The sequence below is a fragment of the Giraffa tippelskirchi genome, chromosome X (assembly GCF_054371585.1).
Source record: "Giraffa tippelskirchi isolate mGirTip1 chromosome X, T2T-mGirTip1v1.2.pri, whole genome shotgun sequence".
In the NCBI taxonomy this organism is placed as follows: Eukaryota; Metazoa; Chordata; class Mammalia; order Artiodactyla; family Giraffidae; genus Giraffa; species Giraffa tippelskirchi.
Genome location: NC_137289.1, coordinates 36877816 through 36949904, shown reverse-complemented (window position 1 = coordinate 36949904; position 72089 = coordinate 36877816).

Genomic DNA, 72089 nt, shown 5'->3' with positions numbered 1-72089 from the left:
TTTCACTTAGCTTTAATATATGTTGGGTGGTAGCTATTTCAAATTACCAATTAAATAGATCTTTAGATGACAATTTAGTGTTGGCATTCTGTTGTGAAATTTGGCAGCCAAAAGGACATGTACCCAAGAAGAAGGTCATCATTAGGACCTGGCCTTAATTGTGTTTTTTCCCTTGGGTGGTGATGGATTTGCTCTGGGCCACCCACATTCAGATCCTGCTATGGCTAGTGATACATATTTGTAAGACAGCTCACCCTGGGCTATGCTTGGAGTCTGTGAATTAAAAACTAACCATACGTAATAGCTAAAATCATGGGCTTTGAAGTCAGACAAACCAGGGCTCAAATCCTGAGATCATTTCCTGCCTGCTGATTTTAGGCAAGTTATTTAACTTCTCTGATCCTTAGTTTCTTTATCTCTAAAATGCTAGTAGTACTAGCACCTATCCCATAGGCTGTTGTAAGGACCACATGGGGTAATGTACATCATTTACCTGTCATATAATATGTGCTCAATTAATAGCAGCAACTTAAGAACACCATTTATTGGCTAGGTAAAAGTCAAATCTTATGTTAACTCACTCTAACTAGTTGAGCTAACCACATGCCTAGGCGTGGCATTCTGGCCAAAGTCCTTCAATGATCTCAAGAGCATAAACTTCTCTGAAGGCATCTGTGCATGCATTCTAAGTAGCTCAGTTGTGTTCGACTCCTTGCAACCCTACAGACTGTACCCATCCAGACTGCTCTGTCCATGGGGGTTCTCCAGGCAAGAATACTGGAGTGGGGTGCCATGCCCTCCTCCAGGGGATCTTCCTGAACTAGGGATCAAATCCGCATCTCTTATGTCTCCTGCATTAGCAGGAAGGTTCTTTACCACTAGTACCACCTGAAGTACCATTTACCACAATGTTATATCATTAAGTCAACATATCTCATTAAGTATGGCATTTTGATAGGTTTTTTCCTTTTTTTTTTTTGACAATAATGGCCTTTTGGTTTTTTTTTTTCTCAATTCACTCATGACCCTCTCCTATTTTGTTCCATTCTTTTTCTGGCTACTGATCTGTGGCATTTTCCCAAGTTCTTAGTCCTTTGGACTCACCAGTCTTGCATGCTTCTGATTCAGTCTCAGAACTTTTAAAGAACTCTGGTTCATATTCACTTTCTGGTTGTTTCTACTCCTGAATATCTCAAGTAAGATACCCGCATCTGACTCCACCTTCTGTAACTTCAGACCTAGTGCCTTTCCTCTAAACAAACGCTCTAGTGGGCTCCTTTGCAGATGGTCCACACCATCTTCTTTGAAGGGAGGATTAAAACTGAAGTAAGGTGAGCAGCTGAAATATGTGCAAATATCAATCTTTAACATGTTACAAGATGGAACTTTGCCCCACCTCATTGTTTCACTGAGTATGTGTTCTAATTATGCATTGTATAGACAGTTCAGATGTTAATCTGTTTGGACTGAACTTCAAATAAATCAGTGCTTCTGAGTCATCTGCTGAACTAAAAATAAGTTTTTAAGACTCTTGAACTTGCCTAAGGAGTGAAATATACTTTTTTTTCCTGATTACCGAAAGAGATTGCATTTTAATATCCAGAGTAATCTCAGTAAGTCTGTTTAATTTGAACCTATGATAAAATATTTCATCAAATATAAAGGAGTAAGGTACAGCTGTATAATCATAAGGGATTTGATTTAGGTCATACCTGAATGGTCTAGTGGTTTTCCCTACTTTCTTCAATTTAAGTCTGAATTTGGCAATAAGGAGTTCATGATCTGAGCCACAGTCCACTCCCAGTCTTGTTTTTGCTGACTGTATAGAGCTTCTCCATCTTTGCCTGCAAAGAATATAATCAATCTGATTTCGGTGTTGACCATCTGGTGATGTCCATGTGTAGAGGCTTCTCTTGTGTTGTTGGAATAGGGTTTTTGCTATGACCAGTGCGTTCTCTTGGCTGAACTCTATTAGCTTTTGCCCTGCTTCATTCTGTACTCCAAGGCCAAACTTGCCTGTTACACCAGGTGTTTCCTGACTTCCTACTTTTGCATTCCAGTCCCCTATAATGAAAAGGACACCTTTTTTGGTGTTAGTTCTAAAAGGTCTTGTAGGTCTTCATAGAACCATTCAAGTTCAGCTTCTTCAGCGTTACTGGTCAGGACATAGACTTGGATTACCGTGATATTGAATGGTTTGCCTTGGAAACGAACAGAGATCATTCTATCGTTTTTGAGATTGCATCCAAGTACTGCATTTCGGACCCTCGTTAACCATGATAGCTACTCCATTTCTTCTAAGGGATTCCTGCCAACAGTAGTAGATATAATGGTCATCTGAGTTAAATTCACCCATTCCAGTCCATCTTCGTTCGCTGACTCCTAGAATGTTGATGTTCACTCTTGTCATCTCGTTTGACCACTTCCAATTTGTCTTGATTCATGGACCTAACATTCCAGGTTCCTATGCAATATTGCTCTTTACAATATTGGACTTTGCTTCTATCACCTGTCACATCCACAACTGGGTATTGTTTTTGCTTTGGCTCCATCCCATCATTCTTTCTGGAGCTATTTCTCCACTGATCTCCAGTAGCATATTGGGCACCTACCGACCTGGGGAGTTCATCTTTCAGTGTCCTATCTTTTTGCCTTTTCATACTGTTCATGGGGTTCTCAAGGCAAGAATACTGAAGTGGTTTGCCATTCCCTTCTCCAGTGGACCACATTCTGTTAGACCTCACCACCATGACCCGTCCGTCTTGGGTGGCCCCACACAGAATGGCTTAGTTTCAGACTTAAATTGAAGAAAGTAGGGAAAACCACTAGACCATTAAGGTATGACCTAAATCAAATCCTTTATGATTATACAGTGGAAGTGACAAATAGATTTAAGGGACTAGATCTGATAGAGTGCCTGATGAACTAGGGACAGAGGTTCATGACACTGTACAGGAGACAGGGATCAAGACCATCCCCATGGAAAAGAAATGCAAAAAAGCAAAATGGCTGTCTGGGGAGGCTTTACAAATAGCTGTGAAAAGAAGAGAAGCGAAAAGCAAAGGAGAAAAAGAAAGATATTCCCATCTGAATGCAGAGTTCCAAAGAATAGCAAGGAGAGATAAGAAAGCCTTCCTCAGCGATCAATGCAAAGAAAGAGAGGAAAACAACAGAATGGGAAACACTAGAGATCTCTTCAAGAAAATTAGAGATACCAAGGGAACATTTCATGCAAAGATAGGCTCGATAAAGGACAGAAATGATATGGACCTATCAGAAGCAGAAGATATTAAGAAGCGGTGGCAAGAATACACAGAAGAACTGTACAAAAAAGATCTTCACAACCCAGATAATCACGATAGTGTGATCACTCACCTAGAGCCAGATATCCTGGAATGTGAAGCCAAGTGGGCCTTAGAAAGCATCACTACGAACAAAGCTAGTGGAGGTGATGGAATTCCAGTTGAGCTATTTCAAATCCTGAAAGCTGATGCTGTGAAAGTGCTGCACTCAATATGCCAGCAAATTTGGAAAACTCAGCAGTGGCCACAGGACTGGAAAAGGTCAGTTTTATTCCAATCCCAAGGAAAGGCAATGCCAAGGAATGCTCAAACTACCGCACAATTGCATTCATCTCACACGCTAGTAAAGTAATGCTCAAAATTCTCCAAGCCAGGCTTCAGCAATACGTGAACAGTGAACTTCCAGATGTTCAAGCTGGTTTTAGAAAAGGCAGAGGAACCAGAGATCAAATTGCCAACATCCGCTGGATCATCGAAAAAGCAAGAGAGTTCCAGAGAAACATCTATTTCTGCTTTATTGACTATGCCAAAGCCTTTGACTGTGTGGATCACAATAAACTGTGGAAAATCCTGAAAGAGATGGGAATACCAGACCATCTGACCTGACTCTTGAGAAACCTGTATGCAGGTCAGGAAGCAACAGTTCGAACTGGTCATGGAACAACAGTCTGGTTCCAAATAGGAAAAGGAGTACATCAAGGCTGTATATTGTCACCCTGCTTATTTAACTTATATGCAGAGTACATCATGAGAAACGCTGGGCTGGAAGAAGCACAAGCTGGAATCAAGATTGCCGGGAGAAATATCAATAACCTCAGATATGCAGATGACACCACCCTTATGGCAGAAAGTGAAGAAGAACTAAAGAGCCCCTTGATGAAAGTGAAAGAGGAGAGTGAAAAAGTTGGCTTAAAGTTCAACATTCAGAAAACTAAGATCATCGTATCTGGTCCCATCACTTCATGGGAAATAGATGGGGAAACAGTGGAAACAGTGTCAGACTTTATTTTTTTGGGCTCCAAAATCACTGCTGATGGTGATTGCAGCCATGAAATTAAAAGACGCTTACTCCTTGGAAGGAAGGTTATGATCAACCTAGATAGCATATTTAAAAGCAGAGACATTACTTTGCCAACAAAGGTCCGTCTAGTCAGGGCTATGGTTTTTCCAGTGGCCATATATGGATGTGAGAGTTGGATGGTGAAGAAAGCTGAGCACCAAAGAATTGATGCTTTTGAACTGTGGTGTTGGAGAAGACTCTTGAGAGTCCCTTGGACTGCAAGGAGATCCAACCAGTCCATCCTAAAGGAGATCAGTCCAGGTTGTTCGTTGGAAGGAGTGATGTTGAAGCTGAAACTCCAATACTTTGGCCACCTCCTGCGAAGAGTTGACTCATTGGAAAAGACCCTAATGCTGGGAAGGATTGGGGGCAGGAGGAGAAGGGGACGACAGAGGATGAGATGGCTGGATGGCATCACTAACTCGATGGACATGGGTTTGGGTAGACTCCGTGAGTTGGTGATGGACAGGGAGGCCTGGAGTACTGCAGTTCATGGGGTCTCAAAGAGTCGGACACGACTGAGCGACTGAACTGAACTGAACCAAAGGTAGAGCTATTTCTTCTCACTTAAGTTTCTTTCCCAGTATGTTGGTCACACTGCCATTTCAAAATGGTTTAAGCTACCGTTTATTAAATTTCTCCCACATTTTAGCTACTGTTTGGGGCACTTTGCATATTTCATTTGACATCTCTACAACAGCTTTATCAGATAGATATTATTATTGCCTCCCATAGCTAATACAAAAGAAACAGTGTGTTTCATAGAGGTCATGCACATTTCCCAAGTTCACATATACAGGATGTGGCTCAAGTCTCCGTGAGTACACATCACTGTGTTCATAATGACTGCTCCACACTGCCTCTGAATGCTTATGGATCTCTCATACCAAGCCTTGTATGTACAAAGCAGTCCGTGCTTCTATCTCAAGTAAGCACACATGTATGTATTTCAGATTGTGATGAGTTTTTGACAAGATCCAATTCAAATAATGCTTTTGCCTCATTTTAGAGTTACCACTGCTGTGGAAATTAAAATAGGCTTTCTCAACACAAAGGGCCTGGCCTTAGATTTTCTATACTAATTCTCCAATTAGCTTCAGAGAGGCCAAATTGTAATACAGCAGGCAGGAATGAGTGGCCCTTTGAAACCTGCTTAGCAGATGTGAAAATGCCTAGCTACTGCCTGAATGTACCTTCATTTGTTTTCATCTGTGTTCAGATGCAGTCTTGGTTTAAGGGTCACTTTAGGCATATATCAAAACTATAACTCAGTCCATAAACCCTAGGATACAGCAAATCTCAATGATTGCTACATACATACAGTACTTCAACAGGGACAAGGGAGCTAGGAAAGTGTTAGGCTGGTGTGTCCTGAGTATAACACATCTCCAGAATTCTTGGTCAGTCTTGTGTGCATATTTTGCAGAAGCATATCTGCTATGAGCTATATTGCTTTGTATGCCAAATCAGATTGAGAAAATAGAGTTATTTGCTACCATTATACATTCAAAGTTTATTATAGAAAATTACTGGACAGAGAAAAGACAAGTTGTTATTTTTAATCTGTGAAAGTGAAAGAGATGTTTCTAAGTTTAATCCCTAAATTCAAGATATATCTTAAAAAAAAAAGATATATCTTAAACAGATTTTTCAAAATACATATAAAACTCAGTGTAACCATCCAGCTGACCCCCTTTACCTGTTTTGCCTTTCCACTTTGGTGGTGGCACACTGTAGTATATATATTGATAGAAGTTGAAATATAACACTGTAGTATACATGGAAAAAAAACCCAAATATTTGTGTATTTCCAATATGAGGGAATAAAAAAATGTGCTGCCTTTCTCCTCAGTTGTAAAAATAATTTTTTTTCCAATTTGAAAAAAAGAAAATCTCAATATAAAATGAGTCTTAAGAGGGCAAAAAAAGACATCTAATGTTCCTAGAAAAGACAGGTTTTATTACAATGTAAAAATTGAGTTTCACTAGGGATTTTATCTCTGGAAAGGAACTTGCAGACCAAATAAAATTAGGTAGTGCCAAATACTACCTATGATTCCAAACCAATATATACTGTAATAGGTTTAATTAAAAGAAAAAAAGACAAACATGTTCAGTGTCTTACTCTGAGGTAATTTTTTCTCTCTGTTTTCAGAAGTATTCTATATAACATTCATCTAGCCAAGTTGATTGGATATTTTAAATTGCAAGGTAGCATACTGGTACTGGAAACAATCGTGAGACTATGACTTACTCTAATCACTTATTACTGTGTGTGTGCGCACTAAGTCACTTCAGTAGCATTCAACTCTATGCCACCCCATGGACTATAGTCCACCAGGCTCCTCTGTCCTTGGGATTCTCCAGGCAAGAATACTGGAGTGGGTTGCCATGCCCTCCTTCAGGGTATCTTTCTGACTCAGGGATCAAACTGGCATCTCTTATGTCTCTTACGTCTCCTGTATTGGCAGGCAAGTTATTTACCATTCCTGCCACCTGGGAAACCAATCATTTATTACTAAATATAATTAAATCTCTGAAGTTTGGGAATAATTTTTCTTTTCTTTTTTTTTGGAGTTTATTTTCATCAAAGATCACTATTAATGGGTTAAAAAATTTACCTCCATTTCACAGAGTGCACATGGTACAGAAAATCCTGGATTATGGATTTCTATGGTTTGGGCTTGAGAACCCCGACTATTTTCATCTTCTATTGTTTCATCTTTTCTCTGCTTCTCAAAGAAAGAGTGGGCTTCAGACTGTCTCCCTGGAGCTCCCTGTAGATCTGGTTCCTGTTTCAACCGAGGTTTATGTTACTGTTTTGGGTAAGTTAGAGATTCTTGATCAAAAAGGAAAAAGGAGGCCAGAGGCTGTCAAGGTGTGGAGTGAGGTGTGGTTTGTTGACTTATTTATTTGTTGGTTTTTTTTTGAGGTATAATTGGCATATAACATTATATGAGTTTCAGGTGTGCGACATAATGTTTCATTGTTTGTATAAGTATTGTGAAATGATCACCACAGAAAGGCTAGTTAACATGGATGACAATACATAATTAAATTCTCCCCCCCCCTTTTTTTTCTTGTGTGAGCACTGTTAGTATCTTCTCTCTTACATGAGTTCTAAGTTGTTTCAGTTGTGTCTGACTCTCTGCAACCCTATGGAACATAACCCTCCTGGCTCCTCTGTCCAGGCAAGAATACTGGAGTGGGTTGCCATGCCCTCCTCCAAGGCATCTTCCTGACCCAGGGATCAAACCCACATTAGTTATGTCTCCTGTATTGGCAGGTAGGTTCTTTACCACTAACCCCACCTGGGAAGCCCATAAAGCCTATTTAAATATGCCAATTTTTATATATCTTTATCACAATTCCGTCAACTTTTATATCTTTAGTTTTCATTAGGATCTCATCAACAAGTTTTGGTCTTAGAAGAGGGGTTTTAAAAGGCTTTTTTTTTTTCTGCTTGTTCTCTATTTTACCTACTTTTTATAAAAAGTTCTGGGATCCCCAGAGTAGGGTTTAAGCCAAGGAGGTCAGGCCCTTTGGCCTAACTGTTCCAAATAATTGTTGTTCAGATATTTCAGTGTAAATTTTTCTAGCCCCTTAAGTATAAAACTGAGTTAAGTTCAGTCACTCAGTCGTGTCTGACTCTTTTCGACCCTATGGACTGCAGCATGCCAGGCCTCTCTTTCCATCACCAACTCCCCGAGTTTACTCAAACTCATGTCCATTGAGTCAGTGATGCCATCAAACCGTCTCATCCTCTGTCGTCCCCTTCTCTTCCTGCCCTCAATCTTTCCCAGCATCAGGGTCTTTTCCAATGAGTCAGTTCTTCCCATCAGGTGGCCAAAGTATTGGAGTTTCAGCTTCAGCATCAGTCCTTCCAATGAATATTCAGGACTGATTGGATCTCCTTGCAGTCCAAGGGACTCCCAAGAGTCTTCTCCAACACCACAGTTCAAAAGCATCAATTCTTTGGTGCTCAGCTTTCTTTATATTCCAAATCTCACATCCATACATGAATACTGGAAAAACCATAGCTTTGACTGGATGGACCTTTGTTGGCAAAGTAATGTCTCTGCTTTTTAATATGCTGTCTAGGTCGTTCATAGCTTTTCTTCCAAGGAGCAAGCGTCTTAATTTAATGGCTGCAGTCACCATCTGCAGTGATTTTGGAGCCCGAAAAAATAAAGTCTGTCACTGTTTCCACTGTTTGCCCATCTATTTCCCATGAAGTGATGGGACCAGATGCCATGATCTTAGTTTTCTGAATGTTGAGTTTTAAGCCACCTTTTTCACTCTCTTCTTTCACTTTCATCAAGAGGCTCTTTAGTTCTTCACTTTCTGCCATAAGGGTGGTGTCATCTGCATATCTGAGGTTATTAATATTTCTCCTGGCAATCTTGATTCCAGCTTGTGCTTCATCCACCCCACCGTTTCTCATGATGTATTCTGCATATAAGTTAAATAAGCAGGGTGACAATATACAGTCTTGACGTACTCCTTTCCCTATTTGAAACCAGTCTGTTGTTCCATTTCCAGTTCTAACTGTTGCTTCTTGACTTGCGTACAGATTTCTCAGGAGGTGGGTCAGGTGGTCTGGTATTCCCATATCGTGAAGAATTCTCCACAATTTGTTGTGATCCACACATTCAAAGGCTTTGGCATAGTCAATAAAGCAGAAATGGATGTTTTTCTGGAACTCTTGCTTTTTTGATGATCCAATGGATGTTGGCAACTTGATCTCTAGTTTGTCTGCTTTTTCTAAATCCAGCTTGAACATCTGGAAGTTCACAGTTCACGTACTGTTGAAGCCTGGCTTGGAGAATTTTGAGCATTACTTTGCTAGCGTGTAAGATGAGTACAACTGTGTGATAGTTTGAGCATTCTTTGGCATTGCTTTTCTTCGGGATGGGAATGAAAACTGGCCTTTTCCAGTCCTGTGGCCACTGCTGAGTTTTCCAAATTTGCTGGCATATTGAGTGCTGTACTCAATAAGTATATAACTGAAAGCTTAGGTAAATAGAACAAACTTGTTTGACTTTTAATGTTGGGGACCAGTAAGGGGTCCCATTTGCCCCATTAAATCTACTCTATAAGCCACTTTCAAACATGTAATACCGTATTACTAACTATAGTCACCATGCTGTACATTATATAGCCATGACGTTTATTTTATAACTGAAAAGTTTGTACCTTTTGACCCCCTTCACCCTTTTCACCCACCTCCTACACCCTCCCCTCTGGCAGTCACCAATCCGTTCTCTGTATCTATGAGCTTGGTTTTGTTTGTTTGTTTGGTTGATTTTTTGGAATTCACATGTATGTGAGACCATACAGGGAATGGTTTTCTTAGGAACTAATTTACGGCAGGTTCAACACTGGTGTTTTAATAATATCCCTTTCCTCACATATTTTGTTGTTGTTGTTTTGTGATTAAAAAACACAACAAAATTTACCATCTTGACCATTTTTAAGTGTACACTTGTGTTAACTATATGATTTGTTGGGCAACACATCCCTAGAACATTTTTTATTGTGCAAAACTGAAACTATATCTGTTAAATAGCAACTCCCCATTTCCTTCTTTCTTTACTCCCTGACAACCACCATTCTATTTTTTGTTTCTAAGAGATTGACTACTTTACATACCTTTTAACAGTGGAATCATGCAGTATTTGTCTTTTTGTGATGGGCTTGTTTCACTTAACATAATGTCCTCAAGCTTCATCTATACTGTGGCGTATGATAAGATTTCTTTCTTTTTTAAGGCTTAGTAATATTTCATAGTATATATAGATATACCACATTTTCTCTATCCATTCGTCAGTGGACATTTGGGTTGCTTCCACTTTTTGACTATTGTAGCTAATACTGCAATGAATGTGGGGGGTGCAAATATCTCTTCAAGATCTTATTTTCAATTCTTTTTGACTTATACCCAGAAATAAAATTACTGGATCATATGGTACTTCTATTTTTAATTTTTTGAGGGACTTCCATACTGTCGTATGGAAGGGAAGGGACTTCCCTTCCATAGCAGAATGATGCCACGAGATTTTGTGGGAAAATATGGTGGCTATCTGTCTCATGCTGTTAGGAAGGAAAACTTTCCTCTTCTTCCCTTCTAGGTACTATGGCTAGTCTAATAATTACATTGACATAAGACTGATTAACCGGCTTCCCTGGTGGCTCAGGCAGTAAAGGATCTGCCTGCAATGCAGGAGACCCGGGTTTGATCCCTGGGTTAGAAAGATCCACTGGAGAAGGAAATGGCAACCAACTCCAGTATTCTTGCCTGGAGAATCCCATGGACAGTGGAGCCTTGCAGCCTATAGAGTCAGACACAACTGAGCGACTAACACTTTCACTTTTCAAGACAGATTAACAAGAGAAAAACAAATTTAATTTAGTTTTATATGTATGGGATCCCCAAAGATATGAGGCTTAAAGAAAGTGACAAAAGCAGACAACTTTTATACCTTTTAGACAAAGAAAATAAATTTGTGAAGAATTGACAAGATGAAGTTTGGGATTGGAATAATAAATTAGTGAAGAAGTAACAAAATCTGTTTATAGAGCCTTCTCAGGCAGTTCCCTATCTCTGGCAATAAGGATACCTTCTACCTTCCTGTTATAGGGAAGGTACCTTCATATGCTTTCAAGGAGACCAAGGAGGATCAGAGTATCCTTCTTGTACTGCTGCCAAAGTGACATATTCTGTTCCCCTGCAATGCTACTTTCAGAATCCAGCTACCTGTTACAGATCTGTCACTCATGAGTCTCTGTTCATTTTCTGTTTCTTTGTATATCATCTTGCAATAAGAGGTCCCATATGCATACTTCCTGCTGTGTAACAATGTACTTTCTCCTATTGTCCACAAAACTGCCTTATATTATAAGAAGTACTCCCTAGATCTAGTGCTAATAGATGTCTAATGGCATCAGACTCAGAGTTTTCATCTGTTTACATTGACTTCACACTGCCACCACTCAAATCCATTTATGTTCCCATAGATACCACTGATGCCTTAGGTCACAAGAGATCATGAGGGGAAATTCTTTTCTGTGCCTCTAAATGATGCTACCCAATTTAGCCTCCAAATCTCCAGCCAAAATTTCAAAGTTGTCCACATTGGAACCTCCTCCTATTCTCTGAGCTCATTTTCTGTTACTCCCTTACCTGTGTACCTTTCTTTCCAGCCAAACAGGATTATTTGCTCTTCCTTAATCATGTCCTATTTATTTCTGAACTGCAAGCCTTTGTCATTGCCTCTCTTTGGAGCACCTACCATCTATTAAATTTGATTATTGCAAAACTACTAACCTTCAAAGCTTTGTTCAAAGCTCATGTAAGGATGCTGACCTGAATCTCTTGCAAACATCCCTCTTTTACTCCCTACCAGAAAGCCTCTGCTGCAGCCCAAATTGTCTATTCATCTTCCCACAGCCATCCAATGTATAAGTCTGCCACTGTGACTTTGTTCATGATGTTTTCTGTGTTGGAATCTTGTAGGGGAGCCAAAGAGAGTTTACCAAGTTATAAATCAAAGAAAAGAAAGGTATTTGGGTACTCAGAAGAAATTCATAGTTGGGAGCATTAGGAAAGCATTTCACATAACCTTGAACTATGGATAAAATTTTAATAGGCAGGTATTGGTAGATTCCTTTGTGAGAGGGGAACTACACTGAGCCTAGCACAGCGTCTTACATAGTAGGTACTTAATACATATTTTTGAATGGATGAATACAAAAAGAATGAATGGGTCAGTGTCTGCCTATTTATCTGTGTGGTTGAGTTAATCACATGGATTTTCTCTCTTTTAGGAGAGATTTGGAGCAACATAAGAGCACTAAATGCTTGAAGGGAAATGAGGCCCTAAAAGTAGAGCTATGTCAGTGGAAGACAAAAGCTATTCAAGCCTGAGTAAGCTTATAGCCTTTGACCTGCCCTTACCTTCTCAGGTAGGCCTCACTAAAGAGTACTCCACCTATTTGCTCTTAGCTCTGGGTATTTTCGACTTGCCCATTTTCGAACTGCTTCCCTCAGGCCTCATAAGAGAACTTTAAAGTTTTATTATGATGACTGTATCCAAGTTCTTGCAATAATTTCCTTTGCTCAAAACTTGGAGTTCCATTCTAGTGATAATATGAACTTGTATTTGATGTTTTCAAAGTGATTTCATATAAGTCATATCTAGTGTTACTTAGGAGAAGGCAATGGCACCCCACTCCAGTACTCTTGCCTGGAAAATCTCATGGACGGAGGAGCCTGGTAGGCTGCAGTCCATGGGGTCGCTAGGAGTCAGACACGACTGAGCAACTTAACTTTCACTTTTCACTTTCATGCCTTGGAGAAGGAAATGGCAACCCACTCCAGCGTTCTTGCCTGGAGGATCCCAGGGATGGGGGAGCCTGGTGGGCAGCCGTCTCTGGGGTCGCACAGAGTCGGACACGACTGAAGCGACTTAGCAGCAGCAGCAGCAGTGTTACTTATGTGCCTGCTTTATCATATAAATAATCAATGATCCAAAGTTGGTATGGAAGGTAAATGCTGCATGCTGGGGATGTCATGTACAACTTTATTAACAACAAATAAAGGGACTTCCCTGGTGGTCCAGTGGTTAAAGATTTTGCCTTCCAAGGCAGTGGGTGTGGGTTCAGTTCCTGGTCAGGGAGAGAAGATCCCACATGCCTCTCAGCCAAAAAACTGAAACATAAAACAGAATCAATGTTGTAACAAATTCAATAAGGACTTTGAACAACAGCAACAAATAGGCAAGAAATAATGCTATGGGGCAAGAAAAGAAGAATGAAATGTGGGTCTCCACTCCTTAGAATTTACTGATTCATTGTCATGAAAATGGAAAAGAAAATTCAATTGTCGAGTAACATCAGTATAGGAATTTCTAGGGCTAATTTCCCTTCAGCCCAGAAACATCCATTTGAACAGCTGTGAGCAAGACTATCTTCTCAAGAGTGAAGGATTCTGGGTGAGGGATTACCACCTCTGGGTAGTAATTTCTGAAGCACAGAAATAGGAAAAGATGCACTGAGGAAGGAAACATAGATTCTCACTACTCCTGTCTCTCCTGGCCCAATCCTGAGTGGCCCAGGGCAGAGAGAGGCACCATCCCCCTGGGAGAAGGAGAGTGAAATGAGTGCCTGACTTCACTGCAAGAGCTGACCGGCACCAGTACCAGGTTGTGCAGTGGTAAAGAATACACTTGCCAATGCAGGAGATGCAGGTTCAATCCCTGGGTCGGGAAGATCCCCGGGAGGAGGAAATGACAACTCACTCCAGTATTCCTGAGAATGCATTGGAGATTATAAAATAAAACTGTAGATCTAGTTATCTTACCTCAAAAATGTAGACCAGCATATTAGGCATCTTCTTGTCTCTGGACGTCTACAGGGGTTTCCCTGTTACAGCATGAGGTTGATTTGCTTCTGTTCTGTTCTGACCCATGTGACCAGCCAAGGTGATGAAAAACATCTTAATAAACTTGGCAAATCTTGTGTTGGTGACTGGGAGATAAGAAAGTCTTACTCCAAATATCCTATAAAACTACATTATAAAACTACAGATATCTTTTAAGCTGTAGCCTCTGACACCCACTGTGAGAAAGGAACAGTCTTATTTCTTAAAAGCCATCTTGACAGCACTGAAAAGCATTGCCACCATCACTTAAGGGCAGTCTGTGATCAGCTATATAAACCAAAAGTAATGGAAGAGTCCTTGCCCTCTCAAAACCAATAAACCAAATACAACACTGGCATAAATGGATATAGTAGCCATGTATATTTTAATATATAATAGAAAAATTAATATTTACCCACACTGAATAAACTTAGTACATAATATGAAAATAAAGCAGTTAAAATATTTTACTTTTTAAATTAATTTTTATTGGAGTATAATTGCTTGACAGTGCCATGCTAGCTCCCACTGCACAGCAAAGTGAACCAGCCACATGTATATACATCCATTTCTTTCCAGATTTCCCTCCCACCCAGGTCATTACAGAACACTGAGCAGACTTCCCTGTGCTATACAGCAGGATCTCATATTAGCCATCCACTTTATATATCGTAGTGTATATTTGTCAATGCCAATCCCCCAATTCACCCCACACCCCCGCCTTTGGTAGTCATAAATTTGTTCTCTACATCTGTGACTCTATGAAATATCTTACTTTTTCTATTACTACAGCAAAATCTCATGATAACCATGAATATAACTCAATTCGTGATTGGCTCCCATACTCCACTCTGGTCTCTTCTCAAGTAGGGGTGGGTTATCTTTCTGAGGTGGGCATAGGGGCACTGAGGGACAAATAAAGGTATTGAAATTGAATGGACGACCTCCATTAATAGATGTCAAGCTGCATCCAGGAGCCAGATGGATTTTATTAGTGCAACTGGACTTTTGAAAATGGATGCCAGCTAGCTCTTCCAGATCACCAAGTCACTACATCTAACTTTTTGATAATGCAACTTACAATTTACAAGATTGAATTTTGAACTCTACTTGGCAGTTTATGGCAGAGACTTTTACTATATACTATCATCACTGTCTCAATCTAACTACTACTACTGCTACTATTTACTTAGTGAGAGCTACCATATATTGAGTGCTTTCATGTGTTTTGCAATCTGTGCTTTAGATGAACATCTGAATCCTTATAACAGCCTTAACGAGATAGGTAATATTACCAGAATATTATAGGCACTTTTCCCATCTTACTGGTACAGTGGCTCTGAGAGGTTAGATAACTTTCCAGAGTCACTCAGCGATAGAGCTGGATTCAGGTCCAGAGTTTTTAATGTCAAAGCCCCACTGCTTAACAACTACTATACCACATGGTATACTTCCTTTTCTTATTGTGTATTAATACTTTCTTTGCTTACGGTCCATAAGAAATCTAATTAAAAACACAAATGTAGCCAGAATGGGCCCCCCTTCTTGACCTGTTTCTTCTCTTTCCTCTCTTAACTAAAGAGAGTTGAAATGCTAGCCAAGAAGACTGCATTGCTGGGGAGCTGGGGAAGGAAGAGGACTGTCTCCACTAAGGACCTGTTTACTTTTTTAATTAACAAAGTATGAGGAGAACTTTTCTGATGTGTTTCAGGACCCAGAATGGAAATTTATACCATTACATGCTTGTAATGGAAATGTGTTCTCTGTTTAACAACTTCAAAATGAAACATATTATTGATGCAATATGGACCAGCAGTGTGGCCAAACACTTAACTAGCAGAAAAAAAAAATGAAAACAATGACCCGAATGACCAAATTAGACTAAAGTTAGTTAAAGCAGAAATTGGCAAAACCAAAAAAAGCTTCTAACATTTCCCAATCAAATTAAATACACATATGTAGCTGGTTAAAGATTTAATTTTCTAAATTTTAACAAAAACATCATTGCCGTTTGTATATCGGTGAGAGACACTGGAGTTGTGCTTAAGTGGAATGTAACTTGCTCATATACAATCTAGGCAATAACTAGTTTCAGAATTATACAAATACACCTACCGTGTAAGTCATTTCAATTTTGTCTCTGAAACTTATCATCTGTTTTATACAGAAGGAACAATAGAATGTTCCTCACTGGTTCTCTTTCCCAGAGTGAGATTCAGAAAGGGGTTGTGTTGTTTTGTTTTGATTTGTTAGACTTCAAAGGCTGAGAGCTGACTTCATCCATGCCTCAGTTACAGAACACCATCCCCACTGGTCCCTGCAAGGCCCTGCTCTTTTTTGGTATCTATCAATCTGTCATCTGTCTATTCCATTCTTACCTCCATTCTCCACTTCTACTATCCTCCTCTTACCATTGGCAGTCATTCTAATGCATTTGACATGTATAGTTTTATTTATTTGTAAAATGTCTATTTTTATTTAATGCACATGTATTTTAAAATTTATATAAATGGCAGTGTTTTGTAGACTGCATTGTTTTCTTAATTCCTGCTCAACATACACAGAAATATATGTGTGTGTACATATATATGTACGTATATGCCACACATAAGTTATCCAAAGCATAAAATCACAAAATGAGATTTTTCTTCTGCATTACCTTTCTTAATAACTTTTGCCTAGTCTTTTGGGGAGTGGGAATGTCAACTGTGAATTGTGGAAAGTAAAGTATGGCCATTCCAAAACACTGATTTTATTTTGAAAAAAAATATGATATTACCTTTACTGGAGGTATATACTTCTTCTTGGAGCAGATCGTCTTTATTCTTTCCAAAATAGGATGTGTTGACCAACTGACATTCACATCTCAGGGTCTCCTTGCTAGTTCTCTAGTCTTAATAAACCTCAGGAACAAACTATAGGTTGCTTGTAATTATGGGTTTTGTGTTGTGATGACCATGTATGCACAGCTGTCTGATTGCTCAAACCTTTATCAGCCTGTCTGAATGAACAGCACTAAAATTATTGCTAAAAGGTAATGAAAATGTAGTATCATTTGTGAAAATGAAGTGGACAAAAATCAGTATATATTTTTGACATGTTCAGAAACTTAAATTCCAGTCCTAGATCAACTACAGATTCACTGTGTGACTCTCAACATGGCTTCTTTAAGTCTTCATTTAGAAAATGAGGTGGGTTGGACTAGATAAACTCTAAGGTCTTTTTACAGTGCTGTTACTCCAGGCTTCTATGATTTGCACTTGTGATTCCACGAATACTGTGTTTCTTCTCCTCCCTACCTATCACCCAATTAAACTGGGGAAAACTAGTAAAGACAGTAGATTAGGCTGCTGTTTATTTTTTTCCATGAGAGTTGGAAGATGAAAGGCCCCAAAGCAGGAACAGGTAACAATAGATACCTTTGAGAAGCCATGCCAGAAAGTTAGAGACAGCCATAGACAGAGGTAAGACTCGCTTTAGAGAAGCTATCGTGCCTTGCTCACAGAACTAAGAAACAGAAGTGTGTACTGTTCAACAGATAGTAAAAATAGTCCCTGGATCAGAAACTTGAATCTATTAGGCAGGACTAATGATTTTTCAAAATATTATCTTTGAACAGCCCTTTCTGTGCAAAAATCTTGAAAATATTCTCTCTGTGTCTCTGCTTAAGGCAAACATGTATTTAGTTGAATGAATATGCTGATGTCTGTTGTACACATATCCAGAAAAATACTCAAATGGCCCCAGTCTAATGTAGTGACATATTTCAAGACTGTTATTCAATGTGTAGCTGAATTTTCTCCAAGGATATTGCAACATCACCAGCCTAATTCCCAAAGGTCTGTTGGGACTGAAAGGGAGTTGGGAGATCATTGATCCACATCTGAGACTGGCTGGGAGTCAGGAAATGAACTTCAAATGCATCATCATCCCAGCTGCAGAAGGCCTGCTGCATGGCAGAATTTAGCATTGCCCCAGTAAAACCTGAGCAGGACACTTTCCAAGATCATAAACTTTGCCTTTTCCAGCTCCATCTCCAGACCCTTGCATCCCTCCAGTGCTTCACTAGCTCACACCCCATCTTCCGGTATTCCAGGTTCCTAAGAACCTCTTATGTTGTATAGTCAGTATAGTCTCCTGCATCGTCTTGTTGGTATCTGGTGCCAAGACCTGGGTTACAGGGAAGGCAGGTCTTAGACCAGGGTCAAATACTGGCTGTGGCAATAACTACACATATATTATTGGAAAGATATTTCCCAAGATCCTATGTTAATATTAAAATTTTATTTTATATTGAAGTATAGTCAATTAATATGGCTTCCCTGGTAGTTCAGCAGTAAAGAATCCGCCTGCACACTGTTTACAATAGCTAGGACATGGAAGCAACCTAGATGTCCATTGGCAGATGAATGGATAAAGAAGTTGTGGTACATGTGCACAATGGAATATTACTCAGCTATAAAAAAGAACACATTTGAATCAGTTCTTATGAGGTGGATGAAACTGGAGCCTATTATACAGAGTGAAGTAAGTCAGAAAGAGAAACACCAATATAGTATATTAACACATATATATGAAATTTAGAAAGACGATAATGATGATCCTATATGCAAGGCAGCAAAAGAGACATAGATGTAAAAAAAAAAAAAGAGAGAGAGACATAGATGTAAAGAACAGACTTTTGGACTATGCGGGAGAAGGGGAGGGTGGGATGATTTGAGAGAATAGCACTGAAACGTGTATATTATCATATAGATGACCAGTACAAGTTGGGTGCATGAAGCAGGGCACTCAAAGCCAGCAGTGCCCTGGGACAACCGAGAGGGATGGGATGGGGAGGGAGGTGGGAGTGGGGTTCAGGATGGGGGGACACACGTGCACCCATGGCTGATTCATGTCGATGTATTGCAAAAACCACCACAATATTGTAATTATCCTCCAATTAAAATAAATTAATTAAATAATAATAAAAAAGAATCCATCTGCAATGCAGTAGATGTGGGTTCAGTCCCTTGGTTGGGAAGATCCCCTGGAGAGGAAATGGCAATGGACTCCAGTATTCTTGCTGGGAAGTCCCATGGACAGAGGAACTTGGTGGGTTACAGTCCATGGAATTATACAAGAGTGGGACATGACTTAGTGACTAAACAATAACAAACAGCCATTAACAATGTTGTGATAGTTTCAGGTGGATAGCAAATGGATTCAGCCATGCATATACATATATCCATTCTCCAAACTCCCTTTCCATCCAGGCTGCCACAAAACATTGAGCAGAGTTATCTACAGTAAGTCCTTTTTGGTTATTCATTTTAAATATAGCAGTGTGTATGTGTTGATTCCTATCTCCCTAACTATCCCTTTCCCCCATTCTTCCCCCCTGGTAACCATAAGTTCATTCTCCAAGTCTGTGAGTCTGTTTCTGTTTTGTAAATAAGTTCATTTGTATCACTTCATTTCAGATTCTGCATCTAAGACCTAATTTGTTAGAAGCATCACTGTGGCCTAGAGTGGATCAGTAATGCACTCATGTTTTTATGCGTAAACATAAGCAGAGTCAAGGTTAGAGAGAAAATCTCTATTACCCCTAACTTGTTATTCTTTGGACTCTTGTGTGTATGTGTGTGTGTATATATATGTATGAGGGGGAAGTGTGCATGTGTGTGTATGTGAGTGTGATTTTCTTCCTGACAGTGTTCAACTACAGATCTCTGACAAAACAGTTAACAAAAGGTACCCTAGTATAATGTAATACTAAGAGCAGAGTCTCTGAAATAAGATCTGGGCTTGGATGCTGGATAGAATACTGTAAGGTATGTGACCTTGAACAAATAGATGAAGCTCTCAGAGTGCCTGAAGAACTATGGACGGAGGTTCATAACATTGAATAGGAGGCAGTGTTCAAAACCATCCCCAAGAAAAAGAAATGCAAAAAGACAAAATGGTTGTTGGAGGAGGACTTACAAACATCTGAGGAAAGAAGAGAAGTGAAAGGCAAAGGAGAAAAGGAAAGATACATCCATCTGAATGCAAAGTTCCAGAGAATAGCAAGGAAAGATAAGAAAGCCTTCTTAGTGAACAATGCAAAAAAAATAGAGGAAAACAATAGAATGGGAAAGACTAGAGATCTCTTTAAGAAAATTAGAGCTTCTGAACAACAGAGAATGTATCTACGTAACTTTTTGAACATTCCAAATTCAATTATACACATGTTTCAGTGTCCTTCTCTGCTAATTCTAACATATGTGTCATTTCTGAGTCAGTTTCAGTTGCCTCTTCTCCTCATTATGGATCGTGTTTCCTGCCTCTTGACATGGCTATTAATCTTTGATTTGATGCCAGACATTGTGATTTCACCTTGATGACTGCTGGATATTTTTGTATCTCTAAAAATATTCCTGAGCCTTTTCCTATGATGCAGTTAATTTACCTGGAAATATTTTTATCCATTTGGGTCTTACTTTGATGATTTGTTAGGTAGATCTGGAGCAGTGTTCAGTCTAGGGCTACTAATTTCCCACTAGTGAGGAATGACCCTTCTATATACTCTGCCCAGTGCTCGTGAATTATGAGTTTTTCCAGTCTGGATGGTAGAGATAGGGATTATTTCCAGCCCTGTGTAAACACAAAACAGTTTCTTCTAGTTTTTTTCAGATGGCTCTTTTTCAGACTTGGTTAGTTTCCTCATACACGTACTAGTAATTACTGTGCTGAATACTTAACAGTGGCCCTCTGCAGATCTTCAGTGCTTTCTTTCCAGCTCTCTCCTCCCTAGTGGTCTATCCTATGAACTCTAGGGCTGTATTACTGTCATAAGACTTACAGCTATACATGTTTAACCAAAGAAGTCCACTGCCTTTGCCTCAATTCCCATTCTCTATGCCATATCTCAGAAAATATCTGAAGATAGTAAGTTGGGGGCACTTATAAGGCTCAGTTTATACGTTTCCCATCCTAGTTATCACTGCCCTTCACTGATTGATAACCAGTGTTTCAAAAACTGTTTCATGTATTTTGTCTGGTTTTGTTTTTGTGATTGTTTTAAGTGAGAAGTTAAATCCCATCCTTATTGTTCTATCTTGGCTGAAAAGTCCCAAATGAACTTTCTCATCTGGAAAACATAAATAATAGAGGTACCTATGGCATTGAGTATTTGTAGAGATTAAATGAGATAATACACATGAGACTTTCTCATAGTACCTGCTCAATAAATATGTATTCTTTCCTTCTCCTTCCTCATATGCTAACATACTTCTCCACACCATTACCACAGGGGACTGCTCCTTTTAATGACCCTCAAGGATGACAGGAGCTGTTTGATCCATGTTTGTAGCCAGTAAACTTTGGAGACAGGAAAAAAAAGAATCACACTTGAGCTATCTTAAGAAAACAGGTTGAAGTAAATAGGTTCATATTTCCTCCAGTGCTAAGAGTAAGTAAAAACAAGCTAACTCTATCACCACTTCCAAGGGATAGTCATTTTTTTTTTAGATACTTCTCTTCCAGAGCTTCAGAATTGAGAGAGATGGAAAGGGAGAGTGAAAGAGAAAGAGAGAGAATATTCATCATTATAACACAGATAGACCTTTAAAGGGCTATGTGTTATTTTAAATTTGATATTCACTGTGCTTTGGGACAATTAATATTTATTTTCATAGCTTAGTTAAGTCTATGGATCACTTATAGATAGTCCTCTATGCCCTCTCCAGGAAACAACATACTTTAAAGTGAGGAAGTGCCACACCCTCTTAGAAAGCCAGAGAGAAAGACTGAAGAAGGTTCAGATGAAAAAGGAGGGCAGACATCCAAGGATGATGCAGGCCAAGAAGTGAGTCACAGCTAGTATACAGTATTCAAATATAATACAGAGTATAATTTAATCTTTGAAGAAGGAAAAATCTTTCCGAAGATTGAGTCAACTTATACTCTGCATCTTTCCCATGCACATTTTAGAATGTTGCCATGGCTGGCCCTGCTGAACATTCATTTGTTTGAACAATCCATTCATTCAATTTTTTATTCAATTAGCAACTATCTATTCAACATCTACTATGTGCATAGTATGTGAATAAAATATGGTATCTCTCCTCCAGGGACTTTTATAGTAAAACTGCTACCAAAGGTAAAAAGTGACCCTAACTGGTGCCCTTAACTTTAATAGAATCTCACATTGCCAATCTCACAACATGGAAGTTGGGGAGGGGGCGGGAATGAATCTTCTAAAATCATGGTTCATTTTAGCCCTGACCCTGTAGCTTTAATTCAGTCCTACACACTCACACATCACATGCCCCTAAACCAATAAATTTAAGTCTTATTTTTCAACATTCACATAGGAACTAACATGCATGTCTCTGACTTGCCTGCCATTCCATTCCTGTGCCACTATTACTGATTCTTGACTTTGTTTCACATTTTTTGATGCTGTTCCTGCCCTTTGGACTTGTCAACCTCAACTGATCATTACATATAAAGCTTGAGTCTCTAAGGACTTTAGCTTAGCTTACTTACCTCTCTTAATCTTTTTTATTCCTGGAGACCTCAGGTAGGGCAACTTGGTCTAGCTCTCCTGTTCATGACTCCCATTCTGTCTAAGCTTTTCCTGGTTCCTGGGAAATCAAAATAGAGCATTTAAGAATTTAGACATCAAGCAATAGGGAGTCTACTCAGGAAGTACTTCAGAGATTTATTTCTTCCTTTGACATATATATATATTAAGCAGCTACTGTATGCCAGGAACTCTGCTCTGATAAAGCTACAGTCTAGTGGCGGAAGATCTGTATTATTTTTTAAAAAAAGCACAAACAAATGTAACATGACGAGGACCAGAAGAACTAGTAATGGAACTAGGCCAGTGCTATGATGGAGGAAGACAGGCTAGTGACTACTGGAAATAGGGTATTAAGGAAAGTCCTCTCTAAAGAATTGTCACTTAAACAGAGCTGTGGGATAGATACCAGCCAGTCATACAAAGATGCATTTGGGGGAAGAGCTTTCTAGGCAGAAGGAACAGCAAGTGGAAAAAAAAAAGTCCTATAGTGTGTGAGAGGAGCAGAACGGTGGTCATAGGGTTGGAGAATGGTGTGCAAGAGAAGAATGACACGAGATATGTTTGGAGATGTGGGCAGGGACCAGATCTTTGGTTCGATTTCATGACCATCGCATGCTGGAAGCTTCCCTTTGTGGCTGGGATCCAACTCCCTAGTGGGAACCTCAGACTGGAAGTAAGGAAGCCTGTGTTTTACTATTATTCTATCAGGAATTTATGTGTCTATTTTAATGAGTAGCTACTCTTTTTTATAATTTTATTTATTTATTGGCTGTGCTGGGTCTTCTTTGCTGTGCGAGCTTTTCTCTAGTTGGGGCAAGTGGGGGCTACACTCTATTTGTGGTGTGCTTCTGTTGTTGTGGAGCAGGGGCTCTAGGGCACACAGGCTTTAGTAACTGTGGCACATAGGCTCAGTAGTTGCAGTTCCTGGGCTCTGGAGCACAGGCTCAATAATTGCAGTGCATGGACTTAATTGCCCTGCTGCATGTGGTATCTTCCTGGACCAGGGATCGAACCTGTGTCCCTACACTGGCAGGCAGATTCTTTACACTGAGCTACCAGGGAAGCCCATCGCTACTTTTGTCTCCTTTATGTTTTTTTCATTGGAAAATGAGAGGATTGGATTGGACTTTCTTTAAGGTCCCTTCAAGCTCCAATATTCTATGATCTATAAAAATAACTTTCAAAAGTCTGACAGAAAGCTCTGATCTGTGGGTTAGTTTCAGCTGAGCTGTGTCAAACCTTGTCACTTATTTCTGGGAATGTAAATCTTAAAGGGTCTTCTATAGATTTTACATTTTAATGAGTTTTCTCAAAGTTAATTTAACATATTTTAATAATCTCTGAAATAAGGGATAAGACATAATATTTTTATCCTCAATGGCCCTCAAAATGTGGCTTAAAAAAGACTTCTTTATGAATTTTGAAATTGTGGCAGTTTGTATATAGATGAATTATTGAAGATGTTTGAATAACAATTTTAAAAATAAATAACAGCTTTATTGAGACATAATTCACATATTTAAAGTATACCATTCAATGGATTTTAGTATATTCAACAGTCGTGCAACCGGCACCACAAAAATTTTTACAACATTCCTCTAATGTAGCTGTGGTATATAAGTTTAGGATATGACCACAATAGAATCACAATAAAGAATGAACTTAATCTTGGAGATAGTAAAACCTATAACTATCTGCATATACTGGCTACTTAGATATATATTTGTGTTGCTCTGATGGATGGTAAAAAATCTGACTATCACATGAATTGATGTCATTTGCTGAAGGCTGTTTAGTTTGTATGGAGACATTTAGGGAAATTCACAGCCTTTCGTTTTCTAACCTCAATACCTGAACCAAATAATTAGGCTTCTCTTGCTGCCTACTGGGCTTGTTTTGCTACTGACTTCTGATCTACCCAGTGTGACACTGCGGCTAGCTGGGTGAGGAGAACATTTAATTCTAAATTTTGAATGGTTAAGTCTCAAATTGCTCCTGCTGTCAGCACTTTATCCATATAGCATATTATATGTTTTTCCTTGCTATCCAGTGTTCTCAAATATTTTTGGAACTCTTTCAAGCATTTCTATGATAAAGGAAATGAAAAGAGCAGTTAGAATATAGTAAAAATCATGACGATGTTAAGGGTTTGAGCTCCAGCCAGTGGTCCATCAGCTAATTACACTTGAGCTCCTGTTGGTAAAACTATGAATAAACTTAATGGACACAGAATTGTATACTACTTGGGGTATTTTAGAGATGCTCAAAATTACACCTATATGTGGACTAGGTGTAAAAGAAAGCTGCCTGCCATATCAGCAAACAAAGGATGTTGCAGTCATCAAGCCATCTACAGCCACTATAGCTGCCTGCCACGGTGAGCCTTGAGGGAACTCAGGGTGGAAACAAACAGGCCACCTGCTACCTAGCCATCAGCCACTGCAACCACCCCCAACTGTCACCCTGAGGGGTTCATGACTAAGAAAAGCTGGATACAGGCTCCAGATAGCTAAGGAGCATATCAAAGAAATGATTTCAGTAAGCCCAGACTTTTGCATCTTCCCATTCATAGAAAAGTGCTAAATACATAAACCTGAAATGTCTGGTTTTTTTTGAATTAACAGTAATCTTTGGAAGTTCCAACCACCAGGTTTTTCTATATATCTTGGCTCCTCCGTTACTTCTTCCGAACAGTTCCTCAGATAGCTCTGAGCCCCTAGATAGCTCTGAGGAATTGCTTGAAAGAGATACGGGAGGAGTCAGGATATATAGAAAAACCAGGTGGTTGGAACTTCCAAAGATTACTGTTAATTCAAGAAAACCAGACATTTCAAGTTCATGTATTTAGCACTTTTCTATGAATGGGAAGATGCAAGAGTCTGACCTTACTGAAATCATTCCTTTGATATGCACCTTAGCTATCTGGGGCCAGTATCCAGCTTTTCACAGTCCTGAATTTATATGCAGAGTACATCATGTGAAATGCTGGGCTGGATGAAGCATAAGCTGGAATCAAGGTTACCAGGAGAAATATCAATAACCTCAGATATGCAGATGACACCACCCTTATGGCAGAAAGTGAAGAGGAACTAAAGAGCCTCTTGATGAAGGTGAAAGAGGAGAGTGAAAAAACTGGCTTAAAACTCAGCATTCAGAAAACGAAGATCATGGCATCCGGTCTCTTCACTTCATGGCAAATAGATGGGGAAACAATGGAAACAGTGACAGACTTTTATTTTCTTGGGCTCCAAAATCACTGCAGATGTTGACTGCAGCCATGAAATTAAAAGGTGCTTGCTCCTTGGAATAAAAGCTATCACAAACCTACACAGCGTATTAAAAAGTAGAGACATTACTTTGCCAACAAAGGTCTGTATAGTCAAAGCTGTGATTTTTTCCAGTAGTCATGAATGGATGTGAGAGTTGGGCTATAAGGAAAGCTGAGCACCAAAGAATTGATGCTTTTGAACTGTGGTGTTGGAGAAGACTCGTGAGAGTTCCTTGGACTGCAAGGAGATCAAACCAGTCCATCCTAAAGGGAATCAGTCCTGAATATTCATTGGAAGGAATGAATGAATGCTGATGCTGAAGCTGAAGCTCCAATACTTTGGCCACCTGATATAAAGAGCCAGTTCATTAGAAAAGACCCTGATGCTGGGAAAGAGTGAAGACAGGAGGAGAAGGAGATGACAAAGGACAAGATGGTTGGATGGTATTACCGACTCAATGGACATGAGTTTGAGCAAGCTCCAGGAGATAGTGAAGGACAAGGAAGCCTGGTGTGCTGCAGTCCATGGGGTCGCAAAGAGTCAGACATGACTAAGCAACTGAAAAACAACATCTTCCAGGCTTAAGTCCTCAGTTTTGTCCACTAAATAAAAAATATTTCTCAACTTTTTGGTCATGCATTTGTTTTTTCAGTATTCTGCCCTGGAGAATTTCATGGACTGTATAGTCCATGGGGTCACAGAGTTGAACACAACTGAGTGACTTTCACTGGTTTTTTTTTGTTTTTTTTTTAGTCAATATATCTGTCTACATGTCAGTCCAAATTCGCTCATCAAGAATGGTCACAGGGAAGTTTCTTGGGTGTTTCTCTCAAGCACATCCCAACAGGGAAGCCCCCAAAGTGAAAGTGTTAGTTGCTCAGGCATGTCCTCTGTCCTTGGAATTCTCAAGGCAAGAAAAATAGAGTGGGTTGCCATTCCATTCTCCAGGGGATCTTCCTGACCCAGGGATTGAACCCGGGTCTCCTACATTGCAGGCAGATTCTTTACCATCTGAGCCATCAGGGAAGTCCAACAGCAAGCTTACTCCAGGGCTAAAGAAAAGGTACTTCTCTGAGAGGTATCAACATGAAGGTCCTTTTATTCTATAGTGTTAGCTAACATAAAAGACATTCTTGAATATGTAATAATGGCTCCTACAGGAGCTGCCAGTTTCTATGCCAGTCCTATGGAAGAATCAGTAATTGAATTTTTACAAATTCTCATGTAGTTCATATCCATTACAGTTTGAGAAGAACTAGATGTTTCTAAAGATGGTCTCTATATCCACTAGGTTAGGCAGGACACATGGAACTTTTATGTAGTAGGTGTGGAGTGGGATCTGTAATTCTGCGTTTAAAACAAGATACAGGGTGGTGCCAATGCTGCTGGTCTACAGACCACCTTTGTGAAGTAATGAGCTGGTCTTTGACTTTCTGTGATTCTGTAACTGGAATAGAACACAAAACCCAAGTACACGTATTTTACCTAAATTCTTTCCTGGTTTGACTTATAATATATCTAATACTAATACCTGCCAGCCTATCTTGAGTATTACCTAGAAGAATCTATGTGCACATTACAAAAGCAAATTATTTTGTTATTACTTTATACTTTTTGAAACAAATTTCAATGTTATCTCAATTTGATTCCAGGATGCCTGCCTTTTCTGGGCCCCTGAGGATGTGCAATGGAGGGCTGCTTTATTTGATCTTAGATCCAAACTCAAAACACTAAGGCTGGATTGTTGAGCTGGTGAACAATAGATTGACTCTTTGTCCCTGGCAATAGGAATTTCCAAGGGTACTCTAGGAGGAAAGAATGTTCAAAATGATGAGTGGTCTCTTAAGAAGTAAATGGGGCTATCAGGAAAATCATGTGTTGTGGGATTCAGTGTTATGCTAGCAGGGTTTCACGTTTCTGTCCTTCTGCTCTATTTCAGTGGAGAAAGAGGAACTACTGAAGCCTGAAACACACTAGAGGAGCTTTCCTAGTTGCTTTGGGATGATGTGACCAGTTATTATTTACAACTCCTCTCTGCTTTTTAACTTCTTAACTATAGTTCCTTAATCAAAATGCAAATAGTAATTAAGTTGAAAACCTCGTCGGAGGTGTTTTGTTGATGATTAAGTCTTAGAAGCCAGATGGCAAAGTTGCAGAGTAGGCTGTGCAGAGAGAAAACATGAGCTTATTGAATTATTGACTTTGAATGCCTCTGAAATGTATTTATTTTGTTACTTAGCTATGTGCTGGACCTATGGAGAGTTTAGAATATAAACTCTCTATGTCTTTATATTCTATATATTCTTTAATATTCCCAGTTGGTAATGGTAGTCAAAGCACTTTTGGATACCATTGGCTCAGAACAAGCACTGATATATGTCAAATAGCTCAAACAAAGGTTTATCTCATAAGAATTCAGAAGACTATAGGACTGTGAATTTAGTAGACACTTTGAAGAGCAAGACTGATAATGCAAAAACCCCACAGATCTCATCATGATTAGAAGCAAACATTTAACACCTTCTTGACTGAGCCATTGTTAAGAAGCTAGTCAAAGGAAGGACTGGTGGTGGCTCCCATTAAGTTGCAAAGGTTAATCAGAAAACCTAAATATTGACTCAGTCATTTAACAAGTATTTATTGAACACTAAAGGCAATGCAGATAAAACAAAAAACAAGGTTGGCATGATTTTTTTGCCTTTAGGAAGCTGGTGTTTTGATGGGGGAGAGAAACAAAAAGGACAAGAAAAAATAGGAATAGGCTAATTTCAGAAGGTGATTGCTGCTAAAAAGTATACTGTAAAAGGGTGTTTTGATAGAAAGTGATTAGGGGTACCTGGTTTAGAGTTATATGAGATGAGGCCTCTGTTCAGGCTGTGACTCCTAATCTGAGACCTGAAAAATGAGAATGTGAGACAGACAAAGAGCTTACAGAAAAGCTTTTTAGTTAGAGTGATAAGTTGAAATGGCTTTAAGTGGTGAGGAACTTGGAAGGTTCTAGGAATGGACAAAATGTCAGTGTGACACCACATTGCTCAGCATCACTTCATACTTTATTAGGCAGTGAATTGCATGGGATTGGGGGAGGAGGTCAGTGGCAGCTGTAATTTCAATGACTTTCATAAATGTGTGTTGAATTTTGTCAAAAGCTTTTTCTGCATCTATTGAGATGACCATATGATTTTTATTCAATTTGTTAATATGGTGTTTCACTTCAGTGGCTTTCTAGTGTTGATATTCTCTTAGGGATCATGAGGACATGATTGTTATAGGCCCCCTCCCCGCCCCCTCCCCTAATAGTATCCACAGCTCCTCAAGGGGATGCCTTTACACCTAATGTGGGGCACACCTTTTTCAGTGTGCCCTAAGAGATGTCATGCCTCAGTGTCTGGAGAGTTTCTGCATCTTTACATGTTTTAGCAAAGCAATATGAGCACTGTTGGGGTTGATCCTGATGTTGGCTATACACACTCCAGGACCCTGCATTGAAACAGGAACTAAGGAGACTAAAGGATGTGAGTCAGGGGGTTGAGAAAAGCCACTATCACCAAGGCTCAAAGAAGATGACATCTATGGAGGGCACATCTTTGCCCCGAACTTATCCCTCCTCTCCATTACTACCACTGTCCTGGCCACCAGCTCCTCATTATATTTTACCTGGATTATTGTATAATAGCATTCCTTGAGGTGATCTCCCTTCCTTGAGTCTCTCCTTCCTCTGATCTGGTACATTTTCCATATTAGCGGCTTTTTTTTCTGATGATTTGTGTATAGTTCTTGTTTTCAAGAATTGATGCTTTTGAACTGTGGTGTTGGAGAAGACTCTTGAGAGTCCCTTGGACTGCAAGGAGATCCAATCAATCCATCCTAAAGGAGATCAGTCCTGGGTGTTCATTGGAGGGACTGATGTTGAAGCTGAAACTCCAATACTTTGGCTACCTCATGCGAAGAGTTGACTCACTGGAAAAGACCCTAATGCTGGGAAGGATTGGGGGAAGGAGGAGAAGGGGACGACAGAGTATGAGATGGTTGGATGGCATCACTAACTCGATGGACATCAGTTCAGTTCAGTCGCTCAGTCATGTCCGACTCTCTGCGACCCCATGAATTGCAGCACGCCAGGCCTCTCTGTCCATCACCAACTCCCGGAGTCCACCCAAACCCATGTTCATCGAGTCGGTGATGCCATCCAACCATCTCATCCTCTGTCGTCCCCTTCTCCTCCCGCCCCCAATCCTACCCAGCATTAGGGTCTTTTCCAATGAGTCAACCCTTCGCATGAGGTGGCCAAAGTATTGGAGCTTCAGCTTCAACATCAAACCTTCCAATGAACACCCAGGATTGATCTCTTTTAGGATGGATTGATTGGATATCCTTGCAGTCCAAGGGACTCTCAAGAGTCTTCTCCAACACCACAGTTCAAAAGCATCAATTCTGCGGCGCTCAGCTTTCTTCACCGTCCAACTCTCACATCCATACATGACCACTGGAAAAACCATAGCCTTGACTAGACGGACTTTTGTTGGCAAAGTAATGTCTCTGCTTTTAAACATGCTATCTAGGTTGGCCATAACCTTCCTTCCAAGGAGTAAGCATCTTTTAATTTCATGGCTGCAGTCACCATCAGCAGTGATTCTGGAGCCCAAAAAAGTAAAGTCTGACACTGTTTCCACTGTTTCCCCATCTATTTCCCATGGAGTGATGGGACCAGATGCCATGGTCTTAGTTTTCTGAATGTTGAGCTTTAAGCCAACTTTTTCACTCTCCTCCTTCACCTTCATCAAGAGGCTCTTTAGTTCTTCTTCACTTTCTGCCATAAGGGTGGTGTCATCCGCATATCTGAGGTTATTGATGTTTCTCCCGGCAATCTTGATTCCAGCTTGTGGTTCCTCCAGCCCAGCGTTTCTCATGATGTACTCTGTGTATAAGTTAAATAAGCAGGGTGACAATATACAGCCTTGACGTACTCCTTTTCCTATTTGGAACCAGTCTGTTGTTCCATGTCCAGTTCTAACTGTTGCTTCCTGACCTGCATACAGGTTTCTCAAGAGACAGGTCAGATGGTTTGGTATTCCCATCTCTTTCAGGATTTTCCACAGTTTATTGTGATCCACACAGTCAAAGGCTTTGGCATAGTCAATAAAGCAGAAATAGATGTTTTTCTGGAACTCTCTTGCTTTTTCGATGATCCAGCGGATATTGGCAATTTGATCTCTGGTTCCTCTGCCTTTTCTAAAACCAGCTTGAACATCTGGAAGTTCACGGTTCACGTATTGCTGAAGCCTGGCTTGGAGAATTTTGAGCATTACTTTGCTAGCATGTGAGATGAGTGCAATTGTGCGGTAGTTTGAGCATTCTTTGGCATTGCCTTTCTTTGGGATTGGAATGAAAACTGACCTTTTCCAGTCCTTTGGCCACTGCTGAGTTTTCCAAATTTGCTGGCATATCGAGTGCAGCACTTTTACAGCATCACCTTTGAGGATTTGAAATAGCTCAACTGGAATTCCATCACCTCCACTAGCTTTGTTCATAGTGATACTTTCTAAGGCCCACTTGACTTCACATTCCAGGATGTCTGGCTCTAGGTGAGTGATCACACCATCGTGATTATCTGGGTCGTGAAGATCTTTTTCGTACAGTTCTTCTGTGTATTCTTGCCACCTCTTCTTAATATCTTCTGCTTCTGTTAGGTCCATACCATTTCTGTCCTTTATCGAGCCTATCTTTGCATGAAATGTTCCTTTGGTATCTCTAATTTTCTTGAAGAGGTCTCTAGTCTTTCCCAATCTGTTGTTTTCCTCTATTTGTTTGCACTGATCGCTGAGGAAGGCTTTCTTATCTCTCCTTGCTATTCTTTGGAACTCTGCATTCAGATGGGAATATGTTTCCTTTTCTCCTTTGCTTTTCACTTCTCTTCTCTTCCCAGCTATCTGTAAGGCCTCCTCAGACAGCCATTTTGCTTTTTTGCATTTCTTTTCCATGGGGATTTTCTTGATCCCTGTCTCTTGTACAATGTCATGAACCTCTGTCCACAGTTCATCAGGCACTCTGTCTATCAGGTCTAGCCCCTTAAATCTATTTGTCACTTCCACTGTATACTCATAAGGGATTTGATCTAGGTCATACCTGAATGGTCTAGTGGTTTTCCCTACTTTATTCAATTTAAGTCTGAATTTGGCAATAAGCAGTTCATGATCTGAGCCACAATCTGCTCCTGGTCTTGTTTTTGCTGACTGTATAGAGCTTCTCCATCTTTGGCTGCAAAGAATATAATCAATCTGATTTCGGTGTTGACCATCTGGTGATGTCCACATGTAGAGTCTTCTCTTGTGTTGTTGGAATAGGGTGTTTGCTATGACCAGTGCGTTCTCGTGGCAAAACTCTATTAGCCTTTGCCCTGCTTCATTCTGTACTCCAAGGCCAAACTTGCCTGTTACGCCAGGTGTTTCTTGACTTTCTACTTTTGCATTCCAGTCCCCTATAATGAAAAGGACATCTTTTTTGGGTGTTAGTTCTAGAAGGTCTTGTAGGTCTTCATAGGACCGTTCAACTTCAGCTTCTTTGGCGTTACTGGTCGGGGCATAGACTTGGATTACCGTGATATTGAATGGTTTGCCTTGGAAACAAACAGAGATCATTCTGTCGTTTTTGAGACTGCATCCAAGTGCTGCATTTTGGACTCTTTTGTTGACCATGATGGCTACTCCATTTCTTCTAAGGGATTCTTGCCCACAGTAGTAGATATAATGGTCATCTGAGTTAAATTCACCCATTCCAGTCCATCTTAGTTCGCTGATTCCTAGAATGTCAACGTTCACTCTTGCCATCTCCTGTTTGACCACTTCCAGTTTGCCTTGATTCACGGACCTAACATTCCAGGTTCCTATGCACTATTGCTCTTTACAGCATCGGACTTTGCGTCTATCACCAGTCACATCCACAGTTGGGTATCGTTTTTGCTTTGGCTCCATCCCATCATTCTTTCTGGAGTTATTTCTCCACTGATCTCCATTAGCATATTGGGCACCTACTGACCTGGGGAGTTCATCTTTCAGTGTCCTATCCTTTTGCCTTTTCATACTGTTCATGGGGTTCTCAATGCAAGAATACTGAAGTGGTTTGCCATGCCCTTCTCCAGTGGACCACAATCTGTCAGACCTCTCCACCATGACCCATCCGTCTTGGGTGGCCCCACACTGCATGGCTTAGTTTCATTGAGATAGACAAGGCTGTGGTCCGTGTGATCAGATTAGCTAGTTTTCTGTAGTTTTAGTTTTAGTGTGTCTGCCCTCTGATGCCCTCTCGCAACACTTACCGTCTTACTTGGGTTTCTCTTACCTTGGGCTTTGGGTAATTCCTCTTGCCGCCGCCACCACCGCCGCCGGCCCCAGCCCCCGGCCTGGCCTAGCCCCTCTTGCCTGCCGCCCCCGGCCCCCCGCCCCCGGCCCGGCCTAGCCCCTGTCGGCCGCCGCCCGCGGCCCCCAGCCCCCGGCCCAGCCTAGGCCCTGTCGGCCGCCGCCCCCGACCCCCGGCCCCCGGCCCGGCCTAGGCCCTGTCGGCCGCCGCCCCCGGCCCCCGGCCCGGCCTAGGCCCTGTCGGCCGCCGCCCCCGGCCCCCGGCCCCCAGCCCCCGGCCCGGCCTAGCCCCTCTCGGTTGCCGCTCCCGGCTCCCGGCCCCTGGCCCCCGGCCCCCGGCCCGGCCTAGCCCCTCTCGGTTGCCGCCCCCGGCTCCTGGCCCCCGGACCCCGGCCCGGCCTAGCCCCTCTCGGTTGCCGCCCCCGGCTCCTGGCCCCCGGCCCCCGGCCCGGCCTAGCTCCTCTCGGCCACGCTTCTGCGCCGAGCCGTCGCAGCCGCCTCGCTTCTGCGCCGAGCCGTCAATGATGTGTAAGACACCTCTGTGACAGGAGCGGGGTCCGGAGAGCACTAAGGTGGGACACACGGCCGCCTCAGGCGTGACAAAAGGCTGGTCGCCGGGCCTCAAGAGGACGCAATTCTCTCAGAGCGCCTTCTCTGCTTGGAGTTGGAATTTGTTTTGGTGTGTGGGGGGGACATCAGCCTTGACATGTGACTCAAACATTGGACGGTTCCATCTTGATTTTGGAAGTTGACCATGATACGAACATTATCCTTCTGGGACTTATAATGAACTGGGAGACATGCCACCTGCACGGTCAGTCTTAGGTAAAGCAACCTCCCTGAAGAGTAGAATTTCCTTCCCTTCAAACCCGAGGCCTTGCTCCCTTGAATGTGGGTGCGTGCAACAGCGCTTGCGAAGCTAAGAGGTTTATCGTGAATCTTCTGTCTGAAGAGGACAAAGCGGTGTGTAGAGAGGACGCGCAGGCAGGTCCCAGGACACTGAGCACACGGACACAGTGACTGGACTCTCAGCCCTGCTCGATGGACATAGGTTTGGGTAAACTCCGAGAGTTGGTGATGGACAGGGAGGCCTGGCGTGCTGCGATTCATGGAGTCACACACAAAGAGTCGGACACTACTGAGCAACTGAACTTGTTTTCATTACTATAGTATAAGCTGCCAGAGGAGTTAGGATAATGTCTTAATTATCATTCTCCCACAATGAGAACTGACTCTTCATTGATTCCATAAATGTATATCAGTAGAAATCCCTATCTAAATATTTTGTCCACCTGCTACTAAAGAACTACACAACTCACTAAAATAATTTACACCAATACTTGCAAGATCAAAACCTCTCTGCTAAAGACCAGAGACTTGAGATGAGTTGGGATGAAATTCTGAATCTGTTACTGAACTCAGGTTTTGCCTGCTCACCACTTGAAAGACAAGTGTTGGATGGAAGAAGAAAGGTTGCTTTATTCAGGAGGCTGACAACCTCAGGAGAAGGCAGACTTGTATTCCAGAACCAACTCCAAAGATTCTGCTCAACCAAGAAAGTTTTTAAAGGGAAAAGGGGGAAGCTAGTCTCAGTTAATCATTTGGGGAGGAGGTCAGAGTCTTTGTCATATTTCACTGTGTGCAGGCTTGCTGACCCCTTGTGATCTCTCTTTAGATGCTATCTTGTTCATGGAGTTTGCTTGTGGGGCTACTGAAGGGGAATCTAAGAAAAGAATCAATGCTAGGCAAGGCATTGTGTGATGAAAAGATTTAAGAGGTATGCTTGGGTTGGAGGTTAGTGCAGCATGGGGGCACCAGGTGTAAAGGTTGAGTTAAAATATGTCTTAGTGAAGTTGGACTATCTGTTAGCTTTCAGGGGCTGCTTACAAATTCATTGACAAGTTCTTGGGCCTGCAGAGCAAAAAATAACCCACTAGCACTTGAAGTCTATTGGCTTCAATCTAGATGGAAGAAAAGTGTCCAAAAGGCATTAAAAGTCTATAATAACACAAATAACCAAATGTATTAGTGAAGAGATAGGTTCTCTATCAAATTTTCTTTAGATATTGTTGTTTTAAAAACTTTGTAATGGATGATATCAAACACATACAAAAGCAGAGATAATAGTATTAAGATCTCCCAGGTACCCATTACTCAGCTTCAGCAATGATCAATTCATGGCTAATCTTGTATCATGGCTAATATTGGGTATTAATGCCTACCCACTGGCTCACTCCCCTATTATTTTGAATCAAAACTCAGACATCATGTCATTTCCTCTGCAAATATTTCAGTATGATTTTCTAAAATGTAGGAATTTTTAAAATAAATAGAACCGTCAGTACACCTGAGAAATTAACAGTATTTCCTTAATGTCATGAAATATTCAATAAGCATTCAGATGTCAAAATTGTATAATGATTTGTTTCTTTGAATTCTGACACTAAGATCTATATATGATTATTTGTATCTTTTCTAAGTCTAACCTGTCAGTTCTTCTTCCAATTCTTTTTTTGTTCTTGAAACTTATCTGTTGAAGGAGCTGATTAGCTTATTCTTTGGAGTTTCCCATATTCTCTGTTTTACTGATTTCATCCTCATGTCCCTCAGCTATCTGTGTTTTTTGTAAGTTGATATGTGTAGCTAGAATCTTAATCAGATTCAAGTGGTGGTGGGTTTTTTTATTTTTGATCTAGAATGCTTCATAACTTTTTTAAAAAATTAATTTATTTTTTAATTGGAGGATTATTACTTTACAATATTGTGGTGGTGTTTAGGAAGGGAAAATGGCGTTGCATTTTTTGAGAGGTGGTGTTTCAGTTCAACTAAGGAAAAATTTGAAGGGTATAGAAGAGAAAAGAAGAAAGAAGAGTGAATTGGGGAAACATATCATAGTTCACTACCACTAAAGGGCAAGGTTCCTATGAGAAAGTGACTTGAGAGTTCTGGGATTGGCAGGAGGGATCAGGAAGAGTCAAGCAAGGTGAGGCTGGAAAGTTAGGCTGGGGACAGGTTGTACTTTTCAGCAATGGTATGGTGTTTTATCATTGTGCTGAAAGCAATGGAGAGTTGTTGAAGGATTTTAGGTAAGAAAATAGCATGATCAAATTTGTGTCCTAGAAATGTCACTTGTGCTAAAAGCAAAGAGTGAGTTAGTAAGACCACATGCTTGGAGGCCCAGAGATCACTTTAGGAGGCTTTTGAAAGTCTAAATGAGAAATGCTGAGAATTGGGAATGGAAAAGAGGAGTGGACTTTAGATAGATTCAGGAGGTAAGATGTGAGAAGTATTTGTTGAGAAATTGAGTGACACAGCCTAGGGTGTTATGAGAGAGGAGAGTTAGCTGATTCCCATGTTTCTGTCTTAGGTAAATAGGCTGGTAGGGATGCCATTCATTTGGGTTAGCAATATCCTAGGAGGGATAGATTTGAAAGAAAGAAGGGAAAATGAGAGGTACAGGTATTTTTAAAAATTATTTATTTTTGGCTGTGCTGGGTCTTCGTTGCTGTGTGGGCTTTCTGTAGTTGCAGTGCATGAGCTTCTCATTGTAGTGGCTTCTTTTGTTGCGGAGCACGAACTCTAGGGAGTGCAGGCTTCAGTAGTTGTGGCACCTGAGCTCATTAGTTGCGGTTCCCAGGCTCCAGAGCACAGGCTGAATAGTTGTGGCACATGAGCCCAGTTGCTCTGCGGCATGTGGGATCTTCCTGGATCAGGGATCAAACCCATGTCTCCTGCATGGGCAGGCAGACTCCCCACTGCTGAGCCACCAGGGAACCTCCTGGATACAGGTTTGAATATGTTAAGAATCACCCAAGAAACATCCTAGTGGAGATGTCTAGAGCTGAGGAAAGCAGTCTGGGATGGAGATAAAGGGCTTTTTTTTTTCTTTTTCTTAAACTTTTGTATCAAAGTATAACAAACATACAAAAGAGTACACAGATTATATGTGTACAGCTTGATGAGCTTTCACTGTAAACACACCTAGGTAATCATCACCAAATTTAAGACATAAAACATTACCAGAGCACCAGAGCCTCCCTCATACCCTCTTCCAGTTATTATCCACCTCCAAATTTAAGCATTATTTGCACTTCCATGATTTTAGATTACATTTGCAAGCTTTTGAACTTCATATAAACAGAACCATGGAATATGTTTTTGTGTGTGTGTCCATCTCCTTTAATACAACATAATGTTTGTGAGATTCATACACATTATTTTGTGTAATAGGAGTTTATGACTTTTCATTGCTGAATAATTTTCCATTGTATGAATACACCACACATTTATCCATTCTATTGTTGCTAGATATTTGGGCTGTTTCTGACTGTGGACTATTTAAATGAGCAATTATAAATATATTTCTATTATGAAAAAATATATGTTTGATTGCACATATATATGCATTTCTGTTGGGTAAATACCAGAGAGTGAAACTGATGGATCATAAGACGTACGTTATCCTCAAGTTTAGTAAATATTGCCAATCAGTTTTCCAAGAGTTCTCCCAACTTATACTCATTGCTTCAGAATATATAGAACAAAAACCTGGAGGAACTAAAAAAATTACAGATATTTACTTTCATAATAGGAGATAACTTACTCAATAAACAATAAAACAAGTAGACAAAAAGTGCAAGAATATAGAAGACCAGGACATCACTTTTAATTTTTAATATGGTAAGTGTCAACAAATATAACTCATAAAACAAAAGCTCACTGGGATTTTTAATAGATTTTGGGAGTGTAAAGGAACCCTGAGACCAAAAATTTGAGAACCACTACCTTAGACATTGGGCTTCCCAGGTAGTTCAGTGGTAAAGAACCCACCTGCCAATGCAGGAGATTTGGGTTCAATTCCTGGGTTGGGAAGATCCCCTGGAGGAGGAAATGGCAACCCACTCCAGTATTCTTGCCTGGGAAATCCCATGGACAGAGAAGCCTGGCAGGGGTCACAAAACTGTTGGAGATGACTTGGCAACTAAACAACGCAACAACAGCCTCTCCACATGAATTGTTGACTTCATACAGTTTAATATAAATTAGTACTTTTACCCCTTCCTTGATAATGTCATGCCCTGATAGTAATTTAAGCTCATCCACTTTCAGTCTTTCATATTGTTGTGATGCTTCTTTTATTTTTTATTTTTTTAAATAAATTTATTTATTTTAGTTGGGGGCCAATCGCTTTACAATATTGTAGTGATTTTTGCCATACATTGACATGAATCAGCCATGGGTTTACATGTGTTCCCCATCCTGAACCCCCCTCCCACCTCCCTCCCAACCCCATCCCTCTGGGCCATCCCACTGCCCCAGCCCCGAGCATCTGTCCCATGCATCGAATCTGGAATGGTGCTCTGCTTCACGTATGATAATATACATGTTTCAATGCTATTCTCCCAGAACGTCCCACCCTCACCTTCTCCCTCAGAGTCCATAAGACTCTTCTATGCATCTGTGTCTCTTATTCTGTCTCGCATATAGGGTTATCGTTGCCATCTTTAAAATTCCATATATATGCATTAGTATACCGTATTGGGGAGAAGGCAATGGCACCCCACTCCAGTACTCTTGCCTGGAAAATCCCATGGATGGAGGAGCCTGGTAGGCTACGGTCCATGGGGTCGCTAAGAGTCGGACACGACTGAGCGACTTTACTTTCACTTTTCCCTTTCATGCACTGGAGAAGGAAATGGCAACCCACTCCAGTATTCTTGCCTGGAGAATCCTAGGGATGGCAGAGCCTGGTGGGCTGCCGTCTATGGGGTCGCACAGAGTCGGACACGACTGAAGCGACTTAGCAGCAGCAGCAGCATACTGTATTGGTGTTTTTCTTTCTGGCTTACTTCACTCTGTATAATGGGCTCCAGTTTCATCCATCTCAATAGAACTGATTCAAATGTATTCTTTTTAATGGCTGAGTAATATTCCATTGTGTATATGTACCACAGCTTCCTTATCCATTCGTCTGCTGGTGGATATCTAGGTTGCTTCCATGTCCTGGCTATTGTAAACAGTGCTGCGATGAACATTGGGGTACATGTGTCTCTTTCAATTCTGGTTTCCTCGGTGTGTATGCCCAGCAGTGGGATTGCTGGGTCATATGGCAGTTCTATTCCCAGTTTTTTAAGGAATCTCCACACTGTTCTCCATAGTGGCTGTCCTAGTTTGCATTCCCACCAACAGTGTAAGAGGGTTCCCTTTACTCCACACCCTCTCCAGCATTTATTGCTTGTAGACTTTTGGATAGCAGCCATTCTGACTGGTGTGAAATGGTACCTCATTGTGGTTTTGATTTGCATTTCTCTAATAATGAGTGATGTTGAGCATCTTTTCATGTGTTTGTTAGCCATCTGTATGTCTTCTTTGGAGAAATGTCTGTTTAGTTCTTTGGCCCATTTTTTGATTGGGTCGTTTATTTTTCTGGAATTTAGCTGCAGGAGTTGCTTGTATATTTTTGAGATTAATTGTTTGTCTGTTGCTTCGTTTGCTATTATTTTCTCCCATTCTGAAGGCTGTCTTTTCACCTTGCTTATAGTTTCCTTTGTTGTGCAAAAGCTTTTAATTTTAATTAGGTCCCATTTGTTTATTTTTGCTTTTATTTCCAATATTCTGGGATGTGGGTCATGGAGGATCCTGCTGTGATTTATGTCGGAGAGTGTTTTGCCTATGTTTTCCTCTAGGAGTTTGATAGTTTCTGGTCTTACGTTTAGATCTTTAATCCATTTTGAGTTTATTTTTGTGTATGGTGTTAGAAAGTGTTCTAGTTTCATTCTTTTACAAGTGGTTGACCAGTTTTCCCAGCACCACTTGTTAAAGAGATTGTCTTTTCTCCACTGTATATTCTTGCCTCCTTTGTCGAAGATAAGGTGTCCATAGGTGCATGGGTTTATCTCTGGGCTTTCTGTTTTGTTCCATTGATCTATATTTCTATCTTTGTGCCAGTACCATACTGTCTTGATGACTGTGGCTTTGTAGTAGAGCCTGAAGTCAGGCAGGTTGATTCCTCCAGTTCCATTCTTCTTTCTCAAGATTGCTTTGGCTATTCGAGGTTTCTTATATTTCCATCCAAATTGTGAAATGATTTGTTCTAGTTCTGTGAAAAATACCGTTGGTAGCTTGATAGGGATTGCATTGAATCTATAAATTGCTTGTGATGCTTCTTAACTGTACACATATTTTGACCACACAAAACTTTATTATTAACTTTTTATATAGTCAATATTAACTTATGTTTAAGAAATGACGTGAATCTTCCCATTCATTCCAAGATATGAATCTTTCCATTGTTCTTCATCCTTTCCTGAATTTATGTCTTTTGATAAGAGATGATTTCTCTGCTACCAGATTGAATGTTAGTCTTTATGCTTGAGAAATTGCTGAACATTATGAATGAAAAATAGCTTGGATATTGTATGTGAGAAATTGTAGAGATTCTGGATGACATCTTCCTCTAGAGCAGGTTTACCCTAATCTCTAGTGCTCAGACTATTTCAAGGCAGATCACTTTCATCCAGTCAGGGACTGAGCTTTGTTGCAGGGTAATTTTTTTTTTTTTTTTTTTGAGTCTCAGTCTATCTCTATTTCAACCCTAGAGGCCGGGTGTGCAGCTCCCTATGGGTCTCAACCAAGAGCAGCTCTGATTACTAAGGCCTCTTCTCCTTTGTGGGAATGCAAAACTAAGAAATTACTTGGAAACTTGGCTCCACTTTTCAGTAGCTTTCTACTTCTTACCTAGCTTGTTATCCTGCACAGGTGATGAATTCAGCAAATTCTCAAGATGGAAAAGAACAGAATGTCAGGCTCACTTTTCTTTGTTTCTCTTTTATCTGGAATGTTGATCTTTAAAGTCCTGGTTCTCTTGACAGCCCCAAATCCATTTTTCTTCTTCTAGTTTTGTAAGTTTGCCAAAAGATCTGTTGACTTCTCTGACTCTTAATCATAGCCCTCTGCCCTGTCAGTCTCTCGCCTACACCCCGAATCAGCAAATATCCTGAAGGGAAAAGCTGCTTGTTGTTTCACCTCTCTGTGCTTCTGTTTTCTGAGGTCTTGCTCCCTCAAGTTCCAGTTGTCTTTGGCACCCCTCAAATGCCCCCAAGAAATGGTCTTTTCTAGTTGACTTCAGTGGGAGCATAAATCTGTAACAGGATAATCCGCCATAACAGGCCAGTGGAAGTCCAGAAATCATCTATTCTAGTCCATCAGGGTAAGAGCTCATCACCTTTTGCTCTTGTACCTCAGATGTCAGCATTAACCATAAGCTTTAAGAGGAAGCTGTTACAAACATAGACTTTGTGGTCTGACTGTCTGGGTTTGATTCCTGGTTTCTTTGTTCACCAGCTTTGTGTCCTTGTGAAGCTTGCTTGCTTGTTCTATGCCTTAGTTTCTTCATATGTAACGTGGGAGTGATCATAGAAGCTGTCTCAAAGGTTTATGAGAATGGAGCAAAATAATCTATACATAAAGCTTAAAAAGTTGTATGTGTTGGCTAGGTAAATATTAGCTATTATTATTAGTATTAGTATATGTAGATTTTATGTAAGCACAGCCATAACAAGCGTTATTCAATATAACACATTAAATGTACATTACTTAATTCTTTATAATAAATAAGTATTATTAAATAGATAAAAGCTGAGAAGGAGTAAAGGAGAGTTTTAGTGGATTTATATAAATGCACTTTTATTTGTTTTGTTGCCTTGATTTTATCACCTGTACATGATCTACCAATTATTCCCTTGGCCCCAGAGCTTAATAGAATTTAGGTATGCTGTATATCCTTATCCTCAAACTGAAGTTTTATGTTGAAAGGATATATAGCTCATAAAATTTCACTAATCAGATGCTTTCCCTTCTCCTGTCATGTATTTGAAATAATATTTTGATGCCCCTATGTGATTATAGATATGTATTAATAGCAGAAACATTTTTTTCCCTGAGAATTCATGTATAATACATCTGAGCAGATCATCAGATAAAATGTGCCCACCCCGCTATGGAGAACAGTGTGGAGATTCCTTAAAAAACTGGAAATAGAACTGCCATACAACCCAGCAATCCCACTGCTGAGCATACACATGGAGGAAACCAGAATTGAAAGAGACATGTGTACCCCAATGTTCATCGCAGTGCTGTTTACAATAGCCAGGACATGGAAGCAACATAGATGTCCGTCGGCAGACAAATGGATAAGAAAGCTATGGTACATATACTCAATGGAATATTACTTAGCTATTAAAAAGAATGCATTTGAATCAGTTCTAATGAGGTGGATGAAACTGGAGCCTATTTACAGAGTGAAGTAAGTCAGAAAGAAAAACACCAATACAGTACATTAACACATATATATGGAATTTAGAAAGATGATAACGATGACCCTATATGTGAGACAGCAAAAGAGACACAGATGTAAAGAACAGACTTTTGGACTCTGTGGGAGAAGGCGAGGGTGGGGTGACTAGAGAGAATAGCATTGAAGCATGTATATTATCATATGAGAAACAGATCGCCAGTCCAGGTTCAGTGCATGAGACAGGGTGCTCAGGGCTGGGGCACTGGGATGACCCTGAGGGATGGGATGGGGAGGGAGGTGGGAATGGGGTTCAGGATGGGGAACACATGTACACCCATGGCTGATTCATGTCAACGTATGGCAAAAACCACTACAATATTGTAAAGTAATTAGCCTCCAATTAAAATAAATAAATTAATTTTAAAAATGTCCCTACCAGGGGGCTTATTTGAAAGGAACTCTGAGATAGAATGGATATTATACATTTTAATTTATTTTATTTTTTAAACCACTTTATTGATATATGATTGATATACAAAAAACTGTACATATGTAATGTATGCAACTTGATGAGTTTGGAGATAAGTATATACTGATGAAACTGTCGCCACAATCTCTCCTGTAAACATACCCATCATCTCCAAAAGTTGGAATTTGCTTTAACTGAAAAGAAGTGAGATACACACTTGCTTGGTTAAAAGCACAGTGGGCTGTGGTTTGAGAAGAGATGGTTTTCTGAACTTAGCCCATGCATTGTTTTCTGAACTCAGTCCATGCATGGTTGTCCTCTGGCCCAGCCATTTGGACTTCTGCCTGAGACTTAGTCTGAAAGGCTGAAATGACATTGAATAAAAGCTAAAAGGGCTGTTTTCATTCTGATCTCTTAGATAGATGAGAATGCTCTGTGTCAGCAGTCGTGGTGCCAGAAGCTCCTATGGAGACAGAGGACCAAGCAAGTGATTTCAGCAGCAGCAGGAGCCAGTGCCCCTGTTGTAGATGTGAGCACTATCCAAAGTGGACAGTGGCAGACTTGATGTAGATGTGGATAGACACCAGAACAGAAAGCAGTGTCCCTATAAAGCATCAGAACCAGTGGTCCCTTTGTTGAACATCAGCAGCATAGCTGTGACTTTTTGGCATTAGTGGCAACAGGTCAAGAAGAGTTAGAGCAGACAAGGAGGATAAGGGGAAAGGACATCGTGAATGCCATAGGGTAGCTATAGGTACATAGGAAATACTCCCTATACATTTCCAGAGATATTTGAAAGATGTCTTAATGGGGTAGGGGGTTGTCACTTCTACCAGAATAAGCCAAGGCAGAGCCATGCTTTGTCACTATTATTGTGATTCTATCATTATTCCTAGGCTAGAATAGTTCAAAGTATACAGGGTCAGGAACAAGGGTAATTGATGATGGTAATATAGGAGAAACTATAGTTTTCCAAATACAGCAACAAAATAAAGAGATCTGCCATACATTCTAATGTTCACCATTCATTTAACTCCCTCCAGGCTCATAAGAATCCCAGATCCCAAATGAAGCAGATAAGTGTATTATAAGTAACATTAAAGAAATACAACTTTTAAAAGACGGTGCACTAGGAACTTGGACAGCCTCATGAGATTGTTTAATCATGTGTATAACTCCTTTGCTAATTGTCTTCAGAAGTGCCTTATAAGTTACACAGGAATGTCAGTCTCATGTTAAGACCATGACTTAGTTTGGGACCCAAATGCTTCTTTAGCCACATTTCTAATACTCTGGGGTTCTATAAGGCACAATAGGTAACCGATAACTTTCACCATTGCCCAAATTCAATTCTACCCTCAAAGAATAAACAAATTAAAAAAGACTTACATCATAAGCTTTGAAGACATTTCTCAAAAAGGAGTTCTAGGTAGATAATTTAAACAGTATAATTCTCTATTGTATAAGAAAGTCTCTTTTATTTATTGCTGAGAACAATTCAGTGAAATGGGTTTGTTTTAGCTCATATTGTTTTCAAAGATCACATTAATTTGTTTACTCACTAAATGTTTACTGAATGTTTAGTTTGTGCCAGATAGTAATCAAATAATCAGACAAATAGATTTAAGACTGCAAGTATAATGAATCTTGGAAAAAAATCATACATATCACTATGAAAACAGATCCTTGCTTGAGAGGTCAAGGAGGCCTTCCTTGGAGAAGTCATATTAAACCAAGAATTGAAAGACAAATATGAGTTAATAACTAAGTGAGGGAAGGTGGCGCTGACTGAGGGGTTAGCATGTGCAAAGGTCCTGTGGTGAGAAGGAGTATAGCATATTGAGAACCTGAAAGAAATTTAATGTGATACAAATGAACTTATTTACAAAATAGAAACAGACTCACAGACTTAGAGAAGGAACCTATGGTTACCAAGGGGGAAAGGTGGAAGGAAGGGATAGTTAGGGGATCTGGGGTTGACATTTTCACACTGCTATATTTAAACTGGATCACCAATAAGGACCTACTGTATAGTACAGGAAACTCTTCTCAATATTATATAACTACCTAAATGGGAAAAGAATTTGAAAAAGAATAGATACATGTATATGTACAACTGAATCACTGCTGTACACCTGAAACTATCAAAACATTGCTAATCAGCTATACTCCAATATAAAAAAACTTAAAAACAACAATAAAAAAAGAAAGTTAATATGGCTGGATTCCAGAAAAACATCTCTTTCTGCTTTATTGACTACGCCAAAGTCTTTGACTGTGTGGATCACAATAAACTGTGGAAAATTCTGAAAGAGATGGGAATACCAGACCATCTAATCTGTCTCTTGAGAAACCTGTGTGCAGGTCAGTAAGCAACAGTTAGAACTGGACATGGAACAACAGACTGGTTCCAAATAGGAAAAAGAGTACGTCAAGGCTGTATATTGTCACCCTGCTTATTTAACTTATATGCAGAGTACATCATGAGAAACGCTGGGCTGGAAGAAACACAAGCTGGAATCAAGATTGCTGGGAGAAATATCAATAACCTCAGATATGCAGATGACACCACCCTTATGGCAGAAAGTGATGAAGAACTAAAGAGCCTCTTGATGAAAGTGAGAGAGGAGAGTGAAAAAGTTGGCTTAAAGCTCAACATTCAGAAAACTAAGATCATGGCATCTGGTCCCATCACTTCATGGGAAATAGACGGGGAAACAGTGGAAACAGTGTCAGACTTTATTTTTTTGGGCTCCAAAATCACTGCTGATGGTGATTGCAGCCATGAAATTAAAAGACGCTTACTCCTTGAAAGGAAGGTTATGACCAACCTAGATAGCTTATTTAAAAGCAGAGACATTACTTTGCCAACAAAAGTCCGTCTAGTCAAGGCTATGGTTTTTCCAGTGGTCATGTATGGATGTGAAAGTTGGACTGTGAAGAAAGCTGAGTGCCGAAGAATTGATGCTTTTGAACTGTGGTGTTGGAGAAGACTCTTGAGAGTCCCTTGGACTGCAAGGAGATCCAACCAATCCATCCTAAAGGAGATCAGTCCTGAGTGTTCTTTGGAAGGACTGATGTTGAAGCTGAAACTCCAATACTTTGGCCACCTCATGCGAAGTGTTGACTCATTGGAAAAGACCCTAATGCTGGGAAGGATTGGGGGCAGGAGCAGAAGGGGATGACCGAGGATGATATGGTTGGATGGCATCACTAACTCGATGGACATGGGTTTGGGTAAACTCTGAGAGTTGGTGATGGACAGGGAGGCCTGGTGTGCTGTGATTCATGGGGTTGCAAAGAGTCGGACACGACTGAGTGACTGAACTGAACTGAACTGAAAGTCATTCTTTCTCATAAAGTACGATAGGGTATTGGGAAATGTTAGAATTCATATTCCATAGAAAACACAGGAAGAAAAATTTTCTATTTAGGAACCATAACTCACTATGACCTTTCCTCCATACCCCCTCTTTCCCATCTACTGAATTCATTCAATATGCTTATTTTCTCTTGTCCTTATCATGGTCTACAGTCACTTTAACCTGTTTATCCAGTCCTTCATCCTGATTGAGTTTATTTTACCACTCTCCTCAGTTGGACCCCATGTGCTATGCTGTACTGTGCTTAGTCGCTCAGTCATGTCCAAGTCTTTGCAACCTCATGGACTGTAGCCCACCAGGCTTCTCCATCAATGGGGATTCTCCATGCAAAAATATTGGAGTGGGTTGCCATGCCCTCCTCCAGGGGATCTTCCTAACCCAGGGATGGAACCCAGGTCTCCTGAATTGCAGGCAGATTCTTTACCATCTGAGCCACCAGGGAAGCCCAAGAATACTGGAGTGGGTAGCCTATCCCTTCTCCAGGGGAATTTCCTGACCCAGGAATCGAACCGGGGTTTCCTGCATTGCAGGCAGATTCTTTACCAGCTGAGCTACCTGGGAAGCCTGTTCGACCGCATGGGGAGCCATTTCAACAGTGCTTTACTTAATCCCTATAATTTTTGACCCTCTTGAGTTTATCCCATACTTCTTTGCTGACCTCCAAGCCTGGGCAGCCGCCATTTGCTCTAGCCTCAATCAAGAATCCCACGATTGTTGAAGTAAAAGCCATACGAACATGGCTTAATGAAAATATATGATGCCCTCAACTGGGTCCTTAATACCACTTGGCTGTTCTTTAATATTTTATTGGCACCAGGGTGAGATAGGGATCTGTGTTTCCAGGAGCTGGAGGGAGGCCTACTGGGTAAGCTGCCTGGAACCATGGGAGCTGCCTGGGGCTGGTGGAGAAGGTAGGTGCTGGGTTGAGCCAGGGGCCTGGATTCCTATGAGCCTGGAGGGAGCTTTCTGTGGAAGCTTCCTGGGGCCATGGGGCCTCTGGAGTAGGCAGTTAACAGGGTGAGCCTGCCAGGGGCTTGCTGTCACAGGAGCTGTCTGTGGCCACTGGAACAAATAATTACAGGGGTAAGATGGGGGTCTGAATTCCCGGGAGCCTACAGGGAGCCCTGCTGTGGAAGTCACCTGGGGCCATTGGAGTAGGTAGGTACCAGAGTGAACCAGGGTCTGGATTCACAGAAGCCCACCAGAAACCTGTGCCAAGGACATTGTTTGTGGTTGCTGGGGCCATTGGAGCCTGTAAGTGTCAGGGCCAGGAGGAGCTTAGGTTAGCAGGAGCCCACAGGGAGCTGCTGAGGCTGGGGGAATTGATCTGGTGCTGAGGTGGTCTGTTCTGGGGTCTGCAGTGAAACTGAGCACTCACTCTCCTGCTCTGATGGGAAAGGTGTCTCTCTCTACACTTAGCTATCTCGGCTTGAGGGAGGGGTAATGGGGGCCTGTGTTCCCACAGGGAGCTCCCCTGTCGAAGGTGAACAGAGCCACTTGAGGTGCTTGGGGCTGCAGGAGTAGGTAGATGCCAGAGTGAGCAGATTTCTTGATTCATGTGAGACTGCTTGAGGTCTGGTGTCAGGGAGTTGTCTGGGGTCTCCGACCTGGCCAGTGCCTGGGTGAAATTAACTGAGCAGGAATCTGTGGGGCCTTGAGTGGGAGCAGGCCCTTCCCCCATGTCCTCTGTTTTTGCCCCTCTCTGAAGTACCTAAATAATAGTGAGTGAGTGAAAGTCATTCAGTTGTGTCCAACTCTTTGCGACCACATGGACTATACAGTCCATGGAATTCTCCAGGCCAGAATACTGGAGTGGGTACCTTCTCCAGGGGATCTTCCCAATCCAGGGATCAAACCCAAGTCTCCTGCATTGCAGGCGGATTCTTTACCAGCTGAGCCACAAGGGAAGCCCAAGAATACTGGAATGGGTAGCCTATCCCTTCTCCAGTGGATCTTCCCAACCCAGGAATTGAACCGGGGTCTCCTGCATTTCAGGTGGATTCTTTACCAACTGAGCTCTCAGGGAAGCCCAAATAATAGCATCTGATGCATATTTCCTGAGTTGTTTTACAGATGCTAAATAAAACCTGCACCAAATAGAAGTTGACTACTTGATGACCATGACCACATAGCACCCAGACCTATTGGAACCTTAATATTAATCATGTTAACCCCTATGATACTGCCCTGTACCTCACCATCAATCAACCAGAGAATTGTGCACAAGCTAATCTCTTGCCATGTTACCCCCTTCCCTCACCTGGTCTTTAAAAACTGCTTTACTAAAACCCATTGGAGAGTTTGAACTCTTCCAGTACTAGCTGTCCTCAACTCTTTGTTTGCATACGTGTATGCTAAGTTGTTTCAGTCGTGTCTGATTCTTGGCAAACCTATGGACTGTAGCCTGTTAGGCTCCCCTGTCCATGGGATTCTTCAGGCAAGAAAACTGGAGTGGGTTGCGCCCTCCTCTAGTGGATCTTCCCGACCCAGGGATTGAATTCACATCTCATGTCTCCTGCATTGGCAGACAGATTCTTTACCACTAGCTCCACCTGGGAAACCCCGAATTCCTTGCTTAGTGCCCTGCAATAAGCACTGCAATTTCCTTCACCACAACTTGGTGTCAGTGGCTTTATTGCTTTACTGGCTTTATTGCATGCTGGCAAGCAGATCCAACTTCGGTTCAGTAACAAAACTTCCTATACTGCCATTTTGCTGATGTCACTCCTGCACAACATTATTTTTAATAGTAAAATATCTACACTCATGCACTAATAAGTGGCAGTCAGAGTTTGAACATAGATATTTAACCATTGATAGAATGTTCCATTTTCATTAATTGCTCACTTCTCTGTCTTGCAAATTCAAAGACATGCCTTGGAAGGTTTTAAGGTCAGATGAAAAAGGATCCAGGGCATTCCAGAAACAAGAGGCTGGGCTCTCTGTGAGGGATGGTTTTGAATGCTGCATGCCATCCCATGGACAGAGGAGCCTAGTGGGCTACAGTCCAGGGCGTCGCAAAGAGTCTGACACAACTGAGCAACTGAGCACACACACAATACCTTCTAATCTTAATTCTATCTCCACCCATTCTAATGATGTGTCTTTGTCAATGAGTTCCTAATTTCAAATTCAGCAGGCTTACCTAGATCATCATTGTCACCCAAGCATTTTACATCATTAATCGCCTACCTTGGCTTCCATATCACTACACTCTCCCACTTATTGCTCTTTATTTGATGTTTTCTATTGCAGTCTTTGAGGTAGGCATCCCTGAGGACTTAGTCTTTGTTCCTTTCCTCTTCCTTCCTTATACTTTCACAATTATTACCACCATCACGGCTTTGAGTAACTCTAACATCCATGTCTCTATCCTAGCTAACTCCAAATCTTCTATGATCTAGCAGTGATTCCTATCTAGATATACTACAGACCCCACAAACAAGTAAAAACAAGACAAAATAAACATCTTTTCCTTTCCCTTCTTTATCTGAAGAGAGTCTTTCCTATTGACTTCCTTATTTAGGTCCATAATCTTCCTTAAATTTTCTCTTCCACTCTTGATCTCTCCCTCATATAACCAAAATACCTCTGACATTTAAAATGTTAGTGCCTTTCATTAGAATGTAAGTCTGAGGAGGGCAGGGCATGACTTTTTCTCCGCTTTATTTCTTGAGGCTGACAGATTAATGCTCAATAAATTCATGTTGATTATCTGCATAATTGAATATATTCATCTACCTAATCTATTCATCCATCTGTTTAGATAAATAAATAATTTACTAGCTGAATGGCTAAAACAATTCATCTGCTCTTCTTTCATTCCCAAAGCAACCAATTTGTTTCTGTCTCATATTATCTCTTGCCTGGATCACTGAGCCAGCCTTCTAATTCACCTCTCCACCTCTAGGTCTACTCTCTAGAGGAAACAGGTATGAGAGGAATATTCCTAATGGGCAGCTCTAATTATTTGCTCCCTCCTGTCTAAAAAGCTTCAGTATATCTGTATCTCCATCTAAGTAAACTAAAACTAAAACTCCTTGGCCTGTATCCCAGGACATTCACAATTTGTCTATTTACAGCATCCATGCTCTCAGCCCCTGCTTCTCAAATCTGACTTCATGTAAGAACTGTCTGGGGAGCTTATAAAAATACTGATGCTTGGGGCTCACCACAAACTGATTAAATTGGAATCTCTGAATTGGCATAGGCATCTGTAGTTGTAAAAACTCTCCAGGTGATTCTAACATGCACCTGGGATTAAGAACTTCTTTACGCCCACTGCACTAATTTTTGTTTCCTAAATTTGACCCACATATCTAGCTTCTCAGCTATTGGTCATGCTTTCTCTTTGAAAAATATTTTAAAATATATAATTAATATACAATAAAATGAAGACAGTTTAAGTATTTAGTTTTATCCATTTTGAAAATTCTAGACATCCATATAACTGTCACACAAAATAAGAACATTTATATCACTCCAGAAAGTTCTTTTGTGCCCCTCTGCAATTAGTTCCCTCCCCCCACTCTGAAACTACTTCTGGATTTCTAACAATATAGGTTAGTTTTGCCTGTTGTTAGACTTCATATAATTGCAACCACATGATGTATACCATGTTTTGTCTGGTTTCTTTCCCTCAAAAAAGTGTCTGTTCAGCTTATACATTATTGTAAGTCCAGTAATTGCTTCTTCTTTTATTGCTGGGTTGTATTCCATTGTATGAATATACAACAGTTGTTTATTCATTTCTTGATTAAAGGACATTGGTCTGTTTTGATATATTCATCATTTTAAGCCCTACCGATCCTTCAAGGCCCAGTTTAATTTTTTTATAAATCAGTCTTTATTATGATTTTAGCAGCTGCATAGCCCTGATTTTCTGTAATAGGCCTATTTCAAATGTCTCTACCATATTCCCAGTTTTTAATTCATAAAGTTACTGTCATCATATTGATCCATTTCCACCACTCTGGCCCAGTTCAAATTCTAACTTTATCATGAAATCTATATTCATTCCCTGGTTGTAAGTGATCTATTTTCACTGAACTCCCATAGCATTTTGTGCTATCTGAAAGAGTATAAAATATATGAGTCAAATAGAGCTGGGTTTAAAATACATCTTTATTACAAACTTGTTGATTTTAAGTAAATTAGTGTATTTGTTTTCTATTCCTGCAGTAACAAATTTCCACTAATTTAATGGCTTAATGGGCTTCCCTTGTGGCTCAGCTGGTAAAGAATCCGCTTGCAATGTAGGAGACCTGGGTTCAATCCCTGGGTTGGGGAGATCCCCTGGAGAAGGGAATGGCTATCCAGTCCAGTATTCTGGCCTGGAGAATTCCAGTCCATGGGGTTGCAAACAGTTGGACACGACTGAGCAACTTTCACTTACTTTCACTTTCACTTTAGTGGCATAATACAATACAAAGATATTATTATACATTCTGGGAGATAGAAGTATGCCATCAGCATCCCTGAGCTAAGATTAAGATGTGAGTGGGGCTTTGTTCCTTTCTATAGGCTGCGGTGAAGGATCTGTGCCATTAGTCTTCCAGCTGCCCATATTTCTTAGTTTATGCCCCCTTCCTTCATCTACAAAACTAACAATGGCAAGTTGAGTTCTTCTCACATATCACTTTGGCCTTTTATTCTGCTTCTCTCTTCCACTTTTAAGGACCCTTTTTTTTTCTCAGATGTTCTGTTTCTACTTTATTTTTATCTTTTTCTTGGTCTTTTATTTATTTATTTATTTATAATAAATTTATTTATTTTAGTTGGGGGCTAATTACTTTACAATATTGTAGTAGTTTTTGCCATACATTGACATGAATTAGCCATGGGTTTACATGTGTTCCCCATCCTGAACCCCCCTCCTACCTCCCTCCCCATCCCATCCCTCTGGGTCATCCCATTGCCCCGGCCCTGAGCATTTGTCTCATGCATCGAACATGGAATGGTGTTCTGTTTCACATATGATAATATACATGTTTCAATGCTATTGTCCCAGAACGTCCCACCCTCACCTTCTCCCTCAGAGTCCATGAGACTGTTCTACGCATCTGTGTCTCTTATTCTGTCTCGCATATAGGGTTATCGTTACCATCTTTCAAATTCCATATATATGCATTAGTATACTGTATTGGTGTTTTTCTTTCTGGTTTACTTCACTCTGTATAATGGGCTCCAGTTTCATCCATCTCAATAGAACTGATTCAAATGTATTTTTTTTAATGGCTGAGTAATATTCCATTGTGTATATGTACCACAGCTTCCTTATCCATTCGTCTGCTGATGGACAGACATCTAGGTTGCTTCCATGCCCTGGCTATTGTAAACAGTGCTGCGATGAACACTGGGGTACACGCGTCTCTTTCAATTCTGGTTTCCTCGGTGTGTATGCCCAGCAGTGGGATTGCTGGGTCATATGGCAGTTCTATTCCCAGTTTTTTAAGGAATCTCCACACTGTTCTCCATAGTGGCTGTACTAGTTTGCATTCCCACCAACAGTGTAAGAGGGTTCCCTTTTCTCCACACCCTCTCCAGCATTTATTGCTTGTAGACTTTTGGATAGCAGCCATTCTGACTGGTGTGAAATGGTACCTCATTGTGGTTTTGATTTGCATTTCTCTAATAATGAGTGATGTTGAGCATCTTTTCATGTGTTTGTTAGCCATCTGTATGTCTTCTTTGGAGAAATGTCTTGATTACATTGGAGCCACCCAGATATCTCCCTATTTTAAGGCAAAATTAGGTTGTTCAACACCCTAATTCCATCTGTAATCCTTAATACCTCCTTGCCATGTAACATAATACATTCACAGATAGCAGAGATTAAGATATGAACATCTTCAGAAGGGAGGCATTATTTTGCCTGCCACACTCCGTTAATCCTTGAGTTTCAGTTTCTTCATCTAAAAAATGAGAATACTACCTGTGTCATAGGATTGTAGTGAAGATTAAATGAGTTCATATGTCTAGATTGCCTAGCATAGTTCCTAGAAAAATATGACAGTATCAGCTAAATGGGTAAAGAATCCGCCTGCAATGCAGGAGATACAGGAGATGCGGGTTCGATCCCTGGGTCGGGAATATCCATCCACTGGAGAAGGAAATGGCAACCCACTCCAGTATTCTTGCTTGAGAAATTCCATAGACAGAAGAGCCTGGCTGGCTACAATCCATGGGGTTGCAAAGAGTCAGATATGACTGAGAGACTAAGAACGCCCATGCATGATCATTCATTAAACAAACATTGATCTCCTACTATGTGCTAGGCACAGTTGCTTATGCTGGTGATACAGTAATAAACAAAACAGACCAAGTATCTATTTCATGTTTACACTCTCATTGGAGGAGACACATAATAAACAAACAAGCATCTGAATAAAATTTCATAAAATGTTAAAAGTGATGGAGAAAAAGAAGAATACAGAGACAGCAAGTGACGGATATTACTTTCTATGAGTTGATTATAGATAGCCTCTTGGGTAAAGTAATATTTGAGCAAAGTTATAAAAAAGGTGAGGGAATGAACCACAGAGATATCTGAGGGATGAAAATTGTAGGCATAAGAAACAACAAAGCCCCAGAAGTTGAGCAGGCCATCCCAGTGGGCTGGATTGAAATGATGAAGGAGGAGAAAGGTAGGAGACAAAGTCAAAGAGACAGTGGAAACTACTAGGATTTTTCTACTGTTTTCTGCTTTACAATTCTTTAGGGCTTGAGGGCAATGGACGTGAACTTGGGCAAACTTCGGGAGATGGTGAGGGACAGGGAGGTCTACCATGCTGCAGTACATGGAGTCACAAAGAGTCAGACACGACTAGGTGACTGAACAACAGGGCTTGAGGGCGTGGACCTTTGTCTTATTCAGTGTTATATGCCTCTCAGTTTAGCTCAATGGTCAACGCATAGTAGCAACATATCAAAAACCAAATTCATGATCTTCCATTCCTACCTCTGCTAGTCTTGCTCCTCCCACAATTTTTCCCATCTCAATTAATAGCAGCTCCATTTTTCTAGTCACGAAGCTTTGACCTACCTATTTCTTTCACTAAACATTTCACAGCCGATCTGTTAGAAATCATATCGACTCTTCCCTTAAAATGCATCCAGAATCTGACTACTTCTCACTGCTTCTACTGCTGCCTCCCTGGTCCACTGTCTCTTGGCTGAAGTATTATAATAATCTTTTAACTCATATAGCACAGTATAGCTTGTTCTCCACACAGCTTCCTGAGTGACCTTTTTAAAACATTAAATCAGACCACGTCACTTCTCACAACCCTCTAGTAGCTTCTCATCTCATTTAGAGTGAAAGTCAAACTCCTTACAATGGTCTACAATGCCTTATATATGTCTTCCAACTTCACTACTTCTTTAATTGTATCTCCTCTACTCCCTCCCCTTGTTCAATTTGCCCAGCCACACTGGACTCTGTGCTAGGGATCTCCTACCTCCGGGATCTATCTCTGATGATCTGAGGTGGAGCTGATATAACAATAATAGAAATAAACTGCACACTAAATGTGCACTTGAATTATCCTGAAACCATCCTCCACACCCCCAGGTTCATGGAAAAACTATCTTCACAAAACTGGGCCCTGGTGCCAAAAAGTTTGGGGACCACTGCTCTATGCTCTTCTTTGGATTCCCCAGGAATAACTTTGCTTTAGAATCTTTGCACCTACTATTCTCTTCACTTAGAACACTGAGATACCTACCTGGTTCATTCTGTCTTTTATAATTTCATCTCCTCTTGGCTTTCCCCCTGAGTCTCCCCTGCTCTATGTATCTTCCTAGCACTCATCACATTCTAATGACTGATATAGCTTATTCATTTCGTTTTATGCCGGTCTTCCCCCACCTAGAATATAAGTTGCGTGAGGGCAAGGATTTTTGTCTGTGTTATTAACTGTGCTGTGTCTTCAATGCCTAGAACATTGCCTTATATATAAAATACTGAATAAATATTTGTTCAATGAATGAAGGTATTAATTCCCTGGAATTTGAATATACTCAGAAATGTATCTGTAGCATTAGTTCAGGTTGACCCTGCATTGAAGGGGTTTTTGTTTTTTTGCTTTTTATACTCAGGAAGGTGACTTTATGGGTTAAGAAACTTTATAGTGCTTTGGAAGAAAGCCCATGAGAAAGATCTGAAGCAATTACAAGATATTGAGGGTGTCAGGAGTGATTTGTAAAGGGTATCTATGAATTGATTAGAGGACTGGTCTCCACAATATCCAAATCAGAAAGTCCATGATTTTGTGACAAGGGCTTTTGCTGAGACATGTCATTAAAAAAAAAAAAAAAGGTTCAAAGTGGAGAAGAAGTGTGTAGAAGATCCTTAATGGAACTTGATGAATGCATGTGTTTGTATGCGTGTGTGTAATTGTTGCCTTAGCTCTTGTGGCAAAATAGCTATATTAAGTTCCTAATGTCCAGAAGAAGCAAATTATTCCCTCTTTGGCCTTGATTAACTTTGAGTTCATACTCAGGACTCTCCCTATCTCTCCATGAGACTAAAACATGTGGGAGATAGATACTCCAAAGTTCCTAGAGAAGCAGGAGCACTTTGGGGAATATTATGGCTATTTTTCATTAAAAAAAAAACATTTTGCCAGTTACTGTCTAAAAATGGTTCTTGATGGAAGTAGCTACACAGATGCATTGTACTTTAATGAGTTTTGATCAGACATTTAAATTGCTGCATTATAGTCAAATCCTCTTAAAATGGAAGCCTGTTGTTAAAATGTGCAGAACTGGTGCTGTCTGTTGTTTATAGATTTTTTGATTAATATTTATATAAAGTTAATATTTGATGTTTATTTTCTGCCACTAGCAAATAGGGATAGCTAGTGATTTCTACAAAAGGACTCTTGAGAGGCCAACTCTCTGTGTGGGTCACAGTGTGCCTGTTTTTATCTTCCTAAGGGATGCAACCTAAAACCTCACTACAATTTGAGGTATTTTATGGAAAAGAGGTAGAGAGGTTTGTGTATCAGTTGGGATTCCAGCAAGAAATGGAACATATATTCAGTCTGGATTCTGAATAAAATGTAATGAAAGGTCTATATCAGAGGTGTAGACAGGGTTAAGGGAACCAAGAAGGGATGGTGAGTTACCCAGTGACTAACAACAGTGGGAAGCTCTCACCCCTCAGGCCAGGGAGATCTGGGGTCTGCAGAGGGGGTTGAGGAGCACTAGGCACGAGCTGGAGTCACAAGGGAACACAGCTACTGCTGGTACAACCCCGTGGGGCAGAGAAAGAAGTTTAAGGAATTTGGGAGGGTGGTGCTGAAGGAGAATAACCAATACATCTGTAAGTCAGCTCCCTGGGAAAGTGGTTTTTTAATACCCCAGGGAGCCTTGCAAAGGGAAGCATACACAAGTTAACATTGTAGTCAGGCTTGACTAGTGATATGAAAGTTCATATACTCTGTCCTTCCCTACAGTTCTTAACCCAGGAATCTTGAAGTCCAAGCTACTTATAGGATGATCCCCTTGGTTAACTTTCCCAGAAAGCATGTCCACCATATATTTGTCACCAAAAGCCAGACCATACAAGGCAAGTCTGGCTATGTGTTTTACTGAAATATAAACCTTCAGATTCTTAAGGATTTCATAACAGCACTTTTCTCATCAACAGAAAGCCACAAAGAATGGTAGAAATAGCACTAAATTCAGATTGGAAAGTCAGTCCCACCTCTGACTGGTTGAATAACCTTAAATCCGTTTTCTTTCCCTGTGGCTAGGCTTCATCAGTAAACTAAGAGAGATGGCTGAACCAGTGACTTTAAAGGTCTCTTTGAGCTCTAAGATCATGGCATCCAGTCCCATCACTTCATGGCAACAATGAAGTGGAAACAATAGAAACAGTGACAGACTTTATTTTGGGGAGCTCCAAAATCACTGCAGATGGTCACTGCAGCCATGGAATTAAAAGACGCTTGCTCCTGGGAAGAAAAGTTATGACCAACCTAGACAGCGTATTAAAAAGCGGAGACATTACTTTGCCAACAAAGGTCCCTCTAGTCAAAGCTATGGTTTTTCCAGTGGTCATGTATGGATGTGAGAGTTGGACTATAAAGAAAGCTGAGCGCTGAAGAATTGATGCTTTTGAACTGTAGTGTTGGAGAAGACGCTTGAGAGCCCCTTGGACTGCAAGGAGGTCCAACCAGTCCATCCTAAAGGAGATCAATCCTGAGTATTCAATGGAAGGACTGATGCTGAAACTCCAATACTTTTGCCACCTGATGCAAAGAACTGATTCATTTGAAAAGACTCTGATACTGGGAAAGATTGAAGGCGGGAAGAGAAGAGGATGACAGAGGATGAGATGGTTGGATGGCATCACCGACTCAATGGACATGAGTTTGAGTAAACTCCGGGAGTTGGTGATGGACAGGGAAGCCTGGCGTGCTGCAGTCCATGGGGTTGCAAAGAGTCAGACATGACTGAGCGACTGAACTGAACTAAATTTGAGCTCTAACATCTTTGCCTTGCGCACCTGTGCCCTAAGTTGCTTCAGTCGTGTCCGACTCTTTGTGACCCTATGGACCAGAGCCCACCTGGCTCCTCTGTCCATGGGATTCTCCAGGCAAGAATACTGGAGTGGGTTGCTGTGCCCTCCTCCAGGGTATCTTCCAGACCCAGGGATCGAACCTGCATCTCTCACGTCTCCTGCATTGTCAGGCGGGTTCTCTACCACTAGTGAATGCCACCTAGGAAGTGCCAATATTTTTGGCTTAGCGAAGAGTAATTCCCAGCATCAATGGTACTTCAGCAGTTTTCTTACAGCCTGGACTGTTCTTTTCAGCTATCAGCAGTGAAGTTTCTCAGTTGTGTCCAACTGTTTGCAACACCATGGACTGTAACCTGCCAGGCTCCTCTGTCCATGGGATTCTCCAGGCAAGAATACTGGAGTGGGTTGCCATGCTGTCCTCCAGGGAATCTTCCTGACTCAGGGATTCAATCCTTATCTCTTACATCTCCTGCATTGGCAGGTAGGTTATTTACCACTAATACCACCTGGGGAGCCCTCAGCTATATATATGTGTGTGAATCTTTTCCATTATAGGTTATGACAAGATAGTGAATATATTTCCCTGTGCTATAAAGTCCTTGTTGCTTATCTGTTGTTTGTATAGTAGTTTGTATCTGTTAATACAATATTGCTAATTTATCCCTCCCCCAAGCACTGACTTTAAATAGTTGAAAGACTGTCACATAAATAAGATTTCCACTAACTCCTGTAGTAGCTCCAGAGGATAAAAGTAGAACCAAGAGTGGAAACACAATCTGGTCATTGCCTTACAGACTCAAGGATCAGGTATTTCTGGCATAAGTGTCAGTAAGTTTAAATAATTAACCAATGCATCATACCCCAAATGCTTTCTGCAAATTTTATGTCACCACCCTCAGATCAAAAGATGTAGACTGAGAGTGTGACTCAATTATTTCATAACTAAGAAGTACCTAATCTGATCCTAATTAGTCATCTCTGAACTAGGACTTCACCCTGGCTTGCATGACAAGTTAAAAAGTCATATAGAGAAGACATTTACTGGGCATTTTGATGATGATACAAAATAAATGATATCATTATAGTACAGATATTTTTTCACCAAGAAGTTTTCAAGTATAAGAAGTGTTCTATTTATTTACATGTATTAAAGTTTAAGGGGAGATCCTGCTGGAAAAGAGATTTTTTTCCCCTGAGCCTTTTCAAAGAAAAACTAGAAAATCCTTTCTAGAGTATTTCTTTTCTTTTTTAAAACATCCTCTTAACTAAAGAGAAACTGAAAGAAGTGATATTTACTGAATGCCAACTCTGTAAAATAATGCTGTAGTATGAGCTTCTTATAAATAAATAAATATCTTAACAATCCTCTACTATTAATATATTTCTCTTTTATTGGTGAAGAAACTCCTGGTTACAGCAAGCACTAATTTGTGTAAGATTACATAGCTGGTAATTGGTATGTGAATCCAGTGTCTCTAAGGTCATTAGCCTCGCTCTTGTCATTACTTGAGTTTTTCTGAGACCATATTCAATTGTGTCATAAAGTATATTCCCATGTTTTAACACCAAGGTGTTTAGATTTTTCACTTCCCAGGTCTTTTGTCCTTTGAATAGATATCAGTCTTTAGCCAGGGCCAAGCAAGCTCAAGATTATACTTTAGTGAGCTTCTGCTATCCAGGAAACCTGTAGAAAGCAAGCAGGAAATCTGGGTTCTAACTCTCGATGACTGATACTTATAAAGCTACTGCTGAGTTCAAATAGCACCAAGTAGGCAGTGCTACTTAGTGCTTGGAAAACAGGTATAAGTAACATATGTATGATCAAGGTTGTTCAGCACAGTGCTGTTTATGATGACAATATTCTGTAAACAACTTTCATTATGGTACATCAATATGGGAACAAATTCAGTCATTAAAATAGATAAAAATAGACCCATATTTATTGATATGGTCATATACTCACAACATGTAAAATTTTTTATAGTGGAAAATCCTAACATTACCAAATCAAATGCAGTGTTATATTTAAAAAGATAATATACCCCAAATTGTTGTGTTCAGTCGCTAAGTCATGTCCAACTCTTTGCGACCCCATGGACTGTAGCCCACCAAGCTCCTCTGTCCATGGGATTTCCCAGGCAAGAATACTGGAGCGGGTTGCCATTTCCTTCTCCAGGGGATCTTCCCGACCCAGGGATTGAACCTGCATCTCCTGCACTGCAGGTGGATTCTTTACCCCTAAGCCACCAGGGTAGCCCATATCCTTAATAGGTTAATTTTATTTCAGAAATTCAAAAGTGGTTTAACACTTTTAAATCAATGGATGTAATTAGCAGCAACAGAATCAAGGTGAAATTAATATTTTCTCTTACTCAACATTTGATAAAATCCATTTAAGACTGAAAAAATTAATAAAACTTATGGGAAACTAGGAAGAGACGAGAAAATGTTTAGTCTGATGAGGATATATCAAAAGCTTATAGGAAACATGTTTAACAATAAAATATTGAAAGGCTCTTGCCCTAGTACACACCAAGATTGTGGATGAGACACAGATGCACATTTAACATTGTACCAAAAGTCTTAGCCAATGTAACAAAATAGGGAAAAAATGGTGTAAGGACTGGAAAAAAAGAAATAAAACTGTCATTATTCACAGATGAGATTGTGTATGTAGAGAATCCAAAAGACTCTGTAAGCAAGCTATTGCAATTAATAAGTGAATTATTAATGTCATACCACAAGATCAAATATACAACTATAGTTATATGCCAGAAACAATCATAGAAAATGAACATTTAAAATACCATAAAATTGCACACATCTAGGAAAAATCAAACAAAATCTATGCCAGATCAATGCATAGTAAACTACAAAAAGTCACCAAGAGATATTAAAAAGACCTAAATAGATGGAGGTATACACCACACACATAGTTTGTAAGACACTATTGTAACGATTTTTCCAAACTGACCTATAAATTCTGTAGCAGTCTCAATAAAAACTGCAGCAGGTGTTTTTGTGGGAATTGAAATGCTTATTGTCAAGTTTTTGTGAAAATGGAAATGACCAAGAATAATCCAGACAAAGAGAATAAAGATAGAGGACATGGACTGCCTGATAATAAGATATTATAAAGTTACAAGAGTTAAGATAGCATGCTGTTGGCACAAAATTAGATAAATAGAGGAATGGAGCAGAATAGAGAGTTTAGAAACCGATTTGCACATATATATAGTTACTTGATGTATGACAAAAGTGGTACTGCAGTGTAACAGGGAAAGATGACTTCAAAAAATGGTGCTAGGTTCATAGCTTATTTCATTACACACAGAACAAAAAGGAACTCTCACCTCCATACATCACCATATACAAATCAATTCCAGATGGACTGCTGATCTAAATGAGAAAGATAAAGCAGTAAAGTTTCTAGCAAAAATAGGACAATATCTTTCTGACTTTGGGCAAAGATTTCTGAAACAGGACACAAAAAACTACAAAAGATGCAGTAAAATTGGACACTAAATTAAGAATGGTGTTAATCAAAATCATCATTAAAAGAATGAAAAAAACAAGCTACAGATTGGGAGATGTAACCAGAATATCTAAAGAATTGGTGTAACCAGAATATCTAAAGAATTCTATACATTAATAGTGACAGATAACACAATAGACAAAAGGGTAAAATACTTGATCAGACACCTCACAAAAAAATGATAACCAATGAATTTATGAAAAGCTACTCAGCATCATCAGTTATCAAAGAATTGCAAATTGAAAACAGGGTGAGACACAAATATGCATCTGTTTGCATGGCTAAAATGGAAAAGAGAGATAATAGGTTTTGGTGAGGATGTGAAATGACTAGGATGCCATGAACTGCTGGTGGGAGTGTAAACTTACACAGCAACTTTGGAAAATGGCTAATATAGCCCATGACTCAGCAATTGCATTTGTAAGTATGTTAAGAGAAATGTGAACATAAATACACCAAATATATGTACAAGAATACTCAGAAGCAGAATTATTCACAGGAACCAAGAATTGGAAACATTCCAAATGTTCATCAAGTATGGAATGAAGAAATAACATTGTATACTCACACAATGGACTTCTGTACAATAATAAGGGTGATTATTGCCACATGCAACCATTTGGATGAATCTTCTAATAAAGCCCGAAGGAAGCTAGATACGAAAACAAGTTCATAGTCTATAATTCCACTTATAAAAATTTCAGAAACATAAAAGTAGTGAACCATGAAAGAAGACAGGATCGTGTTTTACTTTTGGCATGGATGGTGTGGCACTGGGAAGTCAGTAATATTTTATTTCTTTACCTGGGTGATGATTACATGGGGCATGTTCACTTTGTGAAAAATCAGGCAACTGTATACTTACAGTTTGTATATTTGTCTATAAGTATGTTGTTCTTAAGGATCAGAGTTGGACACAACTGAAGCAACTTAGCATACATGCATGCATGTTGTTCTTCATAATATATAATATATATGTATATATTAATAATACATAAGGAAAAACACATGTTGAAAGAAAACATCAAATGATCCTTTGCTTTTTTAAAATACATTATCTCCATTGAAAAAGTTTTAAATTATTTATTACCAAAAGGTTACATTTTGATGGACGGGATTATTGATGGTTTTGATTTTCTGCTTACTTTTCTTTATTGGGTGTGGGAGTGATGTAGAAAGAAACACAGAGACGTTGTGAAGGTATAATCCAAACCTTGAGTTTCTATACTGTCTATACTATGTCTTGAAGTTGAACAGATTTGAATCAGGCTGACAAGAGAGGCAAATGCTAGAGAAATAACTCAGGTTCTCTTTAGTTACAGTCATGACATCAATCAGAAGAAACTTCTGTGTTTCAAGGTCTGTGCAAGAGGCAATTGTCAAAGGCTCAATATAGATCTCCTCTCTGCCAGTAAACACTTCTCTTTCTTGAAGCACTGATGTAGTTGGTCGAGTTAATATTGACGCTAAAACTTAAAGGAGATTTACGGAGGGTGACAAGAACAGAACATTTTTCACATTATTTCCATGGCTCTTAAGAGGTCTTACACTTGATACCTAAGGGAGGGGCTGAAAAATATAGGAGATATTTATAACACAACTTTTGACTAGTAAATCTCTATGCATATTGAAATCAATTTTCTTCTTTATTTTCTCTTCAAATGCATAGCTGCCTACTTTGTAGTTGGACTTTAGATATTAAATTTGTTATGATTTAAGGGGGGGTACATGAGCTTGGACTTCGATGTTTTCAATTTAGTTGCTGCATTTTTCTTAGTCATCTAGAAGAGGTCAAAGTTTTAGCTTCATAGTTAAATGTTTTGTCACAAGCCAAGTCAATCACAGCTGAACCGAACAGATTTAACATGATTTTACTAGGCAAAATGCGGCCAGCCTCTGCTGCACTGTCTCTTACTTCACAAGTTTTTAATAATCCTTGTAGTGGTTCCAGAGTGGCTGGGGCTCTCTAGTTCTGGGTGCATGGGTGCATAAGTACAAGTCCTTTGGGCAGCTTTGGTGGTCCCACCATTGTTCTAGCCTATTCTTTAGTTATCAGGTTTGGATTAAAAATTTAAGAAATCATTTTCCTGTTAAAAATAAGAAAGCCAAAATTCCATTTAAGCAGGAAGGTTATTAGAGAAATTATTCAGGAAATTTTCTATACGTTAGTTTCAAAAATATATAGTACTTTTTTAAAATTTCCAACATAAAAAACATCAAGGTAGAAAAAGAACTTGTCAAACAACTTTCTTTTGTTGAGGGAAGGGCCTTGGTATGCGGGATCTTACTTCCCTGACCAGGGATCGAACCCTTACCGCTTGTAGTGGAAGCACAGAGTCTTAGCCACTGGACCCCCAAGGAATTCCCCTAAACAACTTTCCAAGAACCTTTTTATGTTGCTTACATAAAAGGAGTTACCTTTTGGGGTGCTTTCCTTGTTTTTCCCTAATAGCAGTTTATTTGCATTCTATTATTGAATCAGAACAGTCTGGTGAAAAAAGTACTATATCCCCATTTTACAAATGAAGAAACTGAGACATAGGATGCTAAGAAACTTGTCCAAAGTCATTCAGCTTGGAAGTGGCAGAGCTAGGATTCTCATAAAGATTCATACTATTATAGTGATCACATTCTTAACCATTCCAGTATAGTTCCCAAATATATGTGCTATCTAATAGTGCAAATATGCCTTTCTTGATTCTTCTTTAAAACAAGAAAGAGGGAAGTATGGGAAGTAGGAAAGGGAAAAGATTAATATTTTATGTCCTTATGGATATACCCTACCCTCTTGACCATCTTTGCCCAACTCAAGCATTTTCCTCTCTGTAGCCATTTCTTTCTTCTTTACCTTAATCTCAAGTTTTTAGTGGAAATCAGAAATAACACCTTGCTACAAAGAAGTTGGGGACACTGCAGTGAGAGCAGTGGTTTTCAACTGGTAAGATTTTGTCTACTATCCTCCACCCTCAGGCACACTAATCAGTGTCTGGAGACATTTTTGATGATCACAACTTTGGGGGAAGGCGTTGCTTCTGGCACCTACTGGATAGAGGCCAGCACAAAGAGTCGGACAGGACTGAAGTGACTTAGCATGCACGTATGCCACTGAACATCCTATGAACACAGGAGTCCCTCCAAACAAAAGAGAACCATCTGGCCCAAAATGTCAGTAGTGTTGAGTCTGAGAAACAGTGACTGGGAGGGATAATCATAAATTGCCTTACAAGGCTTGTTGGATGAGTTTATCTAGGACAATACCAGTGCTGTAACTAGGTGCTGTCTTGTAAATTCCAACAGTTTTAATGCACTCAAGATGGTTCTTGTGGACAAAAAGAATTGTCTCAGGGATTGTTTCCCAAATGTTTATAGGATTCTCATACAAGTGGTTAATAACTTATTGAAAGGAACAAGAAACAGACACTTGAAAAGCAAGTCACTCCTTTTAAGGGAAGAAGAGGGAGCAAGATGCTCTGAAAGAAGTTGATTCATACATTAGATTAGTCCTGACCTCATATTTAGTAACTTATACCTTGATGTTCAGATAGTCAAATTCTGTCCCCAGATATCTGTGTGGCATTTTGTAGATGTCAGCAAGAGTTACAGTGAAGGTCAGTTCAGTTCAGTTGCTCAGTCATGTCCAACTCTTTGTGACCCCATGGACTGCAGCATGCCAGGCCCCCAGTCCATCACCAACTCCCTGAGCTTGCTCATACTCATGTCCATTGAGTCAATGAGGCCATCCAACCACCTCATTCTCTGTCGTCCCCTTCTCCTCCTGCCTTCAATTTTTCCCACCATCAGGGTCTTTTCCAATGAGTCAGTTCTTCACATCAGATGGCCAAAGTATTGGAGTTTCAGCTTCAACATCAGTTCTTTCAATGAATATTCAGGACTGATTTCCTTTAGGATTGACTGGTTTGATCTCCTTGTAGTCCAAGGGACTTTCAAGAGTCTTCTCCAACACCACACTTCAAAAGCATCAATTCTTTGGTGCTCAGCTTTCTTTATGCTCCAACTCTCATACCCATACATGACTACTGGAAAAACCATAGCTTTGACTAGACAGACATTTGTCGACAAAGTAATGCCTCTGCTTTTTAATATGCTGTCTAGATTGGTCATAACTTTTCTTCCGAAGAAAAAGCATTTTTTAATTTCATGGCTGCAGTCACCATCTGCAGTGATTTTGGAGCCCAAGAAAATAAAGTTTGTCACTGTTTCCATCGTTTCCCCATCTAATTCCCTAATGAAGTGATGGGACCAGATGCCATGATCTTAGTTTTCTGAATGGTGAGCTTTAAGCCAACTTTTTCACTCTCCTCTTTCACTTTCATCAAGAGGCTCTTTAGTTCCTCTCCACTTTCTGCCATAAGGGTGGTGTCATCTGCATATCTAAGGTTATTGATATTTCTCCCAGCAATCTTGATTCCAGCTTGTGCTTCATCCAGTCTGGCATTTCACATGATGTACTCTGCATAGAAGTTAAATAAGCAGGGTGACAATATACAGCCTTGACATACTCTTTTCCCAATTTGGAACCAGTCTGTTGTTGCATGTCTGGTTCTAACTGTTGCTTCCTGACCTGCATACAGGTTTCTCACGAGGCAGGACAGGTGGTCTGGTATCCCCATCTCTTTAAGAATTTTCCACAGTTTGTTATGATCCACACAGTCAAAGGCTTTGGCATAGTCAATAAAGCAGAAATAGATGTTTTTCTGGAATTTTCTTGCTTTTTCTATGATCCAACAGATGTTGGCAATTTGATTTCTGGTTCCTCTGCCTTTTCTAAATCCAGCTTGAACATCTGGAGGTTCACAGTTCACGTACTGTTGAAGCCTCACTTTGAGAATTTTGAGCATTCCTTTGCTAGCGTGTGAAATGAATGCCATTGTGCGGTAGTTTGAACATTCTTTGGCATTGCCTTTCTTTGGGATGGGAATGAAAACTGACCTTTTCCAGTCCTGTGGCCACTGCTGAGTTTTCCAAATTTGCTGGCATATTGAGTGCAGCCCTTTAACAGCATCAGCTTTAGGACTTGAAATACCTCAGCTGGAATTCCATCACCTCCACTAGCTTTGTTTGTAGTGATGCTTCCTAAGGCCCATTCGAATTCCAGGATGTCTGGCTCTAGGTGAGTGATCACACCATCGTGGTTATCTGGGTCATGAAGCTATTTTTTGTATAGTTCTGTGTATTCTTGCCACCTTTTCTTAATATCTTCTGCTTCTGTTAGGTCCATACTGTTTCTATCCTTTATTGTGCCCATCTTTGCATGAAATGTTCCCTTGGTATCTCTAATTTTCTTGAAGAGATCTCTAGTCTTTTCCATTCTATTGTTTTCCTCTATTTCTTTGCACTGATCACTGAGGAAGGCTTTCTTATCTCTCCTTGCTATTCTTTGGAACTCTGCATTCAGATGGGTATATCTTTCCTTTTCTCCTTTGCCTTTTGATTCTCTTCTTTTCTCAACTATTTGTAAGGCCTTCTCAGACAAACATTTTGCCTTTTTGCATTTTTTTTTTCTTGGGGATGGTCTTGATCGCTGCCTCCTGTACAATGTCACGGATCTCCATCCATAGTTTTTCAGGCACACTGTCTATCAGATCTAATCCTTTGAATCTGTCACTTCCACTGTATAATCATAAGGGATTTGATTTAGGTCATACCTGAATGGTCGAGTGATTTTCTCTACTTTCTTCAATTTCAGTCTGAATTTGGCAATTAGGAGTTCATGATCTGAGCCACAGTCAGCTCCCAGTCTTGTTTTTTCTGACTGTATAGAGGTTCTCCATCTTTAGCTGCAGAGAATATAATCAATCTGATTTCAGTATTGACCATCTGGTGATGTCCATATGTAAAGTCTCTGGTGTTGTTGGAAAAGGGTGTTTGCTATGACCAGTGCATTCCCTTGGCAAAGCTGTTAGCTTTTGCCCTGCTTCATTTTGTACTCCAAGGCCAAACTTACCTGTTACTCCAGGTATCTGACTTCCTACTTTTGCATTCCAGTCCCCTATGATGAAAAGGACATCATTTTTGTGTGTTAGTTCCAGAAGGTCTTGTAGGTCTTTATAGAATCATTCAGCTTCAGCTTCTTCAGCATTACTGGTTGGGGCATAGACTTGGATTACTGTGGTATTGAGTGGTTTGCCTTGGAAATGGACAGAGATCATTCTGTCGTTTTTAAGACTGCACCCAAGTACTGCATTTTGAGTTCTTTTTTTGACTATGAGGGCTCCATTTCTTCTAAGGGATTCTTACCCACAGTAGTAGATATAATGGTCATCTGAATTAAATTCACCCATTCCAGCCCATTTTACTTCACTGATTCCTAAAATTTCAATGTTCACTCTTGCCATCTACTGTTTGACCACTTCCAGTTTACCTTGATTCATGGAACTAACATTCCAGGTTCCTATGCAGTATTGCTCGTGACAGCATCGGACTTTACTTCCATCACCAGTCACATCCACAACTGGATTTTGTTTTCACTTTGGCTCCATCTCTTCATTCTTTCTGGAGTTATTTCTCCACTCTTCTCCAGAAGCATATTGGGCACCTACTGACCTGAGGATTTCATCTGTCAGTGTCCTATCTTTTTGCCTTTTCATACTGTTCATGGGGTTCTCAAGGCAAGAATACTGAAGTGGTTTGCCATTCCCTTCTCCAGTGGACCACGTTTTGTCAGAACTCTCCAGCATGATCCGTCCATCTTGAGCGGCACTACACAGCATGGCTTATAGTTTCATTGAGTTAGACAAGGCTGTGGTCCATGTGATCAGGTTGGTTAGTTTTCTGTGATTGTTGTTTTCATTCTGTCTGCCCTCTGATGAATACAATGAAGGTATCTAAGGATAAATATTCTCTCTCAATATTGTTAAATAAGAAAGTGTACATCTACACATAAACTAGTAGACAACATTAAAATTGGAGCCACTGGGTGTAAGTCATTTTTACAGCAGCTTCAATGTCACATACTTTATATAGATGTGTTTTTAAATTGAGTGGCTGTATTTAGACTTCTAATGGGCTTTGCAATCACTTATTGATTCATTTTCAGAATATTCCTGGGGTAGTACTAGTTTATGGTGGAAGGTTTTTAGATGGAAATAGAATCAAACATAGTAAAAGACATGTAAAAGTAGCAAAAAGATGAAAATAATTGATCTTCAGTGATGATATTTCTGTTTCAGTTTACCTTTCAGAATATCAAGTGTGGAAGTGGAAAGCGCTCTAGCCATACTATCAGATAGACCAGGGCCTCATATGTGGTTCTGCCATTTTCTAGTGGTTGGAGTAGAATTACTTACACTCTCTAAGCCTATGTTTCCTCATCAGAACTTCACCTAAGAGCTTTGTGAAGATTAAATGAGATTATTCATGTAAGGTGAGAAGTACACACTTCCGGCACATGTTACTGTTCACAAAATGTTAGGCTTCTCTCATATAATTTTCACAGAAATTGACTGAAATTAATTAAAATTACCCAAAACATTAGAGAATTACATTCTACATTTATTTGGTGGGTTGTTCAGTCATCTGAAATCAGTCAGTGAAATTTTCACATGGACATTTGCCCTATACTTTTTATTACATTCTGGTGAGATTTAGAATGTAAGTGAAATTCACAGAGAAATGTGACTAAGAGGTATAAGATAGCAAACCCACTAATTTGACTTCATGGTCATATTAAAAATTGATTTTTCATGAAGGTCAATGGAGATTCTTTCTGTTTATAGGTAGGAAATTGCAGTAAATCTGAGATGCAAATAATTAGATAAGACCTTTGCATATCTGGGACTGGGTCAGGATTCTCAAACCATACTGAAAATATTTCCAAGAATTGCCAAGGTTCTCTGATATATTTCTGGAGGTAATGTGAATTGGTACAATTTTGGATGGTAATTTAAAAATATGTCTTAAACCTTTAAACAGTCATTCCTTCTGATTTCAAATCACACTTCTATCCTGAGGAAATAATCCTTAATAGTTTATAGACAAAGATTACTATCTAAACATTATTTATAGCAATGAAAACTTGAAAAACTATAAATTACCAGTAGGTCAAATAAATTGTCATACCCCTTGTAAAGAGATGCTATAAAGTCATTTTTTTGAATGTTGACCTAAGAAGATGCTCAAAATATAATACTAGGGGCAAAAAAAGGTGTATAAAACTTTTTTTAGCAACATGAAACTGATTTTATTTTGTTTCTATATACATATAAACACATTTACATAGATACAAAATATATGTCTGAACAGCAGTGATTGTATCTGGTGGAGGTATTATGAATGATTTTTGTTTTTACTTTATACTTTTCTTATTTTGTGATTTTTTTAAAAAAATATTTATTTATTTATTTAACTATAAACTTTTTGTTTTGTATTGGGGGTATACCTGATTAACAATGTTGTGGTAGTTTCAGGTGAACAGCAAAGGAACTCAGCCATCAATATACATGTATCCATTCTCCCCCAAACCACACTCCCATCGAGGCTGCCATGTAACATTGACCAGAGTTCCATGTGCTATACAATAGGCCTTTGTTATCCTTTATTATTTTTTTTCAGTCTCAACTCAGTTTACTTTTTAACTCAATAATATTAAAATAAATTAATAAGAAAAGTGACTTTCTTTTTGAGTCACTTAACGTTATGCATTATAAGGGCAAAAATGGCTATCCTAATCTTCAGTTCATTCACTCAGTCATGTCCGACTATTTGTGACCTCATGGACTGAAGCAAGTTAGGCCTCCCTTTCCACCACCAAGTCCCAGAGCTTGCTCAAACTCAGGTCCATCGAGTCGGTGATGCCATCCAACCATCTCATCCTCTGTCTTCCTCTTTACTTCCCACCTTCAGTCTTTCCTAACATCAGGGTCTTTCCCAATGAATCAGTTCTTAGCGTCAGGTGGCCAAAGTATTGGAGCTTCAGCTTCAGCATCAGTCCTTCCAATGAATATTCAGGACTGATTTCCTTTAGGATTGACTGGTCTGATCTCCTTGCAGTCCAAGGAACTCTCAAGAGTCTTCTTCAACATCACAGTTCAAAAGCATCAATTTTTTGGCACTCAGCTTTCTTTATAGTCCAACTCTCACATCCATACATGACTACTGGATAAACCAGAGCTTTGATTAGATGGACATTTGTTGGCAAAGTAATGTCTTTGCTTTTTAATATGCTGTCTAGATTGGTCATAGCTTTACTTCCAAGGAGCAAGCATCTTTTAATTTCAAGGCTACAGTCACCATCTGCAGTAACTGTGGAGCCCAAGAAAATAAAGTCTGTCACTGTTGCCCTTGTTTTTCCATCTGTTTTCCATGGTGTGGTGGGACTGGATCCCATTATCTTTGTTTTTTGAATGCTGAGTTTTTTTTTCTTTTCTTTTAATTAGTTTATTTATCTATTTTTTAACTTTACAATATTGTATTTTTTTTTTTGCCATACATTGACATGAATCCACCATGGGTGTACATGTTTTCCCCTTCCAGAACCCCCCTCCCACCTCCCTCCCCATCCCATCCCTCTGGGTCATCCCAGTGCACCAGCCCTGAGCACCCTGTATCATGCATCGAACTGTTATCCATTTTAAATACAGTAATGTGTACATGACTTTCCCCAAAATATTGCTTTTATGCTCAATGTATATTTTCTGAAATGTGCACTTATATTTTATCCCGGTGATTTTTCACTTATTATAATATATGCTATGCCATTTTGAAGTACTTAAAGAAGGCACTGTTTTACCCCAGCCTTGGGGGTGGGACTGCTGGTCTGTGAGGAAAGAAGGCCAAGTAAGCGAGCTGTTCCGCTTTGGAGAAAAATCTAGAGCAACAGCGTCTTTAAGTGCTTAATTAGCAAGTAAGCTGTGTTGAGCTAACTTAAATAATAAACCTGTGTACCTGAAATTTACCTAGTCTGTGAATAGTTTATAACTTGAAACTGCCATGGTCTGTCAGTAGTGTTTTCACTCCAACTGGCTGACTGAGCACGTGTGAGTAGTGGACATGGGGCAGAGGAAGGAGACAAGAGAGAAGGAAAGAGGAAAGCTGATGGGCCATAGGGCACAGAGTTAAAAAAAAAAAAAAAAGAACCATCCTCCCCTCATATCTGCTACCCAGGCATTACCTTGGATGATGTCAGCAGAAAGTTAGCTAGCAGGGAACTGCCTGTTTGAGGTTAGTAGTCATATTTCTTAATACTCCCAATTACTGCAAAGTTGGGAGGAAGTAGAGTAAACACTGTCAAAGCTGCTAGAGTCCATTTCCTTCATTTTCTGTTTAAATTTTATACCAACTTTAAGGGTAAGAAGCAGAAGAATACTAGTATAGAATTTATACTAGAATTCAAAGAGAGTCCCAGGCTTAGAACTACATATATCACTCTTTCCTCCTTGGGACACCAGAAAGCAGAGAACCATCAAAATTAAACTCCTTTTTTGTTGTTGTTGTTCTGTTATTTTCATGGACAGTCATACTGGGGCAAGAATGTTAAGATAAGAAGTAATTTGCAGGATTACTCCAAGAATGGGCTTAGGGCACTTAGGCATAGTTCATAAATACCTGTGATATGTTCCTCAATTACATTAAATTTATTGTCACTTCCATTTCTCTGTCCCCTTTCTTTTTTTTTGTCTCTGCAGGAAGGATGAGAAGATAGATTTTAAAAAACAAATTCAGGAAGTATAGTTTTTCTTTGATTATAAAAAATACATGTGGCAATTGGAAATATAAACTGTTATCTCATCACCTGGAGAGCCCCCATCCCTAATATTTTAGCATAATTTCTTCCAGACTTTCCAGTCTATTTGGGCACATGCTTATTTTTGTATGTAATTATTCTACAACAGAGATTTTCTTGGTTGAATAATATAAAATTAACTGAAACATTCACAAAATGTTTATTCAGTGTGTTACTA